General features: G+C 45.0%; 3 protein-coding genes across 3 annotated transcripts; all 3 read right to left on the minus strand.

Annotated features, from left to right (window-relative positions):
- Positions 1 to 2,483: 2,483 nt before the first annotated feature.
- On the minus strand, positions 2,484 to 3,327 carry LOC131293363 (trypsin-1-like). Its single transcript, XM_058321442.1, has 2 exons — positions 3,276 to 3,327; positions 2,484 to 3,205 (listed from the first exon to the last, which is right to left on the minus strand). The coding sequence occupies exons 1-2, from the start codon at positions 3,325 to 3,327 to the stop codon at positions 2,484 to 2,486; spliced, it is 774 nt and encodes a 257-aa protein (XP_058177425.1).
- A 3,410-nt stretch (positions 3,328 to 6,737) lies between these two features.
- LOC131293364 (protein argonaute-3) lies at positions 6,738 to 9,931 on the minus strand. Its single transcript, XM_058321443.1, has 3 exons — positions 8,603 to 9,931; positions 7,040 to 8,341; positions 6,738 to 6,964 (listed from the first exon to the last, which is right to left on the minus strand). Exons 1-3 carry the CDS (start codon positions 9,929 to 9,931, stop codon positions 6,878 to 6,880), a joined length of 2,718 nt encoding a protein of 905 aa, XP_058177426.1. The 3' UTR covers positions 6,738 to 6,877.
- Positions 9,932 to 19,119: 9,188 nt separating this feature from the next.
- LOC131282835 (cGMP-dependent protein kinase, isozyme 2 forms cD5/T2) lies at positions 19,120 to 54,443 on the minus strand. The gene is made up of 8 exons (XM_058312376.1): positions 52,766 to 54,443; positions 27,338 to 27,557; positions 20,978 to 21,214; positions 20,756 to 20,905; positions 20,190 to 20,683; positions 19,984 to 20,109; positions 19,735 to 19,924; positions 19,120 to 19,665 (listed from the first exon to the last, which is right to left on the minus strand). The coding sequence occupies exons 1-8, from the start codon at positions 54,441 to 54,443 to the stop codon at positions 19,500 to 19,502; spliced, it is 3,261 nt and encodes a 1,086-aa protein (XP_058168359.1). The 3' UTR covers positions 19,120 to 19,499.
- Positions 54,444 to 72,089: the final 17,646 nt, after the last annotated feature.

Raw genomic sequence — 72,089 nt, forward strand, 5'->3', positions numbered from 1 at the left:
ATCTCTTTTTCGTCTTGCTTCGGTTTCGGTTCCGACGGTATCTTGCCGTGTTTGGGTTCTTCGCCGTCGCCACACGCAAGCAAGCACACAAGCACGCACACCATGCACGCACACGCCACCACGGACGCCCGCACGCCTAGCAATCCGATTTTTCTCACAATGTTGTAAAATAATTTGGGATGCTGAATGGAACGAAAAAATAAAGACATGTTTTCGTGCGATCGCAGTACCCGACGCCTGGATGGCGATGCCTACGACACGTCAAAATACAGAACCCTGGGGCTTTCCAATATGGCTATTTGGCGTGTTTGGAATTTGGGAAGAAAACTACTAAATCCTGTCACAAACGCAGAAGTTACGACGTTCGAGGAAGCAGCATTACGACGGAATTGAGCGCGCCTTCATTTTTGACGCGAAAAAACACACACACACACTGCGTATCAGCATCCTGCTGCTAGGTATGCTGCAGCAGCACAATAATAACAACGCACGGTGCGTGCGGAACACAACACAACACAACGCACACTCGATTTTGCACCGCGCGTAGCACGGCGGAATACACACCGACGCCACTGTGGCAGGGAAGGAATTCCTTTATTGAGCACTAACTTTTTCGCGGGGTTTCACAAGTTTCTTTCAAGTTCTTTTTTCCTCCGACGCGGAGGTGGCTTTGCAGCAGCTACCTCTTCTTCGGTTCTGTTCCAGACAACAACTGAGCTGCGGTGGTGTTTGAGTAGTGTTGGCAGTATCGTCCCGATCGGGTTTGGAAGACTTGAAGATTCGATCCCTAGACGGATTCCAAAGATTTGAATCCCATCTGACGGATTCCAATGATTCGAATCCCATCTGGCGGATTCAAAAAAGTTGATTAGATTGGGATTCGAATCCGATTTGATTTGGGTGGGATTCGTTTCAGATTTGATTTGTTTGGGACCCGATTTGATTCGGTTCTGACTTGCTTCCAATCTATTTTTATTTGATATGACTCGAACTAGTCGATCTAGAAACAATGTGATTAAATTCAGTTTACTCGACTCGGGCGCTGGTTAGAATGGATTGGACATAGATTAAGGTTTTTGCACGATGTAGCATAGGTTAGAAAAACATTCATGGACCTATTTTTAACAAAGAAATACTGTAGAACGGATACGAATACGGAGTGACAATTATTCAGACCAGCACCTGATATACATTTTTATCGCATTTTGAATAAAACTACCACTCTACAATGATAATCTTCTTAGACAATGTTAAGGCTGATTTGCACGTCGGCAAGTGTAAGTGGCAAGTAAGCAGGCAAGTGGCAAGTAGCCGTTCGCACTGCAGGCAAGTACTTGCCGGTAACTTGATCACTCACACAAGTACACAATAACGAATAAATTTTATTTTACCATTATTTCATCATCAATAAATGAAAAGATCGATCAACGATACGATCAAATAATATTTCTTGAACATTAGTCGAAAATTATCCTAAACAAATCACGAAAATGAAACAGTTTTTGTTTGACATCTTGTATTTACACGAGTTGTCAACCAATACATCCAGCTACTTGCCCGAAAAATAGACTCGGTTCTATTCCAGTGGCAAGTAGCAACTTGCCACTTGCCACTTGCTAGGTCCTGATTCGCACGGGGTAGGTACGCGGCAACTTGCCACTTGCACTTGCCACTTGCCGACGTGCGAATCAGCCTTTACAAAAAAAAAAGCTGTGCCCACTTTTCAATGCCTGCGAAGCACATGATTTCCTTGTGTTAGAAGATTTTTATGATCAACAGAACTGCTAATAACGGTGAAGATCACATCTAAAATGTGTGGCATGTTTTTATTGTGGAAAAAGACCGTCACTGAATGGTTTACATCGTCTCGCAACTGTTTGATGGATTGGGATTCGGATTTGGGGATTCGATTTACCCAACACTAGAACAAAGCTGCAGCGCGCCAAACTGGCATCAACAAGACTCAAACACCTTGGTCCCAACATAAAATACCGACTGAAATAGCTAATTTGTTAGGTCTTTTAATGACGCGCAACATTTAGCATAAAGTGTCTGAGTAGCAAAAAACTCGAAACATTTACGAAAATCCAAATGAGCCGTCCCAAGGCTATTAAATCGAAGCTGCACAAGGTTGGGTCGTCCCACCTTTTTGACGTCTCTTTACCTCGACCTCGTTAAATTGTTCCAAAGTTCGACATATGCATTACTCCGTTCGAATCGTCAGTTATTGTTCGTGGGTAGAGTATTGTTCTTTTAACTTTCATTTTAGTAACCATTGTTCAATTTTATTACAGCGTACTCTTTTCTCAGATTAACCGTATCCTAGTGTTTAACATGCGAGATATTTAATTAGGCAAAAAAAAATATATCTCTCTTTGAACAACGTGACTAAATGATTTCTACTGCTCCGTTTTATTGATACCGTATGGCTGTTTTACTTCTATTGAATATAATGTGTCTTCAGAAAGATTGTCGGAGACACCTTAAATACCACTCTTTTCACGAATCCATTCACGGACAGAGGCAACGCGCGCATTCACACCCGGATAACCCGGTCGGGCACAGCCGGAGGCCCACGAGACCACTCCCACCTGCAGCCCGTCCACCACGAGCGGACCGCCCGAATCGCCCTGGCACGAGTCGTGTCCACCGGTGACGAACCCGGCGCAAATCATACGCTCCGTAATCGGTCCAAAGCCCTGGTACGCCACGCCACAATCACTACGCGAAACGATCGGAACATCCGTCGACCGCAGTACCCGGTTCGACTGGAGGGAGCTTAGTGTGACTCCCCAGCCGGTCACGGTGGATCGGGTGCCCGGAGCCGGTTCCGGTGCGCCCGCTGGCTCCAGCTCGATCGTCATGATCCGTTCGTCGTCCAGCTCCAGCGGCTCGGCGAGCTTCAGCAGCGCAATGTCGGAATCGTTCGAGCCATCGTCCCAGTCCGGGTGCATGATCGATTCCTCGATCTGGCGGATCGAGCCACCGCGTGCCTTCAGCGTCGAACCGGCTCGCACCGACAGCTGGTCGATTGTTGTACCGTCGACGCAGTGCGCCGCCGTTAGGATCCATTCGGCCGAAATGATAGAACCACCGCACGCATGACGGTTGTTGTGCATCAGCGAAATCTGGAACGGCGCCTCAGTGATATCGATCGGGATGCCACCAACGATGCGCGGACGGAACCGGGTACGTGCCGACTCAACTACGAAGGGAAAATGGCAGAAGAACGATAGACTTGCCAAACCAACTGGACAACGTGATGGAGAACATACCTGCTGTAGCAGCGAGCAGCAAACCCAAAAGCAGTAGGCATTGGACTTTCATCGTCTACTTGGTATTGATGATTTAAGATTTCTCTCTTTTAGGCACAACTAATTCTTCTATGCGGCTCTTTGATAACGGACTGCATGTCGGAAACTACCAAACAGACCATTATATAGCTCCGCCCTGGTCAATCCCTCTCAACAGCTTATCGTTCGACGAGGGTCCATGCGTGGAGCCACTTGAACGGGTCTAGCGCCCAAAGGAAGCCACACTAATCCTGGCCAACTTAAGGCAAATCACATTGATTGGAAAAGATTTGCGCGTGCGGCACAACACTGTGCGCAATTGGTGCTCCTGAAGTGCCCGGATTGTGCAATGCCGCTTCCGGACGGCACCCCGTGAGAATGGAACACATGAAGGCATCCTATATAATGCAACATTCTACTCATGCCGTATCTTTCCGATAAAAAATTGGTTGTAGGTTTCAAGAAAGTGAATTGCTAGGGTAGATTAAAACGATCTTGTTCGCGGTAAATTCGTTCGATTTAAATTTATAATTACAATTGTCGCCAAAAAGTGTTTGCATCTTGACCTGATTTTAAATAGCTGAGCATTTTTTTATCATACAGATACTCAACTAAGCATCTTTTAACGTCTCAATGTTTCGTTAAAATCCAACTTTGCCCTGATCTCGCTTTTTTACTATTCATAAATAATAAAATGCTGGTATGAAATGTGTACAATAACAATAAACTTGTTAATGAAAAGAACAGATAAATGTTCCCGTAATTCAATTTAAAAAATCAACAACCACAAGTTTGATCACACTTTAGCATCTTCTTTCTAAATACTTCAACAACGTTAGTTTAATAGTATCAAAACTCAGATTTATTGGGACTTATAATTCATATCAACAGCGTATCAAAGGGTTTGCTATTTTAGTGTTACATTCGATGTAGGCGTTTTTACATGAGTTTACAAGATATTGAAAAGTTTTTCGTTTATCTAACGTTTAGATTTTATCGATCCGTGGCCAATTTTGAACAGCAAGAAAAATTACAAAATTTGGCGCAAGAGTATTTCGTGCAAAATTGGTGAGAAAAACATTGATATTCGAAGGATAAACTAAGTAGATCAGTAAGTTTGGTAAATTTAGAACGTAAACGTAAAGACATATTCCCAGCCAGTGCAAACATAAACGAAAAAAAAATACAAAATACGAAACAGGAAGTACTATCCTTGGCGTAATATGGCGCCGAACACGCGCACTGGGAAATTGCGCCTTATTTTTGCATCCATCCCGTACGTACGCGAATGCGATGTGTTGGTGTTGAAGGCGAAAAGGGACACGCCGTTTTTTCCATCGCAAACGTAACGACGCGGACTAGGACCAATGCATATTTTATTAGGGTCTGCTTTTCCCTTTTGCCAAAAGCTCTCTCACCCACAGACATTAGTAAATCGAGAGAAAATTTCTTCGTCGTTTGTAGGGGAGGCTTTACTTAGCACGGGACAATCCTAATGCTTGCCGGCATTTGTGCTGCTTCCTATGTTGGCCAGCACGCCAACGCCCATAACGCACACATGCAAGCATGGTTGGGGACTAAGACAAACAATAGTGGAAGGGGCCGCAGCATGAACCAATTCTACCGTAGACCACAGTTGGATGTTTTTACGCACAATTCGCACTACGGCGTTCGCTGTCCCTTCCAATAATTTCTTCGCCGCCGAAACACGCCCTTTGGGAGCTTCGGGCGCAAGGACCAAAGCCGCGGATAACGACGTGTGTATCGATTATTCGGACTTAGGATCTATTTATAAACAAATTGCCCTAGATACGACCAGCGGAACCGCGTCACATCCGCCCTTTTCGCTACCAGGCGCCAAGGCCGCTGCAAAGGCTAAGAACAGCGTTCGAGGAAATGGGGGGGCGGAATTGAATTTTCCATTCTGTGTGTGTGTGCACACATCCCTTAGGAAAGAAAGTGACGAGTACACCCGTGCATGTTAATCTTTTCCGGCCGTACAACAATGGACCGGCGCACTTCAAGGCAGCGCCAGAAAAAAGGGCGCGAAATTGCACGTGAACAGGAAAATCCGGGGGATACTGGTGTTTATAGGGAAAGCATGGTATGGCGGCACCAGCAGGTAAGCGCTGCACACACATTCCAAAGTGTCGTGTGTACCTTTGACAAAATGGTTTGATTTTCATCAATGGTCAGGAAAAAAAACCCTACGCGGTTACATTAATTAAATATCTTTAAAAAATAACTCTATGACATGTTCAGCGATCGTACGGCATCTGGGTGACATGATCTTTCTTTCCATCTCCACCAGTGATTTTTGGACATGATGACCAGGTGTGACCAAAACGATGCATCCTATTTTTATGCAGTTTTCTAGAGGCCATTTCCGGCAGGAACTTTCATATCCCCTTCGAGCTGATTGTCAAAGCAACACAACAAAAAACCTCCTTTGTAAATTTGCTGTAAAAGATCAACTGAAGAACTAAAGTAATGCCTCCCTTTATCCATTTACAGCACATTCATTAATGTCGAACATGTTGAATTAAAGTATAACACTGAACGGTTTGTTCCAAAAATTACAAGGAATGTTACCATTGCAAATGCTTTCTAAAGAAAGTGATTAGCGTCCTTGAATTTTGTATGTAAAATAATTTAAATTAGTCCATTTGCACATGTAAGGCTATGCGGTGATATACCCTCTATAGTTTTCAAATATTATCGGGGCATTAGTACAAATACATGCCAACAGTACGGAGCTCGCAGTCCGTTTTCAATCCAGGTCACGGAGTATATTTCATTTCTTAAGGCTAGGCAAACATAAACAACTCTTCGCTGAGATCGACGCTACAATGAACACAGCGTTTCGTTTTCCTTGGCTTCCGCGACGTATCCGGAAGAGCGTGATCAAAATAATAATTATTTTAAAGATAAACGAAAGTAGACATGGTACGGAATAAGATTCAAAGTAAAGCAAAGGAAGATCAACTCCTAATCAACACTAGAAGTCACCGAAACAACATAATTCAACCGATCAATTCATCCGTTCATAAAAAAGGGAGTTTCATAAAAGCTGATTTTTTTTTAATTTAGAAAAAATAAAATAAATCTTTGATAAGCAAAATAAACAGAAGTTAAATTCAGTCTTCTGTTCACATAAGGCCCCATTTAAAAGGGTTATATTGTTTATATGGATATTCTTGTTGTTTTCGATAACCAAAGAAGTGATTTCCCATCAAATTCTGGGTCGTACATTTTGAAAGAGTGGCAGAGAAAAAAAAACGAAAAAAAATGTTTATGATAAATGAAATGTTAATGTCAATAGAATTATTAGTATTGCCGGGGGAATGTATAACGTCAACATAGACTGTATCTCGCAACCGAGAGAAGTTATGTGTACAGTAAGCCCCACTTCTCTTCTTCCACTTGAACGAACTAATGTTCGTTATTGTTAGTTGTTTGATTTCTTGCTCTTCTGAGTGTTTGTTTCTTATAAATCAAAATGAATCGAGTTGAAAAATGAAAAAAAAAAAACAATTGCGAACCTTAGAAATATGGGATGGAAGAAAGAAGTATTGTGATTGAAATTAGAGATAAAACAGTTTGTCGCACAGCGTTTCGGATGGCTGCCGTTTGACCGATTGACCCACGAGATATGCCAATTTATGTGCGTACTGTGGGAGAGAAAGGGAAGATGCATCATCAGTAAAAGGGCGCCGCGTTGAAGGGCGTTAGGGCCGGTAACCTACCTGACAGCAGGCCGGTACGCGAACGGTACCGGGCCAGTTGTAGTACATATAGCACATTTTGTACGCCAGCCGCTGGAGAATATCCGGGGAGAACGCTGAATCGTCGCGCAGAACCACGAAGTGGGTCGGCGAAACCGTACCCTGCCGGACGGACTGGGACACGAGGAAAAAGTCAAACAGATAGCGGCGTGTGACCGTGTGATCCAGCACCGTACCGGGCGGCGGGTTTCCGATCCCGTCCGCCCCGTTCATGCTGAACAAACGCGTGATGATCCGTTTCTGCACGATGATGAACGTTATCTTCGGCTGGTAGCCGGGTTTGACCATCTCGCAGGCGGATAACAGCTGCGGCAGCTCGTACTCCTCGCACATCCGTATCTGCGAGTCGGACACGCCGTCGCGGAAGATGATCACACGCTGCGGCAGGCTGCAGTTGCGCCCCCGGTACGCGTTCAGCGTCTTCTCGAACGATGCGCACAGCCCGTTCATGAACTCCTCCTTGCAGGACTGGATGGTGGCGCGCGAGTACCACTGCGTGAAGTCGGGATTGAGCGAGCCGACGAACGCGGCCACCGACGCGTTCTGGCGCTTCGCCTCGTGGTACGTGTCGATGCCGCAGATCATTGTGTCGCTCAGCGGAATGTTGACGCCCCACAGCGAACCGCCGAGCTTACAGTTCATCTGCAGGATAATCTTGAGCACGATCGAGCGGACCTTCTTGTCGTTCATGAGGGTGCGCGCATTGATCACCTGCGACGGCACTGGTAGCTCCGAGCAGCACAAGCGCTTCACGGCAGCGTATCGATCTTCGCGCGCAGTCGGAAAGATGATCACCACGATCTGCGTTTCCGGGCGGACGCGCGAACGCAACAGCTGTACGTACTGCTGCGTCGAGTCCTGCTGGATCACCTCCCGCTGCGGGGCGCTAATGCTGATGCCGACTAGCCGACAGTTTCGATTCACGCAGTCCATGAACGAGGTCGCGACCCGGGTGTCCCGGCTCGTGTGCACCAACATCCAGTTGCTGATGTTGACCACCTTGAGCATGTGGTTGTTGGTGATCTGCGTATTGAAATCGGCCATCTGGCCCGCGTTGGTGGTCGCGTCATTGCCGAAGCGGATGGTTTCGGTCGGGAGCGTGCGACCGACCACGGGGCGTATCTGCGTCTTCAGTTCGAGCCCCCAGGAGGCAAGCAGTGTGCGGGCCTTTTCGTTCGAGTTGACGTTCTTGCAGAACTGCTCCATCGAAGCCATTCGCTGGTTGGGCGTGACGCGTGTGTACGTCGCAATGTCCCGCATGACCTACAACGAGAATGAGGGGAAATTTTTTCTATTCAAATATATCCTCTTTTCAACCTATGAAACTGTGTTATTGGTATATTATATTAGTATTTTGTTGTAGTAGGCTATAAAAAGTCGCACAATGGATTGTATTTCATAGTACAACGTATTTCAAATGCATTTAAATTATCTCAAATTTTCAATAAATCAGATACATAATTTCAAGTGCCTGAGCTAAGTGACATTAGAGACAAATATCACAACGCAAAGTCAAAAACCCACCTTAAAGTCGCTGCGCATCTCATCCGTCAATCCTGTCAGGTAACAAATTTCCGGCACCAGGCAAACGAGCATCTGTTCCGGTTGCTCTTTGCCAGCGACACGACGCTCGGTTCTGTGCAGCAGAAGCGGCTGCTTGTGATCCACAATATCGATTCCATACTGCCGTTTGTAGTACTCGATGTAGGTTATCTCACGATCGCCGTACTTAAACGTCGACAGCGGGTTCGTGTCAAAGCAAACATCGTCGATTCGGTAGGTTTTCTTGTTGTACCGCGTAAATACCACCACGCCGAGCAATGATTTGAGTAAGTTCTCACGGAACTGATTCGGGGAGGCAAGTGCGGTCATCTTAATGTGATCGTAAACGGTGGTTTGCATCAGCACACGGTGCGTAATGTCGAGGTTTAACATCAGCCCGCCCTCGAACTCGTTCACTGCCGTCACGTAGCCTGGCCACACCTCGAGCTTGTGCTGCGGCACGATGCGTGCCTGCGTCGGGTCAAAGTTCTTCCGACCGATCTCGGTCAGCTGCAGGATGCCCATGATGCGCCGGAACAGCTTGTTGTAGAACATGACGTTATCGCTCATTCGCTTTTGTGCGCGGAACGTAACCGTCAGTCGCACGGGCGAACCCTCCAGTGGGCGCTTCATGTCGATCACGATGAGCTTCTGCGGGAGTGCCTGCGGCATCAATAGCATCGTTCCGTCGAAGGTGTGTGTCTTGCCGAAGATATGTACATTTTCCTCCAGACATTTGTAGCGCTCCTTCTTCGATTCAAGCACCGGATCGAAGTCGACCGTGTACAGGAACATGCCGCGGTTCGGTTCGCAACGCAGTTCCATGAAGTTGCACAACAGCTTCGTCGAGGTTCCGGTCGTGCCAGTGCGTACGACCGGTTCCGTTGGCAGGTCCTTCGGAAGCTCCACCGCCGACGGAGTAGGCTTCGGTTCCGGTTTTCCGGGCGGATCGTTTTGCTTAAGCGAAGCTGTTTGCAGCTGAGCGGTAACTTCTGCCGTCGCATCTTTCGACCCCTGCGGCTCAGACCGGTCCATTATCATTTGCACGAACCGTGCGCGGCCAACAACGGTTGTTTTTTGGCACGGTTGTTCCTGCACGATACCACTATTCTGCTGTCGCTCGTGCAACCGATCCAGAAGCATTGCCCTTCCGCGGCCATGACTTACCCCGGCCGAGCTGTGCGACGACTGAGTGGGCTGTGTATTCGGTGTGGATCCGGTCTGATAGCCAGAATCTGCCTGATCACTAACGCTTTCGGCCGTTTCCGCCCGGTGCATTAGCGAACGGAGAAAATTGAGTCGCGAAGTCATGCTGGAATACTAGCTGGAATAAAATATTGCGCTGAAAATAACTCAACTTTCGTTCTATTTCTCATGAACGCACAACTTCCTTGAACTGAGCAGTTTTACATGCGTAATTTTGTGTGCGTTTTTCCTCGATGACATCTGTCACCATCAACAAGCTTAAACACATGAAGAAATACTCTGCGTTTGTCGCGCGGATGACATCTGCATTACCATGCGTTTACACGGCCTTGCGACATATCTGCGACCGGGTTTTGTGCGACCGATTTGTGGAAGTGTCAAAGTAATCAAAAGTAGCCCAAGTCGGCCATCTTGCATGTCAAAAGTGTCGCAGAAACTCCCGCCGGCACCGGGTCGCGGCGTTGGATGATCTGGCAAACGTTTTCGTCGCAACTTTCTGCGACATTACAAAAAGACCGTTACTCGGGGTCCACACTGCAGCGCGACGTCCCGTTTCAAAAGTAGCCCAGTTTCGGCAGAACAATCGCGCAAGCCAAGCGCGACAGAGGTAGGGGAGTATGTGGAAATATGTATCACATTGGGGCGCAAACTCGGCTAAATTTTTTTGTTGAATTTTGAGGTAGTAATGGATGATATTTGTTTAGCTACGTATTTTATGCACCCTGAGTGAGTTTGGCGCTTCTACATTTGAAATTCACTGAGAAAACAAACTTAAACAAACAATGACGATATTTTGGCCCGCCGTAGGAAGTATATACAGTCGACTCTCGATAATTCGAAGTTGGAGGGACCCAGAAAAAGTTCGATTTATCGAGAGTTCGAATTATCAAGAGTGGTAGGAAATAAGCAGCTACGGTTGCTGAGTTATGAACTGGAAATAAGTATGCGTGTATTGATTTATGCTATGCCTTTACCCACCGTTTTCGCTAACTGTTTTTTCTTCACTTTTCCTTGTGAACCTTCCCACAAAGCATGTGTGCCCCAAATATGTCCGTCTGCCCGTCTACACCATGTAGTCTAATTCGGACGAAAATCTTCGTCCCTGTTCAACAGAGTGTTATAGGGCACCCGCAATGTGACGCGTTCTATTACGTTTCAACTTGCTCAGAACTTCGAATTGTTGCGAGTTGAGTGGATACAGCTTCGAACTACCGCGTGAAGAGAGCAACCTAGCTTTGAATTTTTCTTCGAATTATCGAGTGTACCAAATCGTATTGTTTTTATTCGAAATAGTGAGAGTTTTCCAAGGGACTACTGATATACTTCGAATTATCGAGAGTTTCGAATTATCGAACGTTTGAATTATCGAGAGTCGACTGTATTTCCATATCATCTCCTACTTGTTGAAGAGCAGTTTGTTTACGTTTCGGCACCCGAAAAAACTTTGGTAAAAATATCAATCAAAACGGAGTTTGATAACTGAATTACATTTGTGAAGCCTAAAAATAAGTAGTACAACGAAAAATCCGATGTTTCGTGAAGAATATTGCTCGTTTTGTTCGCGTTTGTGATTCGGTTTGTTTACGTTTTGTCCAGCTATCGGTTTGTTTACGTTTCGAATTGACATTTGACATAAGCTAGCGCGACGTCGCGTTTTTCGCTGTTTCTACACTAGCGCGATTTGTGCAACATTTTTTTTTGTATGGAGTTCGGCCGCCTGTCAGGTGACGTCGCGTTTCGTGGCGGGACGTCGCGCTGTAGTGTGGACCCCGTGTATAAAGAAGTCCCGCGAATAGAAATGCTTAGCAGGATGGAGACGCCCGGTCAGCTGAATTGATAGTCGATGTATTGAATTGATAGTCGTCTATTTTTTAGACAAACATGTATTTTTTATCAACAAATTTATATGCATATCGCGTCATCTCATTATGTACTGATGACTCTTCTGGAATGCAACGGGAACATGTTTTTTGCCTCTTGTGCCTACGGTGATAGATAGCGTCTTGCGGTCTTTAACAAACTCAAAGTGCGTTTTATAACGTAGCTTTTATAGCCTTGTCACACTGATCACCAATGGTGGAATTGGTAAAGCCACTGTACTGTCAAACGAGTGGGCCGTTAGTGAAATGAGCTTGCTCAATAGACTAGTTTAACCAGTCCAGTGACTTTGCCAAGCCACAATTGGTGATCAGTGTGATAAGACCATTAAAGTTTCACGGAAATTCTCTCAGATTCTTCCTTCTACTCGTAAATGTTTCTACACGTTATGTTAACACTCGCTAGATGCGTACGTCGCTCAAGCTGCTGTACCAAGATTACAATATCAATTAATGCGATAACCATTTCAACTGACAACGTTATAATAAACATGATCGCGTTATAAACTCAACTGATGCTGCTGGAATATCATGTGCTGCAGTGAGAAATAATGCTGCTACTGTTACGATATGATCTGCAAAACCTTGCATTTTATTTTAGTGTTTGACGATTTTAGTCCACAGAAAGTGTTTCAGTACAATTTTTAGTACATTTACAGATCTTGCCCGACGCGACGGTTGGATTTAGCAGGCAGAGCGTGCCAGACGGACAATCGCCGTTGTTGATGGCACACGGACTATAGAATACGGGGCACACGTTGGTCACAGCTGTGATCAATTTCATGTTTCTCGTCGCATCCAACAACGTTAAAGGGTTTTGACGTACGCCATGATGGCTAATACTTTCGATGACACTATGAAATGATAATAAAAAAATAAAAGTAGATCAGTTGTTGCAAGAATAATTTCGAAAAATACTCACTTTTCTTGCGTCCAATAAAACATTTCATCCGACACGGTTAAGCGACGATTATTGGTCAGGTTGTCGACGATTGTGCGGATCCGCTTGCTGCGAGGTTCTTTACAGTCAATTCTATTGTTGGTGTCAGCATAGCAAACTTCTCCAGTGGCCATGAAAACCTTGATATCTGTGTACCAGTCGTTTATTTTAGTCAGCTTTGACAAAGCTTCTGGTTCAGACCCATCGAGATGGTACGACGCGATCGCGTTAGCTCCACGCAATCTGTACAGCTTTCCTTGCAATGGGTCAATGGCGATGCCATAAGTTTGAGCTGCATTAAAGTACACCGTTGTCCGCAAGTCCGCGTCATCCAAACTCGCTACCTCAATTGTGTCCTTTCTACTGTCAAACCAATAAAGACGACGCGAGATCTGGTCTACTGAAACAAACATTGGATATTCGAGATCCTTCGAAATGAAAATTTTCTTATCCGTCCCATCGTACTTGGCGCTGAAAATCGATTTAACGGAATAATCGGCCCAGTAGAGGCGGCCTTCAACACAATCATAATCCAGGTTATACAACCAGTTTCCCTCACTTATGCTGAAAGGTGGTTCTCCATTCGTTGGCACTCGAAAGATGCTGCCGTTTTGTGTAGTAGCAAGTAGAAACCCAGAGACAGAACGATTCGCAGCATTGCATTCAGTGTCTTTTGCAATCGCACCATCCATACAAGGTTCTAATGTTTTTAACCACTGTGTCCTGTTTGTGTTCCGCAAAATCCATGTGTGGTATTTGGTAACGTCTGTAAACACCATAGGCTTGAAACCATCGCATGTCGAAGGAGTGGCATTAGGTCTCATTGTGTTCAACGACACTATTCCACGTAAATGCCATGTCCCATTTACGTTGAAATACATGCCTTCTCCACCATCCATGTTGCAAACATTATTTCGAATACTTTCACCCGCACAGTACTTATGACCTGTTAAGCGGTTTCCGGTCGTTGCATTATCGTCATCCAGGCATAGTTGTGAATCAATTACGGTTAAGTTGGTTTCTCGAAGTTTACCAGATGGCTCACCGTCTTTGTTCCAACTGAATCCAAGTACGGTTCCGTTGAAACCAACAAGTTGATCTTATTCACTTTCTGTATTCCAAAAAGTTGTGGGTCGTACGGAGTTAGTTATATTCATATCAGTAGATAATTTCAGAATTCCAATATCGTTTGCAAAGCTAGAGTGATTATAACCAGGATGCAATAAAATTTGAGCCACGTATAATAATTGTGTATCGTCGGTGATTCCATCCACATAATCACTTCCAACGCGTACAGATAATTCATTTTGGCGCATAACGCGAAAACCCTTAGTAGTATTATAGTAAAAACAATGAGCAGCTGAAATTGAAACAAGAATAGAAACATAAGACTCGTTCAGTCTGGCTTAGTCTACAAAAAATAATTACCAGTAATTACAGTGTTCTCGTCAACGATGGTACCTCCGCACAAATAGCCAGTATTCTTTATCAGCGTACTATATATGGCGACATGCCACGGCCATTTCCTTTGTTTTCCTTCACCTTGACGAATAGGTTTAATAGGTTTGGATTGTATAATTGTTGACAGGTCCGGTACGACATCGGGTTGCGAATTAGTGCTTCTGCAGATTGTACCTAGTTGGGAACGTGGGTTGGGAAGGCAGATTGTGTTTTCTGCACAACCACCATTTTTTATGGCACATGGGCTGTAGAACATCGGGCAGACATCGGCCACTGGGGTTACCAAGAAGCTTTTATATTCCGTTGTATGATTCGGTTTTAATACAGGTTTTTGACGTGTCCCCTCCAGGCTAACACTTTCGATCGTGTCACTATGAAATGGAAAGAACAATTTACAGAAATTCATCATCAATATATACAAATCAGAGTAATACTAACCTGCCGTAGTTCGACCAAAAAACATTCTCATCAGTTGCGGCTAAATAATAAGCGTCGGAAACATTGGTGACAATCGTGCGGATCCGCTTACTACGACTATCCATACAGTCTATTGTGGATGTGTTTCCGTCAACGTAACAGATTTCTCCAGTGGTGATTGAAACTGTTATGCCTTTGATCCCTGTGGTTGCTGACAACAGCTCTGGTTCTGATCCATCGAGATTGGACCATCCGATCCCGCGTCCTCCAAGCGTTCTGTATAGTTTACCTTGCAGCGGATCAACAGCGATTCTATCATTACCATCAACATTGATCATCACCGTTGTCCGCAAATCCGGAATGTCCAAACTGGCAACCTCGACAGTTCTCTTTTCACGATCAACCCAATATAGACGACGTGAGATCCAGTCCACTGCCAAATTTAATGGATCGAGTCCCTTCGTGATAAAGGGTTTTTTATCCGTCCCATCGTACTTCGCACTGAAAATAGATTGTGTTTCACGTTCGCTCCAGTAGAGACGGCCCTCTAGACAGTCTTTATCGAGCCGGGAAATATTTTGTTGGACCAGGACTTCACGACCGTTGAACGCTGTATCATCATTTAAGGAAAAGTGCCAGATGCTCATTGCATTTTCCTCAGTTTCTAGTACCCACAGCAAGAAACCATGTTCAAAACGAGTCGCAGCGTTGCATTCAGTATATTTTTCAATCGTACCGTCTTTGCACGGCTTCTGATCCTTTAGCCACGTTGTCGTGTTTGTATACCGCGAAATCCATTTTCGATATTTGGTAACGTCTGTAAACACCGTAGGCTTGGAACTGTCACATAGAGTTGCATTCGTGTTCGGTCTTATTGGGCTGAATGACACTAATCCTCGCAAGAACCAGTTGCCACTGACGTTAAAGAACATTCCTCCTCCGCTATCACCGTTGCAAGGACTGACATTGTCTTTTCCACCAGCACAGAACATTTGAGGTGTTAGGTATTTTTCGTACGTCTCTTTATCATACGCAAGGCACATTTGTGTGTCCAATATAGGTATCGTTGCTTCTTGAAGTGTATCAGATAGTGTATCATCTTCGTCCAAACCGAATCCAATCAAGGTTCCTTGCGATCCAAATATTTGATTTTCATCACTATCAACATTCCAAATAGACACTGGACGTACGAAGTTCGTGATGTTAATATCAGACGTTAACTTGAGAATTGCAATATCGTTTGCGTAATTTGAGTCGTTATACTCAGGATGGACAATCATGTTTGCCATCTCGAATTCTTGTTGGCCTTTAGTGGATGCATCTCTATATTTACGGCCACCGTACACTTGTAGCTCATATTTTCTTCTTACATTATCACCGTTAACAACACAATGAGCGGCTGAAAATTGAAACAGTTATGAAATATGAGATTGGTGTGTTCTTGAATGTCAATCGTAAGCAGGCAATCAAAGTCGGGCGCTCAAAAATCGGACAATCGTTTTGCTTTGAATTTATTAAAGTTCATCCTTGGATTTGGAAACGACACGAAGCTTCACAGTTTTTTCTATCCTCCTCTGCACGAATATCCAAAAAATTGCTAGAAAATTGGTAATATGAAGAAATAATGGGAAACGAGTGAAACCAGTTTTTATTTTGAATTAGGCATTCAATGTCGGACACCATGCAAATGACAAAGAAATTAGTTTTTTTATTACACATTTGTTTGCGTTGAAATTGTCATGCGTTGTTGTTTATTATTGCTTTTTCTGAATTTCTGTTTGAAATAATTGCTTTTTCTGAAATTATTTTAAACAAATATTTAAACAAAAAAAAATATGTTTCCATTCTTCCTTCAGTTTCTTCCCATTATTTCCACAGATAAAGCATTTTCACTAATCATTCCTGCATATTAGTACCAAGAAAACCTATCGTTATCAGATTTAGAGAAGAAGAAAAGAAAATTTAGAGATTGTCCGATTTTTATGTGCCTGGCTTTGACTGCCTGCAACTATACATTTGCCACTATATATTTATGATTCACCAGTGATGATTGTGTTGTTGTCAACGAAAGTTCCTCCACAAACTCCTTCTCCGATTAACAACGTGGCATGCCATGGCCATTTCCCCTGTTCTGCATCCACGCCGTTATGAATGAGCGGAGCAATATCATTATCGCCTTGAATTTCAAACACACAGGCACACAGTGTCAGGAAGACAACCAAAATATGCCTCCAAGAGGCAGGAGTGTTTAGCAATTTGCGATTTCTGCATGATGATGTTTTAAAACGCGACATTTTTCCCAATGTTCACACTCTTCACTGGCACTAAACAGGGATCTGCACAAGTTGAAGTCAGAGCTATGACTGATGCAGCTTTGATCTTTAGCTTCATATAACACCACCACACTTGCCAGCGAACAATGTTCTTCCCATGTTTCCATTGCCATCTTGGGTGAAAAAAAGAATTTCGTGGCCATTTCGGGATGCTTAACTGCCAAAACAGGTTTCACAGGTTGGATTACTGCTGAATCAATATTTGTTGCTCATTTGGAGTACATAATCTGCTCTCAAAATGTTGTGGTGTTTGATGGAGTGGTGAAGGAGGGGAGGAGGGAATATACGTGGTTCCGTTTGAATGTTGTATAAAACCGCCTATTCACCTTCATATAGAATTTATTGGTTGAATATAAAGTATCCAATAACCTGATTGGTTATTGGAACAGGAAAACCACATGCATTTAAGTTTCTTGATTTTAAGAAGCAGCAACAACATATTTTATGTCATATATTATATCGCTGGCGGATGTCGTATGAATATTTCTAGTCATTCTGGAAATGTTATTCGACAGTTGGTTATCAACAAAGGTTTTAAAATAACGGGGAATTAATAAAAAACGATATTCATTTATGCGGTAAATTCATTGCTGCATTCTGCATCGGTAGCTCGTCTTATGTTTAGAAATTGTTTGTCTGAATAGTCTGAATTGAACAACACTTAGATAAAAAGAATGAACAGAACATCATGAGTTATGAACATTAATTATTGAACTTGATTAAATGTACTGTTTTAGGGGCCTTCAACTTAACTGCTTAAGATCCCTAGAATGTTTCATGCGCCTCTGTTTACGAAACAAACAATCAGGATCCACAATAATCCAACATCGAAAACTGTTTGCACAAATGAAAGTAATGAAGTAACATTAAACGTCATGAACACTGCATTAATTCACCAATATTTTTCTTGAGTGTTTAATTTTGACCACCAGCAACAGCAGGTGCTTTCTTGAACTTTATTCAGAAAAGAGTAAATAAAATATGGATGTCTTTAAATAATTTATGCCGGATCCTTTAGCCTTTACAGGCTTATGTTCTATTTGGTTGGTGTTATGTGTCGAGAATTTCAAAATCGTGCTGTTTTGCTCTCTGTGGAAGGAATTTGGTAAATGGAATTGATGAGGCTGCGGGCGAACTGGTCAAACCAGTTTCATCAGCATAGTGAAAAGTGTTTCTGGCCATTCCAACAATCAAAGATTGCTTTGAATTGAACTTGGGAATACATTTCTAATCTAACGAGTTTGAAGAGCTTTCAATTTAGCGAATAAGTTTGTGAATGCAGAAAATTTGTTATGTCGGCTAGATAAAGATTGGCTAGGTTTTCCAGCATGGGTAAGGGTATCTTGTGTCATTTTTGTCTGAAACCCATGTAAAGAGCAGCTGAAGGAAGAAAAATCAATCGCCGCCAGTATTTCATTTTATTGAAGAAAAGAATCCATGAACTGCCGGATGTAATCCCTTAAAATCGGTTTATGCTCATCCGAACTCCAGAATCAAACGAGACCGAATTCTTTACGGATGTGCGTGGTTTTTTATCCACGAAATAGTGTTGCTATTTCAGTATCTTTAATTACGGCGCTTTCGACTGAAATACCTGAACGTTTGTCGTGGGGATAACATATTCTATTTTCAACGGTGAAATCTTTCAACCAAATCATTTTCATTTAATGATAGTCTGAATTCTCAATAGTTTGTTGTGTACGCAATTTTTGATAACTGTATCTGATTTACGTCCGAACATTGTCTTCATATACATTTGATTCTTGTATTGTTTTCAAAAGGTGGCAATAACTTACCCTTTGCATGTATTGTTCTTCTTTTCGCTTGAATAGAATACAGTATCTTTCGAACAATACTGAAAATTCAATTAAAAATAAACTTTTTTTTATTTCGCATTGAATCGGTTTAGGTTCTTAGTCTGGATTCTAATCAGTTGCATAAAGAAAATTATTTTCAATCGTTTATGTTTTTGTTCGCTTGTGAAGCGTGTTATATAATCACTTGCAAAGCATGTTATTTTAATTACACTCTCGCACGGCTTACCACAGATGTGCTCCGTTTTATGTACACATGTTTTATACAGCACTTTTCCAGTTCCGAGGCATTGATTTGATTGATCGCAGGATGAAGCAAACAGTCGGGCTAGAGAGTAGGAAGCAAACCCCCAGATTCCTACAGAGGTTCGAGCTAACGCTTACCGAGTTCAAATTTGTTCTAATGTTTCCACTTTCTTCCCTTTAAAACAAAGATCTGATACACGGGCGATCTTCTCTCTATTCTTATTTCTCTCTCTATTTTGCTTTCGTTATGAATAAAATGATAAAATTTGTAAAACATAAAAATAAACACTACAACAATACATGGATTGGAACAAACGAAACGAAGCGGGATACTAAAACAAACACTCCCAACCCGTGCGAGGGCGAATTGCATTTACATCGTTCACAACATCCACTCGCAGGACACACATTGGCGGAAAGAACATCAAAAAAGGAACACAGACCACATTCACTCGAATCGCATGCATACACATTTCGCACAGGATGGGCAGGAGGAGAATGGATACGGAGATGGGGACACACGAAGGGCGACAGAAGGAAGAAAGCGAAGAGAAAGGGAGGAAGGAGAAGCCATGCTCGGATGGCTTAGAAATCGTCATCCCATCCGGACAGATCATCCGGCGGTGGACCGTCGGGATCGGCCGGATAGTCATCGAAGTTGGCCGTATCGACGACACTCTGCACCTTCGGCAGGATCGGCGGCGGTAGCGAACGATTCCGCAAACCTTCCCAGTAGAAGCCATCGAACCACCTGTTTCGAGGGAAGAAAGGGAGCGCGATAAGAACGTGCCAGGAAGCCAGAACTGCATAGGAGACATACTTGTGCTTTTGAATTTCACTGATTCCACCACGCTGGTACCCGAGTCGTTCGGTCGGATTGTCACGGCACAGCTTCTTGATCAGCGCGCTGGCGTTGCGGGTGATGTTGCGCGGGAACTCGATCGCATCGATACCCTTCAGGATGATGTTGTACGTGCGCATCGGATCGGCTCCGGTGAACGGTGGCGTTCCTGTGGGAAGGGGTTCCGGTTAGAACGATCGTTGAAGCGTTGGGAAATGTATGGTTTACCCGTCAGCAGCTCAAACATGAGCACCCCGAGCGACCAGTAGTCGGCACTGATGTCATGGCCCCGATTGAGAATAACTTCCGGCGCGACGTACTCCGGCGTACCGCAGAATGTCCACGTTTTGCGACCTATTCGGTGGAGAGAAGAAGGAAAACGGATGATCAAAGCTATCCTACAACGGCAAGCGACCCTTTTGCCCTCCTCCTACCCGATTGCAGTTTCTTGGCGAACCCAAAGTCAACCAACTTCACGTAACCGGACACGTCCAGCAGGAGATTTTCCGGCTTCAGATCGCGGTAGATGATGTTGCGCGAGTGCAGATAGTCGAACGCCTCCACGACGCAGGCGGTATAGAATCGCGTGGTGCCGTCATCGAAGTGGCCACGGTCGCGCAAGATCGTCCACAGCTCTCCGCCGAGGCAACTCTCCATCAGCATGTACAGGTACTTGCGGTCCTTGAACGTTTTGTACAGCTTCACGATGAAGTCGCAGTTCGCCTCGCTCATGATCTCCTTCTCCGACATAATGTGCTGCTGCTGACGCGTCTCGACGATCTGTGCCTTCTTCATCTGCTTCAGCGCGAACGAGCGCCCTTTGTCCTGTGCCAGCTGGACCAGCTCGACGCGCCCGAACCCGCCGACTCCGAGCGTCGAGATGACGCGCAGATCGGACAGCTTCACTTCCCGGAACTCTTCGTAGATCCTAGCGAGAAAAGGGAAGAATCCCACACAAATTAGTCAATCCGTTCGGTGTCTAGGACCCCATGCCACTTACTTCTTCCGCTCGCTGACTCCTTCATCGTTGTAGCGGTTTCGGATCTCGTCCAGGTTCGAGATCAGCTGATTGAACGTGTCCCGATCTATCACCAGACAGGTGACGCCCTCCGGCGAGTCGCAAATGATGTTGGCCGTGCGTAGATCATCCCTAAAATGGATGGTACAAACGTTAGTCTCAAAATCTATCCGGTTAGCGACTAGCCCGCGCTGATTTCCTTACCCTTGCAGAGCCTTTTCGCCGAAGAAGTCGCCCTTTCCGAGGGTTCGGATGAACTTCTCCTCCTGCGTGTCCGGCTGGCGTATCGTCACGCGCACCTGACCCTTGGAGATGATGAAGAACGTGTCACCGCGGGCGCCCTGGCGGATGATATAGTCGCCCTTCTGGTAGTAGCACTCCTCTAGCACGTCCGATATCTTGCACAGCGTATCCTCCGGGAGGTTTTTGAAGATCGGCACGCTGGAAGGTAACAAGAAGAGATAAATTAGTTCGATAAATATCGGTATGGGCAAAAGAGATTTAGAGCTAGCTCTAGAGTTAATAACTTCAACATCATAGATAAAAAGGAAATACATATTGGACTAAAAGTCTCATTGCTCATCCCAAATTCCCAATGAACCCAATTCCGAACGTTGATTCGAACTCAAACAGTAAATGAGTTGGAAGAATGAAGGAGTAATTCGAATGCCTAAGTGGCACTCCTTTTCCAGGGACTAAGAACTCGATAAAATGTGGACTGAATTTGGATCCAATTTTGGGATTTGAGCCCCTTTTTTGTGGGGATACTTCTATTTGAGGCTTGAACCTCTGTTAGGTATTCTAACCCCTACTTAGAGCCTAAATCTCCGTGGCGACCAATTACTTATTTGGCGTGATTTTAATCATCATAATTGTTCAGTCTGCTCCAAAACAGAAGTAGTTTTACCTTCACTTATTCCAATATACAAAAACTATTCTCTTATTTTAAGATAATAATTTGAAAAGAACTTTCTTTATACTTGTCTTTATGGGGCAACTATAATAAACTTTTCTAAGTTAGCTCCGGAAGACGAAGGCCAAAGAACTTGCAAACTACGGTAAGGGACAAGAACTCATCAACAAAATGTTCTGCCATCTCCAATGAAAGACGTCCCATCTGAAGGGAGGCGGGCGACGCCAGGCGGTATACTAACTATTGTTTGAACGCGCGAAACCTTGAACAACATTGTGTAAACACCTATTGGTCGGACGGTCAGTTGAAAAACCAATAGGTTCATCTGGACGTGGACGGTAAACCACGCTTCGAAGCCACAATGGAAGCGCAAGGAAAAAAAAACCACAACTGATCTCCGGTGGAGACCATCGTCACAATGGCCGGATGGAACCGGAGGCCTCGGGTAAACATTTTTGGGAGGCATAAGTCAGTCAAGGGTAATGCCCTAAACCGTAACCACCGGCGAGGTCGATGGCATGATGAGGCGGATTTTGACGGACACTTTTGGGCAACACGGGGAAGTTGGAGGAAGCGGGAAGGTCATAAATGCACGGTGAGTGAGACGATGTGCAAGAGATATGATGGATTGATTATTCACTTCACGACTGAAAGTGACGAGCGGCAAGAAACAGTCAAGACGAAATTTTGAACGTTCTGTATTGCGTTTAATATTCCATGCGAGAATCGTGTGTCTTCTTTTAATGACAGTCTATGTAGGTCATTATGCCGCAAACAGTTTCTTCTGGAAAGGTTGTGTTAAAACAAGTGACTAGTTTCATATTTCATTTAGTGTTTCACTTAATTTACATTTTGTTTCATTTAGTTATTCTGAATAAGGTTGATCACCTATTTTTTTATGTAAGTAACAATATTTACGTTGCAATAATATAGAGAAAAAATCATACCACACAAATGACTTCCAATTATGCAACATGCAAACATACAGTTTATATGAAACCCCAAACCGATATAAGAACTCTCCAGCAGATAAGGGGCCTTTTAGAATCCAATATTAAAGCGATCAAATGTAATGTCGTCACGAATGACTTTACATTGTCTCGGGCATGACGCAATTTTGCATAGAATGAAAATGGCTCGAGATAAAAAGGCCATCGCTAAAAATTATATCACCCTTATGCCTGGGCTCACGCCATCCGTTACCGGCGTTGTGTGCATCTGTTTTTCCACATTACGCGATGAAAGTTCACAGTTGCCGAGTGCCGACACCGCAACTGCTGTGCATAATTTATGCAAGATGCATTCACATATAAGCCATACCGGTGGCGGCACGATGACAGCAGACCTCACTGAGTTTTATGGTTCTCTCCTTTGTGCAGCGGCATTGATTTCGATTTCTTCAATTCTTTCTTTTCTCTCGCCTTGCATACCCTGGAGGGGTGCAAGATGCAATATGATTTAATTGAAAACTCATAAACCGCGGGAAAGCGGGAAAAGACAAAAAATGGCAACAGAGAAAAAACGCCCGGAGGTGGTAGGGGAAAATTGTGGAAAATCTATTAACTAATCAATTCGATCCAAGGGAGGATAGCGGGAACGAGAGTGAAACGAAAAGGCCTACTGCATCAGAAGCCAATCCCTTCTCTTTCCAACTCAGGGAGACAAAAACCTCAACTCAAGAAGTAATTCGTTAATTAATGTGCAGCCACTGGAATGAATGAGTTGAATGAATGAGATTTTTCACACGCTTTTATGCGTTTTTCCTCCGCAGTGTGCGAAAAGAGGTGATCACCGATCGTCGAGATTTGCTTTTTTGTTTGACTTCTTAAACGCACATCATGAAGATTCTCGCTACCGTTTTTCATTCTTAGGGACGCTGAATAAACATTAGCGGCCAGACTCAGACCAGAGGCAGTTTATTCTCGGACGAGCCGATCGTTAATATGAGCGGTAATTCGCATGACGGCGAAGCTGGAAGCGACTCTAGGAAAGCTTAGCTCAACCTGTATTCTACCCGGCGATAGAAAGAAGTGTAATAAAGTCTTATGATAGCGAAAAATCGCGATTATCTACACCCTAAGCAAGCAACAACAGGAAAAAAGAAACCAATCTACGCGCTCCACGTAATAGAGTCATCAAAAACACCACGCAAAAGAAAGCAAAGCGAAGAAAAAAAAAAGAGTAGCCGAGGGATACCGTGCTAGATCCGGTGGGAAAATGTCTTGGACGGACCATTGCGAATGCTTGCGAATTCTACTCCAGACGGAACGGTTCCAATGCAAGTTCTACTCATGGGAAAGATTTTGCTAACCAAACTGTTTCTAGTTTTTTACTTGAAAATTATTAATTACTTTGAAGCATGAAGAGTCATGGTGATAAACATTTGTTTTCGTGACTCAACATTATTATTACATTACCTGTTTTGAAAATGGTATATTATGTATCGGAGATTTTAACTAATTTAACTTAATGACAATCTATCAATAATAAGCTTAAAAGAGAGTAACGAGTCTTTATACAAAGTTATCTAACATTGTGTTGCAACTTTTGGAACACTGAAAACCAACTGTTGTATTAAATTTTATCCTTTTTGATCGCAAAAATATGTGAATGCATGTTATTCTGTTGTTTATTGACACTTTTTTGTAGGGCATCAGACTTGAATGAAAAATACTTTTTAATGTGATCTGTTTTTTTGTGTGATTGTATTCTAACATCAAGATAAATAAAAAATATTCAAAATTTACACAAACATGACAATGTATATGGAAGTTGTTTAAGTGGTACAAAGTTATGTTCAATGTTGCACCTTTAAACAAAAAATCCCAAAACACGTGTGTTTAGATTTGTGAAGTGAATTACAACTTCCTCCTCGTCGAAAGAGAACGTGTGCTCCAGACAAAAATATCAAGATGTAAATATCGATGAGTTTTTGGGGCTGAGAAAAAGGTCGCCTCGGGGTAAAACAAAACGCATCGTGCCACATTCCCTCGGGGTGAATTTGGAGGCCGATTTATTCCAACACCTTCGTGCACGGAAGGAAACTACAAAGAGTGCACAAAAGAGGGCAACAGATCCTGCCGATGGCGTAATAGGGCATCGAAAATGAGAGTACCAGGAGGGAGGGTCACCGAAAAAAAGATTCATTTTGGAGCTCCGAAGTGTAAAAATGTACATCCATCATCCACAAGCAACTGCAACTGTCCGCACGAGTGGGGAGAAACAACTTTCACCCTTCCCAAAATGGAGCAAATTGCAAATCCCGCATGCTGCCGTTGGGTTTTCGCCCGTGGGTGCGAAACTCGGCCGTCACGAGGACATTATGTCAGGAAACTGGTTTTGTTTTCGGCTGGTTTTATGTCACAAGCGAGAAGGTTCAGTGGGTGGGTTTCTTTAACATTTGCCCGATCACGCTGTGTTTAACGCTTCCTTGGTTTACTTAATGAAAATGTTTTCGTTGCGATGAGTTCCTACGGACGCGGTAGATGATTTGGTACACTGTTTGACCAACAAAACACAAAAGGTTCGATCGAAAAAGGGCATGTTGTAACGTGCGTGTAATAAATTAGTCAACGTGACGAGCCGACCCGTCAGCCATCAGTCCCTATCGCGATCCTTTCACCTCACCGATCGTGTGTGTGATCGTAAATCATGTCGGTACGCCCAAACTGTATCTTGTGGACGAAAAACGGAACCCATTATGTAAGGATGACTTCCGAGCTCGAAAGTGAACTTTCGTTAAAATGAATTAATTTCTCATTTATTAATGCCCTCATTTCAGAAAACGATTGAGCTTCGAGTTCACAATCAAAATGGAAATTTGAAGAAATGCAATATTCCACCCATAGACTTATGGCTAAGGCTGTTTAAAAGGTTTAATTTGTAAATTCGTGTACAACTCGATTCTTATTTCCTTACCCACTGGTAGATTGTTGTTTGGCAACAAGTTCAGGAATGTATCGCAAACAGCAGGAGCACATAATTAACCGCTCAATTGTTCGCTTACAAAAACGTCAATCTTAGACCTCGGTCTTAAAATAATTGTCGGCATAATAATTTCTTCCTGCTAACCGGAGTTACCTTAGCAAGGGAGCAACTTATCGAAACCAGTTCGAAAATCGGATACAGGCGTTTTTATATGTGCCCCACGCTGGTCGTTGGACCGGTTGGTGTTTTCCTGGGAGCAAACGCATGGTAGCGGTGGACTCGCGAAGGGAGTTGTCTCGACCATCAGATAAAAAAAGGCCGAAACGAAAGGGAAGTTGGTGATTGTTGGTGCGACGCGACGTGAGCGAAATCCAGGCAGCTTTTGAACGTTTGCCTTGGGTCGAGCGGTGAAATGTCGACCAAGAAAACAGACCAAGCAGTCAGGGTAAGTATGCAGGAAACATTAAAGTCCAGACGGAGAAGCATTGGGTATCAAAGAAGGAGTCGGTAAGTGTTGCAGATCGCCAGGGAGGTGGTCGTACTGGGATTGCGATTATGCTACCATATTACGTTCAAAATGGAATGGTACGGACAGTTAAAAATTAAGTTTGCCATTGAAGTAGTTTATGAACATATGAAATGGTCGTTTAGTTCATGCATTTAAGCTATAATTTTATAAGACATTTCAAAAATATGTAGAAATATTCTTGATGATAGAATAAGAGCATATTATTTGCTTTGTCTGTATGGATTTTATTTTTTTTATGGACAGTTTATTCTAGTCCATGATGACTACCAGTCAGTTTTAGTCTTTGTACGACAAATTCCTCATACCGAAGGTGCTTATGTTAAGTGAAATTATGGTTCTAGTCCGATAAGATATTCATGTTACATTTTAATAACGTTAAAACATGGAAAATATATAAATATATAGCGCATTGAGGAGAATACTTTCCAGAGTTATGAACAGGTAAATTCAAGCTAAAAAATACCTTGGATGGAGATACTAGCAAATAGAAACGAAAGTGACTAAATTTTACCGATTGTTGAGTTGTTTCCAATACGGTATCGAACATCAACAGTAAAGATATTGCAGAATCTTAAATACTAGTAATGCTAGATTTTGCTTTTCGTAGTAGTTTGTTAGTATCTCAAATCTCAAGTAAGAGTAAAACTTTGTTTGAAGAGGTTATGGTGGTGTGGTGTCTGTACTGTAGATATTACAACGAACAAGAGATTCGATGATAAAATTCAGCATCACAGAATGAATGTCAGAAAAAGGCTCTCATAAACTATATAATTTCCTAACAGTTTCTTTTTAGGTTTTATGAACTGGTAATTCATCGGTTGGAAGCTGAAATATATGATCTTATTCATAAAAGGAGTTCCCTGTCCGTCCATCTTTGTACACGAAATGTCTGTTATTTGCTTCCAAAAATTACCGGGTACGTAGCACCTTTGCCACTCGTACATCACTCAAAAGGGCCTTTTTTGTACCGATTCCCACGTCATCTAGTGGTGCGAGATGTGATTGGGAATCAATGCGGGATTGAAAATAAACGATCCCCATAAACGATGACCATTTCAATTACGATCGATCGTGACAAATTGTTCCAATTTTCTCGACCCGCACATCTGATACGCTCCGCTCTATGAGCCAGTAAGGTATGATGAATTTGACGGATTCGCCTGGTGAAAGCATGAGTTGAGGGGGGTAAACTTACCTCTTGAGGAAATCGGAGTACTCCGCCTGCCGTATGAGGCCGGTTCGCATCATGATCGTCTGGAAGCATTGCCGCTCGATCGCCCATAGCTTGCAGTCGGTGGCGGCGGTGATCGTGGCCGTCCGCTGGCAGTGGTAGAGGATGGCCAGCTCGCCCAGAACCTTGGCGCCGGACAGCGTCGACAGGTACTTGCCCTCGCGCGACACCTCAACGCGGCCCTCTGTGAAGAGAAAGAGAAAGCGATTACAATATACAAACTTACAACAAATAAACCACACAAACTGGAAACTAAAATAATAAACATGGCAGTTTTGGTATTCATTAATTGGTCCAAAAATTTATCTTTCGCTTCAAACATTGTCAAAACTATTTTCAATGCTGTTTTGTATAGTTTATTACAATTAAAACATACTTTTCTACGCAGCTTTTTGAATTTCATAATTATAATGACCTAATTTCACAAAAAACAAACCAAATCAATTTTTAATCCAATTGAAATAAGATAACAAACCTTTAATTTATTTGAGACACCAACTGGAGGGAAAGTGCAAAACATAACGTCACGGAAAAGTGGAAAAGCGACACAACTATGCCCTCTTCCGGAGGTCCGAACGAACTCATTTAGCTTTATGTGCCGTTGTATGTCACACATTCTTGCTTCTGTCCACAGCAAACGGAAACCATCTCCGGGAGGCATCTCGGAAAAATGTTGATCACCCCGATCGGTCGGCCCGATATTCCGTGTGGGCCAGCCGTGCCGGTTTTCCTTTCGTTTTTCACACACGAACACGGGTAGGACGGCTGGATGGATGGATCAATCACATCCGCAGTCCACCCGGTCGACCCTATTCCTTAGGCAGAGAACCGGACCAGTTTGCCTCTTCTTCCGGGCCTTGCTTTTCTTTGCAGCCTGCTAGGCCCTTGAGCGCAAAGCAACCTCCCGTTGCAAAAGAAGAAAACATAAAGGGAAATGGTCGTACACTCGACAGCCCGTACCACGAGGAAGCGGAAACGTGTGGAAATTTTATTAGCCCTGCATCGAAGGGAAGGAACTAATCGTCGGAAGCGATCCTTAATAGAGTAGAAGGAATGCGCTTCAAGCGATTAGAAAAGAGTTGACTTATTGGATCCTGTTTTGTGGCCATTTTTTTGTACGATTAATAGGCATTTTAAGTCTGACTCAATAAGAAGTGGAAGTGATCGGTAGGTACAATGTATTTCAAAAGTAGTTGTAGCGTGATTGCAATAAGTCACAAAAGTTCAAAATACTTGAGTTTACAACTTCATAATAAACACATTGTTTGCATCACCATAAAGCTATTGCAATAAATGAAAACGATATGATCAAAGCCAACGATTGCAATATCTTCCACCCTAGGCAGCCGACGACACAATTGAAATTTTTCTTTTTCGCAATTTCATCGACGCAATTTGTAACGATTAGCAAAACGATGGAAGCCACAACACACAGAAACACATACTCGCACACCCCTGATGGTACAATTTACAGCTCGTAAAAAACAACAACCACCCCCGGGGAGTGGTTTGCAACATAAATAAAATGGTAGCACAAACGAGAGAAAAATTTGTGACCACTGGCGAAATTGGCACAAAATGGTGCAAACAGTGCAATTACCTATCGCACCTTTCACCACCCCGGGTCACCTCCGGTGTGTGGCCTCCCTCGGGCCGGCGCTGTAGCAAATGTAAGATCGTTCCGTTACATCAGCTCAGCATAAATCAACGCGCGCCGGAGCCATTTTGTGGTGAACCCGCGGGACGCAAAGATGAACCAACCATTGCCCGCGATTGATCCGATTTTTGCAACATTCTCCGGCATTTGTATTTGATTAATCGCAAACAAGATGCTCCACATGAAGCAATCGGTGAGGGGGAGCGCAAAACATAACCATCTAACACACATGCGCAGTGATTTGTGTGGTGGGAAAACAAAGAAGGGGAGCCTACAAAATTCTATTTTCACCCTTCCATCGCTACCAATCAAATGCTTTTTCTTTTTTCTTGCACACCAATGCCATAATCCTTTGTGTGTCCACTAACGAAACACACACACATGCAAACACATGCGTTATGCTCCATGGGGCACGTTTTAAAGGGGTCGGTTTGGTTCGTTTTCTTTTTTCGAAGTTTAATGATGAACAAAATATGAAACGTTACCTAAGCGTGTGCGGTTGCACTTGATGGGGAAAGCCCTAAAGTGAGGGTGTAGTTTTTAATAAGCCGAATTAACCTAATTAATAACCCTTCGGCAGTGTTTGAGTGGAGGGTTTTGTTATGTTATACTATGTGGGTGTTATGCGTGCACCGATTTTTTGGAGAATTATTTTTTTTCATTAGGCACATTACACATGTTTGCTGATAAATCTTGGTGGATAAATTTGAATTGAGTATCATCATAAATTTTTCAACTAAATTAATAATCTATTCCACAACACACAAATGTGTTGAATAACTCTCCATAGTTATAGACACGGTCCTGCTTTCAAGAAAATAAATGTAAATAATATTCATTTTCGTAATTTTCCGGACGGAGGCGAACTGAAACAAATGGAATGCAATAGTGATAGTGTACAGTATGCACGTTGTCAATTACAATCATCCCAATGACATCCGGGAAGGTTCAAGTTGATCGATCATCGTCACCTGTCACCAATCGATGATGCGAAAAACTTTGCCTTCGATCATAGAAAAGCTGTCTTTGAAGGTGACAGGAATGCATCGGACCCTCCGGAACGATCGACCCGCGATCCCGCTAGAAACCGTCGTCACGCGTTGTGCGTGTGTGGATTAGTTAATTACCCCCCTTTGCCTTACCATCGCCACCGTAATCACCCTCCCATCTAATGGCATGCAAATGGGGTCTGCCCGGCCGCGCCTTTCCCTCATAACGGTGGTGAGCTGCACTTGAAAACGTGTTCACCACCCTCGGTTGCGCAACACTGCACCTCCTCGATCGTCGTCGGCCGAGACTTGACCGTCAGCACGCGTGATCGAAGGGCATCCCCGGCCCGAAGAGTGGCACGTTTTGAGCGACGGCTTTTGTTTTCCCGTACGACGACAAAACGACGGGGTTGGAACAAACGACCGGCCGGGAGTTTATGGTGCACGGGTTGGAAAACAGGTGCATAATAAAGTCAAGGCATGGAACAACAAGAGATGTACATCTAAAATGGCGTAGTACCTGTTTTCTACACGTGTGAACACAGGGTGGAAAAACGGAAAAAAACAACCATTAAATGGTGATAAACAAACTGGAAAACATCCATGCAGAGACTGTTTATAACTAACTTTGCCCGGAAAAGCAACATCCTCTTCTTTGAGAGATCACAAATATGCCCCAAGAGATGGACGATGGTACCGTTTTGGTCGCGGAAAGCGGAAACATATCTTATCACCACGCCAAAACAAAGCACAAACAACCTGGTTCGACAAATGCGTTACGCCTCGATGTGGTTTTTCCACAATTCTGCCGACCAACAGCGCGATGCCGGAAGATGCTGCAACCGCAAACGGAGGAAAACCGATCATCACCGACGCAGAAGGAGAGGACAAAATGGCAAAGCCCGGATGACACGGGTGGACATTTGCTTTTTCGCATCAGCTGTGATGTCGCACAAACCGGTGACCATCAACCGGGGTTGATTTTACTTTATTTCCTTTTTCCGAATGTGCGAACGATTGCGTAAAAGGTTTGCTGCTTAACGCTATGTTTTCACCATCGGCGGGTGCCACAAGGAAATGGTAACGAAATGCCACTGTCTGCGGTGACCGTTACGGTGTTTGTGTGTGTCTGATGGATTGCGGAACTGCGGTCAGTTGCATTAAGTGTCCCATGTTTTCCGTTTTGTCATCGTCGATGACAAATTTACCCTCGGCGACATCATGGTTCACCTTTGCCGACTCCAATTTTCGACCGCTTCACCAAGGGTTATGCTGAAATCGTTCCAAACGGGTGCTTCTTTCGCTTGCGAGTGTATTGGGGGTTTTATTTTTCCTTTTTTGCCACCCCCTTAAGGTCACGCCGCTTCGTAACATTTTGCTCGCTGGGACGTTGCAATTAACCTACAAAAATTATTCGCAACTCCACGCTGATGTGATGTTCGCTTTTCTTTGCCATTCGAAGCGTTCGGTCACTGGATAGTGTGTTTTTCTTTCGCTAAGAAAATTGCCTCCGTCCATTACCGAACCTCTTTATTGTTTTCGTGTAGGAATAGGATCCAGATGCGTACCCCCATCGATTGTGGCCCATCAGTTTTTGGGAGCTCTGCCCGCGTAAGGCTTTTCTTCGCTGCATGGAAAACCCTTTACGTTGAATGCCGTTTCATTTCTCCGCGGGCAAACGTTGTAATTATTGCCCAACATTTGTCGGTTGACGATGACAGATGTTTCGTGTTTTTTTTTGGCAATATTTATCCCGAACACATACACAGGCTCGGATTTGGCTTGCGCAACTAACCGACATTATGGGAGGCTGCAGGCGAATGGGATGATCGATGTCAGAGGAGAAAGTTCGTACGCAGGGCACAACATTTAAAGGCCGAGTACGTGTCAGCGGGTCAGTGAAGGTAATTTCGGAAACAAAAGTGATTTTCCGATGGAAACACATTTTAATTATATACCTACGACCCTTCCCGAAGCGAGCAATGCGGTTCCGAAAGTGTGGTTTGCCTTGTACAAGATGAGATTAAAAAGTTTTTTTAAATTACAGGGTATATGGATTTCTTCCACGAAAGTAAAAAAGTGATGTACAAGGGATTAAAAAGAAAAAATAATATAATAAAGGTATACAAGTTACAAAAAAAAACGAGAAAAACATTATCAGAATGATGGAAAGTACCCAAATTAACCACGGAAAGAAAAGGGTAAACAAATCAGGTCGGCAAAGTTCACCACACTTATTGGTGCAGCGATGTTTTCCCCCGCTGTTCTAGCGAAGAAAAGAAAAACCCGTTCACTGGTAACGATGAAAAATGCTTTATTTGTGCTATTATCTATCGTTAACGCCAGTGCTAAGGCATTATCTAAATCTATTCATGCAAACGAGAAAGAGACGAACAGAAGCTGCCCTCACAGTTCTATTGAAAAACCCCCGTTTGATTGATTGCTGGGGTGGGCTATTTCTCATTCAATTTTTTTTCCCTCCCTCCCCGAACGGATGAATGTGAATCTCGACGGGTTTAGAGGTCGGGAGAAAATTAATCATACCTCCGGAAAACAGTTCCATTGACGGATTTTTCGTCAGCATTGATCTGTCGACAGGCGGATGGAATGGAAAGGGGAGAAGGTTCGATCATCGTTCAGCTCGAGGAAGTCTATCACCAGTCCATTCCCTTCCCAGCGCAACTGGGTTAAATGCCCATCCATCCGTACATCCATTCATCGATCCCATCCATCGGAAGCGGAATTGCTAAGTACGTACGGCTAGATCTGCGTGGTTCGTATGCAATTTCAGCCACATTTCACCGTACACTTTCCGATCCGTTGTTCCGCCCAGAAAGAAAAGCAAGCACAAGTACAGCCGGCAACTCCGTTCGGGTTCGTTTCCCCGGCGTTGGATTGATTTCTGGATGTGGAGAGGTTATTTTTCGGAAGCGAGTGTCTATTCTTCAACGCAATTGTTTGTTAGTACTGACGAAGTAGGCCAGTGGAGTTTGGGAAGCTTTAAGAAACTCTGTTTGTTTTTCCAGACCCTATTCGATGGGGTTTCCTCGCATCCCGCATGATGCTGAAATTGGGAAGCGATCGTGCGAATTAGGTTTAGTCGAGCCGAACGGCCAACATTAAGGGCTCAAAAGCAGCTCTTATTCAATTACACTCAAGAAGAAGGCTGATGAGTTGTTGCTGAAGCAATTATTCCATTTCATCGTGTATAACTGAAAACCACACAGCCTTACTGCGATTAAAGAGGTTTAAGATATTGACTATCTCCCGTTTTTTTGCGTGTATCATATTACCAATGTACATCATCTCCCCAGTAAGTTTGACTAATTTTGCCAAACATTTGATTTTTGAAGGGATTTACGATTTTATCACTTTTCTGTGTATATTTTGTATCCTTATCCTGTTAGCTGCATTAATGTTATACTTATTGGCACCTTTTCCCAAATTAATTGAAAGCCACATTGAGTTTTTTTTTTCGAAATCTATATTGAAAAAGAAATCCCAAGTGAAACAATAAGTTTAAAACCATGAAAATAGACAAAGATACAAACCAAAATAGCTGTGAAACCGGTTCCTGTACATAAGAACTTTCTTATTCTGTTATCAATAAACATGGCTAAAAAAATGGCGCGAACACTACGGTAAAATATTGGAAATACCGAAAGAAATACACCTTTAACAGATCGATCGTTTTTAGGGGAGAAACAATCTATCAACATTTTCCCATAAAATGTAGATCATTTGCAAAACAAGTTACAATAATTCATGATGTTTATGCCCATTACTCATTGTTGCAATTCAAATTACCTAAGAAACTTGTGTTTGCTCAGACCACAATCCGTTCGAATTTGACCGACAAACATGAACATGTTAAATGAATGGAAAAAAAATTTCCTAACACTAACAACCACAACACAACGTCCATTATTGCCAACGACGTACCGGCATAAATTATTACAAATTTGTTTGCGATCGTTGCCCTCGCCACTTTTTCCGTCCCCAGCCCCGGTACGCAGCAACTCGGGCGTGACATACAAGTTGATTAAGTAATTCGAAGACCTTTCGGATCGTATCGAAGAGGATCGGCGCATCTTCCAACATCGTCCAGTCGGAAGACGGAAGACGATCGAGAGAAACATGTTACCCTTTCCCGATCGGACGAAACCGAAACGTGAATGTTTTACGACATGCAAAATGGCGACGGTGCGATATTTATTTCTCATGTTTCCGCAGTTGGCAGTTTGTGTTGCCGTAATGGATTCCTTTTTCTGCGAAGTTTCGAAGTTGCTTGCAAACTTTGTATCTCTCTTCCCAACGAGGATGAGTCACTTTGGTTACCGACTTATGAGTCACCCGGATTGCCGGGTTCTTGAAGGTTGCGGCGTCAACGGGTAACTATACGCCTCCGTTTCGGGGTCCCATAGTCCCCTTCCGAGAAGGAAAGGTTACTTGACCCAATTTTGCATAAAGCAGCAAACTAAAATGAAGCACAACACAAATCCCGAACGAAAAGAACACTACTGAAACTCTCCGGCTTCTTCAACCTTGTGAAACGATTGAAAACGAATTATGCGGTTCATTTAACCCGTGTTGCGATCCGGTTTGGGCATCCATTTTCCTTCAAGCTTGTAGAAAAAAAATAAGGCTCGACACAAAAAGGGTTCGCAGATTTCTTTCAAACGTTAGTTAAGCCAATTTTCCAGGAAATTATGACGAGAAATGGCAAAACCCCTATCTAGACGATCGTCCCTTCGCAATAAAAGAGAAAGAAGAGATTCGCCGGAAAACTATGCCAGGTCCAAGCGATGCCATCAAGATCATTACCGCTGAACAATTACTCCTGAAGGGGGCAAATTGATGCTTCGGTGTCCGCGCAGATCGAATGCAGTAAAATGGAGGAATTGAATCAGCGATTAAGCGCGCGACTAGCTGGACACTTTCCAACGCCATGCGCCCGGCGGCCAGTGGAAGTCAATCAATTGCTCGTGGAAAAATGGTGACGCGTCCGATTTTCCTCTCTTTGTTTGACTTCATTTGAGGCGAAAGGAACCATTTTTTCCTTCGATCAACAAAGGGGTGGCCATCGTGGTCATCTTTCGCGAACTGCGTCGACCTTACGGGTCGCGTGCTAGATGATCGATTCGTGTTGGTTGACAACGAAACGGCCACCAGCTTCCCTCCAGCGACTCATGGTGTATGTGTTTGACGAGAAACTAAAACCAACCATCATTTCCACGCCAGCGATTGGGTGTCGTTACGCTGCGCAATCACTTCGGGCGCAATTACCCGGAGGCGGGTTTGGGGAGGCCGGTTTTGGCAACCCGAAATACTGCCGCAGAGGCTGCGTCTTCTGGGGCACTGGGACATACCAGCGCCCGGTCGGCCGGCCGATCTGGGACAGCTTCAGAAAATTGGCGCACGCTCGGCGCGCTTGTCTCGAAATCAATTGCTCGAGAAAATTGTTTTAAGCAACGACCCTCAACATTCGCTTTCGGTGTATGACTTGTTGATTTTCTTCACTCCGGGTTGTTTTGAGGCGAGTTAGATCGAGCCGAAGTAGGACCCGTGCACAAACGGTTACATTTTAGACCTTCGCTTCCGCGATTCAACCTGCTCGATTATGGTGCGTTTTTCGAGGGTCTACGGAACAGCGACTTGCTTCCGTGGTTGTGGAACTGGAGGACACTTGAACGAGGGTACTTTAACGGGGGTTTACATTGGGACGGGGATGCGTTCGTTAAACGACCCGGAGATTGATTTCAGGAAGCCGCGAAAATTACGGCAATGTCCTAGATTTCAAGGGCCTCATCTCCGAGACGCCTTTCACTGAAGGGGTTTTATTCATGTTGGTGAGTATGTTCGGTGATAGAAATATCATGTGGAAAACAGTGTTTTAAGAGATACTGAACCAATGGTTCAATTGTTATTCAAATAAAGCATTATCGGAGTAGAGCCTTTTTGGTGCTCACGATTTAAACCACTTTACATTCGATTCTCACGAGCATTGAAACGTTCACTTCACGTTCGATTGCACTGAGTGCAGTGTGCAATCGGTGTGGGACAAGCGAAATAGGTAAAAAAGAAACCCCTCGATGGAAACCCACTGTTGCTCCGGTTTTCTTCATCAGCGAAGCCTCGGGCGACAACGTTATTGTCGATGGCGCGCCGGATTATCGTAATTGATGCCCACTTTGAGACACCTTCCCCCAAGGGCCACCGGCCGTGCAATCATAATTAGTAAATTGCGCCACTTTTGAGGCACATTTCGAAACACAAACCCCCCCGCACGGTGGAAAAGTGAGATCTGATACGCATTCAAATGGGCGATATCGCGCGATAAATTCGAAATAATTACCGTTGCAGGCCCGACGTGAACGGTTTTGAAGTGAGAGGACGAAATGAAACCGCAGTCAAAGATCGACCGCCTTTTTGGGAGTGAGTTTGGAGTGCACTTTTCCTTTCTGCGTCGGCGCACGTTGGCTTGTCCCAGTACTTTTCCCATTTTCTCTTTCAATCGGCATGTTAGAAAACTGAACGATTTCGGGGGGAAACCCCACCGTGGGATGCACCACCCAAACCGAACGGAGACCGATTGCAGTTCGCCCACAGGCGCGTGCCAATCGAACAAAACCGGCTACACATTTTTCGTGCATCGCCGTTTATCAATTTGGGCGAGGGAACGTTATGCAAACGGGCATTTTGTGATGATCGCTCAAAGGCATCGTTGGGGCTCTTGATTTCAGGTGAAGTTTCTGATAAAATGCAAAACCTGAAGCCGAACTCGACGAGCTGGAAAGTGAAAAGCTGCTCAATAGGAATGAAATTAAAAGCGAACGGCAAAACCGAAGCTTGAAAACGCTCGAGCATGATTGCAAAATTGCAAGATTGCCGTCGCGGAGAATGCGGCCCATGAGTGGCGCAAGGTGCGAAAAGGCAAAGAAAAAAACCCACCCGTGTTGGATGTCTGGCCAGAATCAGCCGGCTTTGTTCATGCGCAAACGGGCGTACGTGTTCGTTACAACTTAATCACACGGTTGTTGAAAGGGAATACGCAAGAAGGAGGGGAAAATGCAAATGTTGGAATCTAACTTTTCCCAACATCCCAATCTGCCAAGCCACCCGCGAGTAGCAGTGGAAAGTGCAACGGCTTCAGACAAGGGCAATCCGTAACAATTTCTCCGGTTGCTGGTGTGAAAATTCAATTACGACATGAGACGAATGCGACAGCAGAACCATCCAAAGCAACTTACGTCCAGAGTATAAAATATCTCATAAGTGAGATGGGATGAATTCCCCGAAACAATTGATCGATTTATAAATAATTAAATTCGAACTTTGCGAAATGAAAAACCTTTTAAAAAGGTAACGTTACTCTCAAGGATAAAGTAAAACCACAGGAATCAGTAAAATGCATCAGAATATTTACAAAATTATACAATCTGTTCCGCACTAGGTGAGAGCAAACGGGAAGGTAGGTAAAAGTAGGAAAAACATTCAAATTCAAACATTTAGGTACAATGAAAATCAATTATTGTTTAAGGACGAAAAATTATATGATACCTACTGAAAAATCTTAAATGATTTTTCACTTGTGTGAAAATTTAATTTTGCTGGTTTTATCACATGTTTATTTGTTCACTAGACAAATTTAATTACATTCCTTATAATAGTGAAAGGAGATTTATAATGACAGTGCTTCTTAAAAAGTTTCAGAATATTACATATATTTGACTATGTGTAGAAGCTTTTCAATAATTTTTTTCCAAGATAGCTTGTGCAATGAATTTTGGCACTCGGTTGTAACCGTTCAGCCTTACAATTTTCAATAGGCTAGTTGTGTGGAAATGAGTGGACTAGAAACATTTTGTTTTAGCGAATTGGAAGAGTTTTAAAACAATTTGAGTATGGATACAACATATGATTAAGAATAGAACAGTGAACTTTTCGGGCGTATTGTAGTTGATTTAGCAACAAGATCTGTTAACAAAAGGAAAAATAAATAAGTTAACAAAATTATTTATGAAAAAACCTTTAGTAAATCAGCTTATCAATGACATTTCCATATGTCAAATTAAATATTTAATAAATCATTGAAATCGAAAAACATCACACATGAAGGCTTTCATCAGCCGCAGCTGCAGATTGACATTTTCTTCACATACCAAAAATAACTCCACGTCAGGAAGCTGTCATGCATGCACCTTCCATTTTGCTTGTGTTTCGATTCGATTAGACACCCGGACACTTTTGAGCGCCACGAGGCAGAACGCCGGAACGCGGGGCGAGGGGGGAGGGGGGGGGGGGGATTGCGTCAAAGTTCAATCAATCATTTGTTGGGTTCCGCCCGGGCGCACTCACGGCTCGCCTCTGTCGAAAGGCGCCTGCGTTTTCCGCCGAAGAAAGTGAATCCGCGCCGCGGGAGAAGACGATGGTGCGATGGACACGTGCGGACGAAGACGAGAAAAAAGTACAAAAAGCGGCGAAGCAACCGTCCGGTCCTTAAAACAAACTACGAAATCGGTTCCATGCCCCGATGGAGCGGGTTGCAGACTGTCGTTAGCATACAGCAATGAAAGCACACCGGCTAGTTTTCCGGTGGATGGAAAATTGGCCACCACCGCACCGGTCGTGTGCCATCGAGTGGAAAACCGTTTCTGTTAGTGTTGTGCTTAATGAATCTTTTGGCGAGATTCATTCATATGAATCTTTCACCTATGATTCATTCAGATGGATTCATGAATCTTTGCGGATTCGAATCTTCAAAGCTTAATGAATCTTTCGAAACCTTAATGAATCTTCATGAATCTTTCACGGATCTGTCACGAATCTCCCCGATTCTTTCATAGACGTGGACAATGCAACCAAAAAAAAAAAAAAAAAAAAGGGTCCCTCAGCCCATTTTTGGCTGGTGCCTTTTCATTAGTTGGTATGTCTTTAGGATTCATGAATCTCTCGACGAAAGATTCATGAATCCCTTATAAGGCAGAGATTCATTCAGATTCATGAATCTGAATCAGATTTACACAACTCTAGTTTCTGTTGCTTCCAACGCTCGACTGCAACGGTGTCTTCTCCGCCCGGGAGGGCGGGGGAGCCAACCGCCACACGCAAACAACAATGTCGGGGTCCACCGGTTCGGGTCAGCTTCTTCGCGGTGGTTTTCTTTCCCGAAAAGAAGTCAGAAAAACAACTCCCAGCTGGCTCGGTCCAGCGTGACCGTTTTGCCGTTTTGGCAATCCGTGCGAGAATTGCTTTATTGGCGCGACCGTTTAGCGAAGAAGTGGGCTGTAAGTGATGCGCCGCGGATGTTTTCGCCCATTGATGTTATTTCGGTTCTGTTTTCTTCCACCTTCTTCAAACCTTCTGCATTATTAACCCCCTTTGGGCGGAGAACGAACGGTTTTTTTTTATCTGGCCACACCGGCAGCATACGCACGTGGAACCTCCCACCGATCGATCGGTCGCTGTTCTGCTTCTGTTCCGGCGGTTTATGGGCTGCTCGAGCAATATTTATGATTGCCGCAGCACGATACACAACGAGCCGAAAGTAGGTTATGGCTGAAGCCGTTTGTTCTGTCAAGGTGTTTCAATCAACCCCAAGTAAACACATTGGCAAGCATTAGCAAACACGTGTTAGGAGAACGCTAAGCAACACAAGTTTCATTAGTTGCCAGCAAAGAGAGTTTCTGTTCTGTTCTAGTTGAATAGCCATGTTGGGTAATTGCGTTTTTAATGCTACCTCGAAGAAACCAACAAATTAAGATACTGACATTTTCTAACTAAATCAAATGTAAAACACGAATATAACATTTATTAAACTCTCATTTTTGCTCTGCTAACTATTCATATGTCGTTCCAATATAAATCAAATGGATTGAGGATTGTTTTGTATAATCCCTTATACCTAAGTAAATATAGTAAGTCATGCATCCTGTAAAAACCAATATAAAACAAATCCAAGGGCACTTCCAATTGATTACAAAGGAACGCAACTAATATGTTTTGCACTTATCGCAAAATGACAAACGCAAAGAAGAAACACGTGGCCAAGAAACAAAGTGCAAACTGCACATTTCCATTAACATGTCGAGTACTGTAATCCATAAATCATTCGCTCGGCAGGATAGCAATAGAACCTTAATCAACACCTCATCCAGTCAAATGTCATTTTCCTACTTCGCCTCAAACTGGTTGTTGCTAGAAGCCACTCCAATCGCAATGTTACTACAACACTATGCTTTGTGCACGTCGAGTGCGGAACTTATTATGAACCTCTGCGATAGTATTCCTTGAATCCCGTGTGTTTGTGTGTCTTTGTATTTGATTTGATTTTTTTTTTTTTTTGCTACAACCATCTTGCGCGAACGTGAGACATCATCGAACGTGGGATATCTGGTTCGTGAGGTTCGGGCAAAAAATGGGAGTGCAAATCTAGGTGCAGGAAATGAGTATGTTTAGACTGACGGTTGGAGTTTGATGGTTTGAGATTTGACTTTGCGGAGTTTCTACTTCCTACGCGCGTACCGAAAGTGAACGGCAAGTGAACAGTTCATCTACACCTAGCTTAATAAATGGCAAACGGAGGTATTTCGGTGAGCAGAAGCAGTCAAACTCCAAACCCTCCCGGTCACGATCGTGCCCAATCGATCGCAACCGGCCACAAAGGAAAGAAGGTAACCGACCAAGCCTTTTCACGGGACGTAAGGTGTTTGCGACCAAAGTGCAAATATTTCGCGGCCCGTCCCGCGAACCGTACGCCGTTGACGTGTAAATCGAACACTCCCTAGCTTTTTGGAGTCGGTAAGAACCTTCTGCGAGCAACGCCATGTACATAATTATGGGTAATTGTGGTCGTGAAGCCATTTTAAAGTTCAACCATTCCCGAGCTGAGCCATTGACATTTGGAGCGTTACCGAAGCTATACATCCGACTTTTCAGCGCACCGTTGGTACCATACCTATTTTGTGACCGCAAATGTCAAATTTATGATCGCATTCGGCACGCCCTCGATTTGGACCATTTAGAGCGTGATCGTCCACGGCGCGATAAAGATGGGGACCGTGTTCTGCAACCTGTCGCCGGCCCTTCGCCCTCGATAATGTTCCGCACGAGAGCGAGGAATTTTCTTCGTGTCGCTCCAAACGGCAAACGGGGAAAACAGAACTAAGGCCTCCCGTCGACATTCCCAAGGCTAGACAACGCTAGCCTAGATGCGGAGGCAAGCGTGAAGTGGTGGTGCGTGAAGGTGAAACCTTTTAATGATCGTGTCAAACCACTTTCTTCCAGCGGATACGTCGCACCGGCACCTTCTGGTCCGACCGGATGGGTCCGTGCGATAAGAAGGGCCGCCCAGGACCCCGAGGCCGACGGGGAGGTATGAAAATCGGGGCCGAGCAACCGTTTAGCGATCGAGCAAGCGATCAGTTGGGAGCGTTTGGTTCGCACACGGCATGGCGGGTATCTTGTCCCTCCGGTTCGATTCACCTAACGGGCAGAGCGTGGTTTGCTTTAATGGAAAATTAAATCAGCAGATCCATTCTGTTCTACATCGAAACGTCGAACAGGTTCACGGTTAGCAAAGGGGCTTGGAAAATGGGTTGGTCACGATTAAACGTTCGAGCCATTTGATATTGATCCCATGCGATTTAGGGGATCCGGATTTAACGAAGCGGTTATTATAATCTATGGTGAAGCAGCTCACTGATTACACTGATTACGGTAGCCCGAGTCATCAAAATAGTAAAATATTGACGAAGTTAAGATGCGATCTTTTAGTGCGCAATGATGTGATTAAAGTTTAATGTTTCACCAAAAATTCTTTCGACAGTGAGAATATTAAGTTTAGTCTACATCCATATCAGGGTTGGGGAATGAGATTTGGATTGGATTCTGTTACCCAAGCCATGGTCAGTTAGATCCGGACTTTATTCCAAATCCGATATGCTGACGCTATTCTCCATGATAGACGACGAAGTTAGATTCCCGTACAACCCGCAGGGGTTATCAATATATCGGTCAGTGAAAATCTTCTTGCTCTTCCGTACTCGAAAGAGTTTCGTCGGATTTGGGCAGATTCCATGTCTCGGAGGCGTATGTATGAGTCCATGTCCCAGAGCACTGGTACTATAAATCTCTGGTGTAGTCCCGACTTTGACTTTCTTGACTGGTATCGTGTCTGGATTCCAGATTAAGAGACTATTCAGATCCTGACCAGGAAAAGATTCTATAAATTCTGAGAATCATTCCCAAGCCGGATATGGATCGGCGCTTTAGTAATTACACAATATTCTTTGTCCGAATAAACGTCATTGGTGATTGGACGACAGTGCATAACATATTTTTTAAGTGGTTTGCTAATACTTTGAGAATTTTAATAAAACCATGTGCATAAAAGCGGTATTCAAGACGAACAAAACACTTCGACTTCAAAAAGTAAATTCGTTTAAAACTCAATAATATGTGTGGAACGATTTCATGATCGAATTAAAAGAAAATGTATTGAATGATCGGATGTAATAGCTATGTTTCCGAATCGTATTGCCATATTTTTCCCACCAAACATTGTTAGCAGTCTCAGTCCGTCCGGTCGGAGTTGCACAGCAGTTGAAACAGATTGCAGAACAGCAATTGTTGCCGTGTTGCCCCAGACAGACGCCGTTTACCATTCTCCGAGGGAAGAAACGAGTTTTCTTTTGCAGACTGCACTCTAGTTGTAGTTAGCAGCGAACACCACAGACGTGTAGGTGAAAAAACACCACGATTCAGCGCTGCGTAGACGAGCGCGGTGCATTCGCGCGTGATTATTTAGACGCTTTCGAAAGACCCCCTTTGGCCGGGATGGTGTGTTGTGAGTTGGAGTTGGAAAATAAATAACAGTAGGACCGGAGGAGGGGGTGGAGAAAAAACACATCTAACGACAACTCGGAGGCGAAGAACATCTGCCGGATGGCTTCTTTTATGGACGTCTGTAGCGTGCCGTTTTTCTCCCGAGCCGATTGAAATAGGCTAGGCGCGTAGGCAGGCTAGGAAAAACACGCCGGGAAAGTCGCGGGCCCTCGTGCCTAGCGATCGATCCCGGACCTTTCGCAAATAAAGTGAAAGGTATGTACTGTTGCTTTTGTTTTCGTTTGTGATCATGTCCGGTGCCGAACATTGGCAGGAAGGCGGGACGCGCGTCGGGAAGTTCATCGTGAGGATTCGTCGCGGGGTTGTGACGCCCGGAGCCGGAACGGTAAGAAATAAAACGGAACCGAGTCGGGACGGTTGAAAACTGGAGCAACAACGAAGCCACCGAGGGTAAGGACTGGTTTCCAAGGTGCCGTACTGTCCGTCGTCGGTGGTATGCGTTCGTTTTCATTCCCCACGATCGACGTGTTTATGGGAAGTATCGCCATTTTCCTCCTTTTTTTCCTGCATCGTGAACCGCTCGATTGCTGAGCTTTAAGATTGGCGGCGATTCGATTTGCCACTCGCGCACCAGAGCTCCTTTCCCGTGCGCACGTTGACATTTGCCGCGCCCTGATAATGACATTTAAGTGGCCCACACTGGAAGGGGAGGACCAGCCCCGGGCCGTAGCTGTTGGCTCCTACTAAGAAAACTTGCTGATAGTGACAAAAACGGTGCCACCCCGGACCCAGATACCCGGGAGACTGGTACGCTCCGGTCGAAAGTGGGACAAACGGTGGGGCACCGTGTAACGAGATTGCAAGATATGCTGGTTTTGCGCGATTAGCAAACGAACCCTCCACTTCGCACTTACGGACACAACCAGGGATGCTGGGTCCTGCTGTTGGGGATTGTCTTTCGATCGACTGCTCTCACTTACCTGGAAAGAAATGGAAAAACAAAGCAAAGATTAAACTTGAGCTCGAATCAATTACAAAGGATTGAGATTAATCTTAATATGGCACAGGGGAAAGAGGATTGTGAAATAAACATGAACAGGCTTTCAGAAACGCTTAAAAAGGGAAATCAAATTACACAAGATAAGTATACCGCAAAGTAAACCGTGTAATGTTTATGAGGTTTGTAAATCTTTCTTTTTTAACAAGAAAAATAAATTGAAACACAAATTTAATACTAGAATACAGGAACGATCAACGTTACGGGGTTTTAATTATCTTTTTTTTATTTCTTTTTCAGGTTCAACTGTACGAGAATTAAATCTATATTGGCCAAAGAACAGGCGTTAGCGAAAGACTCAGAAAAATATAAAATATCAATTGCATCAAGCACAATCAAATGAAGAATGACCATTTCGTTTGAATCGTCAAACTTTAAAAGTAGGTCACGAATAAACCCGGTACCAAAATGTTAAACAAAAATGTAATCAGACGGCAAATGCATCCGAATTGCAAAGCACTTAACATGCGAACCTCGTTCCCTATAAATCAACGAATCCGAATCTTTTTGAACGACAACAAATTTCATCAAAAGAATGAAACAAACGCCATTAAAACTATCGAACATTTTTGCACCAATAAAATTACGAATGATTCGAGAAAAAAGTTAGTTTATCTGAGATACAGAAAGATATTCTTTGTGTAAATAATTAATTACTCTTGAAACATTGGAGTCCGCCTACCAAAGACCCAATGCTTCTCCTGCTGTTCGGTCAGTAGAGTGCGCTTGTTAACTCATTGTGCACGGAAGTAATATGAATTCAAAAATATTCGTCCAACAATCAGATAACGTAAAACAGAAACATTTGTCAAATTTTCTCCAGAAACCTATTTTTGTCATGCTGAATTTTGGTAAGAAAACTTTGGTTAATATTCTTGCCAACCCGAATCAAAAATAAAATATACTATCCCCAATCTGAGCTCATAAATCCTGCCGTACGCGATGGGAATGGCAGCAACTCGAAAACTAATTGCCATCGATCGGGGGAAGGTCAATAATAAAAACCCGTATAAACCCGGGAACGGAGTTGCGCATATCCCACTTTGACACACCGTTATGAATATTAAGCACCGAAGGTTCCCCGAGAAAACCGTTAATGGGCAATCGGATCAATTGGAGTCAGCCAAATGGAGGGGCCAGCCATTTTTTAAGCGGTCCGTCTTTTCCTGCCTTTTTGACCGGCGGAAGCGATACTTCCAACCGAAACCGATTGAGGTGGGCCGCAACCGTAACCGGAGAAGAAGTGCCTCCCTCGTGCCAACACGCGAAGTGTTATTTTTATGAGCTGCCAAAAACCGCGCGTTCGGGACTTGCTTCCTTCTTCCTGATTGTGTCTTCGGAGTTTTTCGGGTTCGTAACATCGCAGCAAACAAAATTCAAATGCGTTCCTATTGCGATAGATTTGCGGGTTTTGCGGCGCACCGAACAATATTATCTCTGTAAAGGCCCACGCTGGGCGAGTTTATGTTTATTAACTGGCCCGAAGAAACACTGTTTAGCGATAGTGATCTTCCATTCCGCGCCGCCATTCGCAAAACAAAAGAACGATTAATAACGGATGGTTTTTCAAGGCGGAAGGACTTGCGTGGAAAAGTAAATGCAAATGAAGATGGACACAGAGAGAGAGAGAGAGTGAGCAAAGGAAGAAAACAGTTAGGGAAGAGCTTGCTTTCCCCGGAACTGCTAACGAACCGAACGGTTTGCCAATAGTTAAGATATGCGGAATATTTGGTTTTTCGATTTGGATCACCCTTTGTGAGTGTGCGATAAATATTTTCATTTATTCAAGTTTTTTATTTCGTTGTTTTGCTTCGGTTGGTTATGAATCAGGAAAAAACTAACTAACTTTTTCAAATCAACTCCCGGATAGAAACAATAATCATCTCTCCTCCGTGGCAACACAAACAATGCGTTAACAATGAAGTGATTTAAAGTTGGCCGCTCAAAGGTCGTCGGCAAATCATCGATCGGTTTGAGTGAAAAACATAGCCATTTTGTTCACTCTCACCACCCCCCCCAAAAAGAAGTAAAACATAGCTCACCAACATCGGAAAACAATCCCCAAAGGGGGCGCAAGGTTAATCGCCGTGGCGTGGAAAAGAAAAGAAAAGACCCCGCGCGGTCTCCGATTGCGATCGACATCGAAGCGCCCGGGAGCCGTTCGATGCGTACTTAACCGATTTCGGCCACTTTTACTTTCCTCGCTTTACTATGCACAAGGCGAACGTTTCCGAAACAGTTGAGGTTGTTGTTTTTTCTCGAGTCCGCGCATTTTGACGAGCTTGATTTGTGAGATCGAAGATTTGCAAACGAACGAAACCTCGGATCGGCGCGTGGATCATCAATCCATCCGACCGGCCGATCCGCTTCGGATGTCGGTGACTTTCGAAGACCTTGCGGGGTGGTACAAGAGGAAAGAGAAAAAAGAAAAAATCGGGCGCATCTTGGACGCACATGCACAAAGAAGGAACGATGCACGCGTCTTCACGGCCGGAGGAGTTTAATTTTCTCTTCCGCGCTGCGCTGTTCTTTTTTATTTGTGACGGTTTTGCATTGCTTGACGGGGACGACGATTGCGTGTTTTGTCTGTTCGGTCAATTGCACACTTTTCGAACGTTGTTCCGCCTGTCTCGTCCGGAGGGATTTATGTCCTCCATTCGTAGGTGACCGTTCCCCTCGGTCCGTGACTTCATTTGTGTCGACTGCTCGTTTTTTCCGCTGCCTGGTTTGTCGATATTTAATTTTCTTGAACCGGTTCCGCGTGCAAATAGTGAAGCAGAGTAAGCAAAGAAGATTACCGAAATCGAGGGTGAAACGATTATTTCTGTCGAAGAGAACGCCGTACGAGTTGCCGATGGTATTTGGTTAATCAAATTGGGTTTACCGTCAACCATCTTCAAAGTTTACTTCTTAAATGCCCTCCATCTCATTGCGGCCTTTCCGACCGGGGCATAAATCAACTGGCAGAAAGTGTGTCAAGGCTAGGATGAGCAGAGCAAAGAAATGGTAGAATTTGTTTGGGTTTTCAGCTGAGGACGTAAATAATGGAGATTAAAAACCACGGAGAGTGAGGTTTCAATCATCACAATTTATTTTTATAAAAGGGAACAATACTTAATCAAACGTCCTACAACTCGTTCCGGTACACGGCCCTTCGCTGGCATCGTTTTATGAAATAAAATAGATTTGGTTCCACGTACCACCTCACCTCGTTGTCCGACCGAGAAGCAACCGAGTTGCAAATTCCTCCATTTAATTTCGCTTCATTCATTTATCTTTTTTCCAAATGTTGGTCAACGTGCATGCCGGGCTTCCGTCCGTGGACCCTCACGGAGCTTCACGGTTCGCTGGCGGTGTCATAATTCACGATTCGCCATGAGACGCGTCCTCCGGCAGCAATCAGAGCAGCGCGGAAAAAATGGCGGACGTCTCACAATAATGAGCGCCACTTATGCACACATTCCATTGAAATGTGCACATGACGGTCGCGATGAGAGATGCCCCTGAGAAAAGTTCCACCGGTTTGTATCATTTTTCCATTTTCCCTTTGGCCCCGGCGAGGGAGATCTTTCTCGGTTCATAAACTATGCAAATGACTCGACGTGAAGAAGATACACCCGCTCTGATAACATCGGACGGGCGATCTGGCACATGCGGGCGACTACTGGACGTCGCGATTGGTGGACGGACAAATGAGATTAACCGTAAAACTGTATCTAAATCTACGCTGACGTTCCCGTTGGCGAAACAAAATAGGCTGACCTTAATTAAAGTTGCCTAATAGGCTGTATTATGCAAGATATTGAATCTTTCATAAGAATTAATCGACCGAAAGGATGGCGATGCCTGAAGAGGATGACCTTCTTGGCTATTCCGAGAAGCTCGAAGTATTTACTAAGCGTTATTTACGCGATCGTGCATAAGTGAATATCTAGAGAAATTTTGTTTTCAAATGCAAAAGTTGTTCATAACCACTTGGTTTAAGTTCCGTTTCTTAGTTTCTGCTTGTTGTCCGTTCGCAGTATAATCGTTTGAATCAATCGAGAGGTGTAAGTAATCGCCACGATCGTGTGAATGATAAATCCGCACGCCAGTCACGATTATTTATTTCTTCCGCCGGTGGTAATTTGTTTAGCTCTGACGCCTCCTTCGGAAAATCCCCCGTTCGCGGAAAGATGAGCTTGTAATAGATACCACTTCAATGCCGATGGTTTAGAGTTTCTCGCAAACTCATAGGTCTCATCATTCTTCATCTGTTTGTTAGTTTATTTTAAATACCGTTGGACGGGTAACTTCTATGAAGTGGAGGTTCGTTTGGAAGAAGGAGTACTTCTCTCTGTTTATTTGAATTCTTTAGAGTTAGTAGCGGTCTCCGGTTGCAGACACGAAAGTAAAAGGATGTTTCAGCGTAATGGAACGTCGGCGAGGAAACGGAGCAACAAAAATAACAACCCTCAACCACAAAGAAAAATCCCACACACTCCAACGCGATCGAACATCGTGGCTCAAGGTGCTCGTTCCGCTCGGAATCAATATGAGATATGCACACAGTGTACGGAAAAAGGTAGCGTGCATCCCTCTCGATGATCTCCATTTTATGCACGGTGCATCTTCAAAGCGGCGTTGTTCGTTTTCGCCCACACACACACACACACACACACATACACACCTACATGGCGATCGATAGTTTATTTTTGCTTTTTTGTGCGGGGAAACAAAACGATCACGATGGGGTGCGAAAAGGTGTTTGCAAGGCTAAGGCACCATTTGCGCACCAGAAGTGCACTTTCGCCCAGCGGGGAGAGAAAGAAGAAACACAAGCAAAAGTCCTCCCCACACACAATGTTTACGTAATGTTTTTTTCGTTATGGTGATCCATGAATGCATGATGCGCCCCGACGAGTGCGAGTCCGAGCTGGACGATGAAGAGTGAAAGTGCTACTTCGGGGCGGTAGCATCATCCTGCCCGGGTTTGTGGGTTTCGTACGCAGATCGGGAAGATAAACGATTGAATGCATACAACAACCCAAGAAGAAAGAAGCAAAACTCTGTTCTTTAAATCTGAGTTTCGAAGAAGATTTTCTTAAACCAAAAATGTATCTTACTTTGAGAAAGAACGATTAAAACACATTAAAATTGCCCCTCTTTTGCCGAAGCCAACATGTTTTCTCAACCAGAGCGCACACATTTGTTGGACAATGTGGGCTGATTTTGCAACCGTTTTCTTTCTTCTTCACTAAACGTTTACAATGTTGTTACTAGCGAGAAAAAGCAACACAAGCACGTGTTGAACACGACCGACCCCGAAAAACTTCCATCGCGTTCCTGGGCAGACCCAACACCACAAGAAAAAACATATCACGGCCTAACATAGTACTGCCACCTTGGCGAGGTATCGAATTCGTTCCGACGGCAGCCATAATTGCGTTTAAGCAGCGTAAAATTGCTGTGAGAATAAATTACGATCGGTCGTGGCAGTGGCCCGGTTTGTCGTTTTTTCCCGTTCGTTCGATTATTCGCCACATATGAGGAGATCTCGGTTTTCCTTCCTCTTCTTCTTTCCATTGGTATATGTGTTGATCATTTCACACAAAAGTTGCAACACACGACCAACAAATTTGATTTGAACTGAGTATTATTTTATTTGTAAAATATGGAGAAGCAACAACGCACTTCGAAAGCGAAAGAGAATTGAGAACATATTTAAAAGTGACATTAAAAATAGCTACGGGCGATAATCAGCCATTCACGATAGGTATCAATTCTCACTAACCCGCGAAACGTCCCCGGTTACGTCCACCTTAAAGTGAAGCCTTCGCAAATGGCCCGAGAAACAAAAACACTCCCCGGTATAATTCGAAAGTACCTAGGCCGTATGTGAAATTTGACTATAATTTAGTCATTATCGCCCTCAAACGTACTCCACCGTCGGTCGGTTCGGTTGCCATCCGTTTTAGATAGAGCATCGTTTTCCCTAGCGGACCCCTTTCGTAATGGTCGGAGTTATGTCATACCGGTTCAAAAACATGCATATCTAAAATGCCTCCAAAAGCAGGTCTCCTATATGCAACTCTTAGAATCGTGGTGGCATTTAAGGAATGGAGGAAGAAAGTTGAAGATTGCCATCCAAGGTGGATGCCGGCCGAACCGGTAGCACCACGAGGCGGATTATTATCAGAGGATTTTGCTAATTACGAAACTCTTCCGCTGAATGTCGCGGACGGTGAGGTCTGCCTAGACGCGTGGACATCCACTCGCCCGGTGCTAATGGCGTAAGATACCAGAGATTGCGATTGAGTCTGTGGCATCATCGGGTGGACAGCGAAAGGTTAAAGGAAGACCGGCTCGGGCTCTTACTTCATATAGCGTTTCCATACACACAACACCACGATCGCAGCGGGAAGCGAAAGAAGCCTTCGTCTACCTTCGATTGGATCGCTAAATGATGACACTTCCATGCCGAGAAAGAGTCGATTATCAGCCATACTCACAAACACACCGTCTCTCGAGACGTCGCGGCGAAAGTTCAACCAGACCTTGGACGATGCTTCCTGCCTGGTGGCACACACCAACCTCGTTCAAAGGCCGTGTTGTGCATGTTAGCGTTACTGTTTGTGCACACGATCAGAAGAGAGTCGTGTCGGACGTGATCTTCATCGCGCCCCAGCACGCAAAACAAGATGTTCGTTTGATCGGGCGTCACTAGCGCTCCCGGGACCATTATGGGGAGGAAAGTGAAAGTGATGCTACGGCCTAAGGCTGTAGACTTTCTTCGGCAGCACCCCGGAGCCTACGAGTCTTCCCGTATGCTTAGACGATGTCAAAAACGGTGGATGCGCCGATGCAGGTCCTGAGGCTGTATCGTCCAGAGGTGTACGCTTCGGGCTGCGCCAGAAGAGCTATTGGCGATCACGAAGATCCGATTAGTTCGACCAGAGGACCTACGGACACCATAAAATCGTCATCGACACGAACCCAACGTTCCCTTAAACGGTGGAATACCGGATGCCGGATCCATTTGCACCATTGGATACGGTACTCACGCGAACGGCAAATACTACCGGGGAGATACTTGAGCCGGTCCAAACTTCCATTACGTGGTCGGTTCTTTCCGTAAACCCGGTACGGTTGGGCGAAGGGTGTCCAAAATGTGGTTCCTTCCAATGACCGGTTGCTTGCTTCGGGAGAGTTCACAAATCGCCTCTCGCCTTACATAAACACAGTCCATTTGTGGCGTACCATCATCATAAGCCCGCTGGAGATGGTGCAATTGCTCTTAATAGTCGCTAAACTGTACCGAAATATGATTTTGAGTGATTTTTAATAGTTCATCCGAAGAAAACGCAGACAAGGTAGAAAATGGACTTTTGGAAAAACAACGTTCGAATAAGGGTTTGATCTCACCGTGAAAGGGGTTCAAAATTGATCTTGCTTTCGATGGATTAACTGCAAATAACAGAAGTAATGAAAGAGTTGGACTGAAATTTGGAACGAAAGGAATAAAAACGTTTGCATTTAAATTCGTATGATCATCTGGAAGGAAATGATTTAAAAGAACGATCAACAATGTTTGAATTTCATCGCAGGCTTAGTTCTCAAGTATTGCCAACATAAACAGAAGATATTGAATTGAAGCTTGGATAAATGTTAATGTGTTAATGTTGAAACCATATAGGCAGTTCGGAGTAGCACTAGCTTTAGTTTCATAGAATTCATATACCAACTTCATCTTAAGTGATTTTATTACTAGTCTTACATTTATGAAACCAACAAGTAAACAAATATTAATTAAGAGAACGGTTCAATTCATCATTCTAACACATTTCACCATATACAGTACTTTCGTATTTACCGACCGCCTTCTCCCAAGACGACCCAAGTCGAGTTCATCAACCGCGAAAGATGCCCACCTGGAAAGAGCCTTGTCCTTTTATTGAAGAAGATCCGTCGGCTTCCCATCGCCCGAACGGAAGGCATAAGTGAAGAACGGAGGGACAAGATAAACATCCCATCGTCACCATACGACTGGGAACGAAAACCGGACGCCATGGACTGGACCGGTGTGTTTGAACTACAGACTAATGCTTTTTTCATAGCTTGCACCGTAGGCCTTTTGCTCCGGGAGGACCGTAGGCGAAGGCAGCTGGGAAAACATTACGGCGAAGAGGTTACCACCCTTCCCCAGGTACTGAAAGATGATCGCCGGTATTTATTGTTATCGGTAGGACCTTTCAAAATGCAGCATTACGCTAAGATAGTGGTCCTACAGGAGGTACTGTCTAGTAGACTATTGCACAAGTGGACCCTCCGAGAGCATCCGGCTGCTGTGCCGCGGGGTTATCTATCTATGCAGACCTAATGGCCAGGACGGGTCGTGATGCGATGGCGAAGGGTTTTAATGATGATGATCATGATGAGTGAGATGAAAGTTTGCACCGAGCGTTGGGGAAAAATGCAACGGACGCAATTTGATAGAGTAATACTCGCTCCCAGCTTCGGCCCTCAAAGAGCAGACTCGCTAATGTCCGCCATATCCTTCCAAGCGAGGTACGGCAAAACATCATTATCAAATGGGTGGAAAGTGCGGATGTTACCCGATCTTCAGTATGAGGTGAGTGGTATGTGCAGCCCCAGTGTTGTCATGCAAATGTAAATATACCCGAGCGGAAAAACGTGACACTTGTTATGGCGTTGGGCGCTCAACCAGGTGGAACTGGTAGTGCGGTGTCGTTGCGCGTGAGTTAACGAAATAAACATCGCGCTTAACAACCACCGTAATGCAACTACTCCTCTACTCTTCATCTAAAAAGTGCCGCGGACTCGACTGCAGAACAACTACTCACCGTCGGGACTCGCGTAGATCTCCTCCACGTTGCCGTAGATCGGCTCGTTGGCTATCAGGTTCCCGGTGCGTCGCTTCCGTGCGTACGTGTGTACCGGAACCAGCGTCGGAAACTTGCCGTTCGACGTCACCCGGCCGAATCCGGCCGGACCACGGCTCACTCGTTCGGTCGCCGTGGAAGCGAAGAACGAGTCAGCCGACGAGTCGGAACTGGCGCTGGCGCTGTACTGCTGCCGACGATGTTGTTGTTGCTGATGGTGCTGATTGTCACCACCGGTACCAACTCCATTGCTGCTGTGACTACCGCTTCGACTGCTGCTACCACTGTTCGGGACTTGGATGCTGTTTCCACCACTTCCACCGAACAGCTTCTTAAACGACGAGGACTTTGAGGACGAAGGCGAGGAAGACGTGGACGAGTACGGTGACATCGACGACGGTGGCGAGTCGTCCCGGTATCCACCGATAGTGTCATACTCCGACGAGTCCCCACCGGACTCTCTGGTCCCGAAGTGGGACTTGAGCAGCGTACGGGGGAACTTCGTGCCAGCCGAAATCGTATTGTAGAGCATCTTGCCAAAGCCCACCCGCTTTCCGGATGACTTCTTAGGCTTTTCCGGATCCAACCTGGGAAGCAGGTCCGCCGGGATATCCTCTAGGATTGGGCGACCCTTGATGGTGCGGTTCCGGGATAAGGTTGCCGTCGACTTCGGAATACTCGCCAGCGAACCATTACGGCTTCCCTCGCGGTAGATCTGTGAGCAGAGATCGTTGTCGGATCGGTACGTCGTCATGCGGTCACCGATGGACAGGTTACTCTCGCTGTCATCGCTGCCACGCCGGTAGTCGGCCGGGCTGGACTTGTCACGGTACCGAACCCCGTTATCACAGATCGTACTCGCGCGCAGCTTACTCTCGAGCCTATCAACGTCGGATTCTGGACCGCCCGGATAGCGACTCACCGGAGGCCGATGCAGATGGTCCGAGTACTCATCCATTGGTTTCTGCTGACGGATTCGCTCCTTTTTCGGTTGCTGCTGCATTTGCTGTGGGTGCAGGAACGTTTCCCTCCGATCGAGCGTCCTCTGCTGGGCCATCGGAATCTGAGCTGCGACTGTATTGGACCGTTTGAGTGTGGAGCTACGGGATCTCTCCTCCACCGGGAGCATGTTTGCGTAGTGTCCACTGTCGAACTCCGCCACACTGGATCCACGCAGCGTTGCCCGTGGTTTGTGCGTCTTCTCCAACATTCTACCCCGGACGGTGTGGTACTTCGTCGCCCCGCCGTCCCCTTCCGGGTAATGATGACTATGCACCTGTGGTTCCTTCAGCTCATCCCACTCCGGATACTGACGCTGTCTGGCGCGCCGTATCGTTGCCGGACGGTACCCATTAAGGGCCTTCAGAACTCCATTACCCTCCTGAAAGGTGTCCGTTTCCTCCTCGTCTTCCGGCAGTCCTTCATCATCCTCCGAAGAGCCGGTTCCCTTCGCCGTTCCCCTGTACGCTTCAGGTGATGCACCGGAACTCGCTCCCACCTCGTGATGACTCTCGATCAGCGAGTTCATACTGGACTGCACCTTGTTCCAGTTGGCCTCGTACAGGGCACCCATTGCACTGCGCTGCTCCAACGAGAGGCTCGTATCGATCGCACGACCCGGATGGTGTGTGATCCTCATGGTTTCCTCCGCTTTCCGAAAGGTCAAATCTTAATCTCAGGCGTCACAAAAAGACTCTCAACCGCTTGTACACACCGCAACACTTCGTTGGCCGGGTCCTCTCGCACACTATATCACACCGTTCGCCATCATGGGCAGCAGCTTCCTCGATGGACTGTACGTACGTAATCGGGCGTGAGTATTTACAGCACAACGCACAACACAACGCGGAACACGCGCCTTTTGAGCGGTGCTTGAGGGTTCACTTCGCCACACACTAAACGCACCGACTGCCGCAATCCATCCAGCGGGTCGCCATATGTAATTATTTTATTTGATACGCTTCAGCTGCACGACAGCGCACACACAGAGATAGAGGAGGGAAATACACATTGATCACACCTTCAGCTATGAGGAGACGAGCCATAATGAATCACAATGACGATCTTCGGAGCGTACACAACGCTTACAAACGGAGGGTTACTGGGGGGTTTACTGTGCTGACGATGAACATCATCGACAAGTAATCGCACGTATTTGTTACGGATTTTCCAAACGGTAAGTTGTGCCTGAAGCTCGAATGTCGAATGGAGGATGCATGCCAACTAGCGAGCTGATAAGAGAAACGGGTTTCAATTTCCATCACAACACAGACGCATGCGAAGTGGTGTGGCGTCTCTCCTGATAGACTAAGTAGCGTAAAACCACATTCAATAACAACACAAATCTACCGAATCAAATTGACGCAATTCCGGCCCAACATGTCTTGGATTTGTGATTCGTGTCCAATTCCACAAGCGTAAAGAAAAAATGGCGACATAGATTGGCTTTTAGGCTCGCAAAGAGCACTGTCAAAATGCCATCGATCCGCGAATCGTTGCCAAATGAAACGATTGATGAAACGATTGGCTCGTGTTGACTCAGCTGAAGTTTCGGGTGGCCTTGGGGACCCGGCTTTAGGTTGATGTCGAAACGGTCCAACGATTTGAACTGGCTCTAATGAATTGAGTTTAGGTACATTACAAACACCTTTTTAAACGAAATCGATGTATTAATCAGCGTTTATGGCTCGAAGATATTGCCTCTGGTCTTCCTGAATCCAAAAAAAACCACATACTTTCGAATAATCGATCTCGCCCTGGAAGTACTTTTTTGTTCACGCTCGACTTGGTCGGCGCAGGTCATTGAATTTTTCCGAATTGCGGGAGGTTTGGCGTCGCGTGGAACTGAAATCGAGCTTTTCCGCCCCCGAGGTGAGGCAACGAAGTGGTTGAAGATGGCGATTCACGCATCCTTGAACCGGTTCATCGGTCCCGTGCGAGCTCGCGCGCGCGCGAACATATCCTGCTGGTCGGCCTACCATCACCATCACTGTACGGCTTCACTTCGACTTCGGCCGAGCGAGTTTCAAGGTCTTCATCAAAAGTGGAATGAAAACCGGCGGGCCATTCGAAAAACTGGTCTTCACCAAAAGGCGGTCGGAAAGGCACGCTCCGGAGGAAGAGCCAACCTGGTGCGCAATCCAGTTTTTCCTATGGTCGCCGAATTTTAGTATAAATTGCTTGTTTGTTGCTTTATTGGTAGACGGCGGGGTATTGTATTTTGTCTCCAACCAGGTCAGTACGCTTCCTTTCCCATTGCTGTTGAGGTTCCTGGGCGAAGGGCAGCTTTGAGTCTCTTATTGAAATGGAAATCGATACTTTATTGACGCAAGGAAACAAAGCCCGAAAAACAACGTCATTAAAATCACGCCAGGGAACGGATCGTAACACCGCTCCCAACCAAAAACCCTTGCCATGCTCTCAAATTCCTTCGGTTTGTTTTAATTTTCCCTCTGCCATACGAAATAGGTTATTGGAGCAGCAGCAACGTTGTTAATCGAACTCTGCACGCATTTCGCCAAAATCGAATCGAAAACTAAGACGCATGAAGGGAAACCCAACGCAGCTAGCGATCGCATTTCGCCGATGTTTGCGTTTGCCAAGGGTAAGGGAAGCCAGTCGACGTGGAAATGAACTACAGTACCATGCAGCTCGAATGCGTCTTAAGTGAAATTCGATTCCGTCCGTTCGGCGGTGATTAATTAATAGTTGAACCATGAAACGAGACGGTACCGGTCCGGCACGTCTTCTGCCGACTTTGTATCGACCGTAATGGGAGAAGAAAATGGAAACAAATTTAAGCACGGCGCTTGCCGGTAGCACCAACCCACCTGATGGTGTTAAATTAATTAGATCCCCTATCAGTTCAAGTCTACATACTGCCGTAAAATATAGGACAGCTCATCCCAAGCTCGGACACCCAATTAGGGTTTATCATCGGAGCGATAATACGATCATTTGCAATGCACATAATCCATCTTCGTCGTCGCACCCGTGAAGGATCGCGTGACCACTCGTGGAATGAACAATGTGTTTTCAGGAGGCTTGCCAAAATGTCGATGATCGTTTATCCTTCTAATTCCACTCCTTGTTACATTCCAGCACGCGACTAGAGCTCGGTAGCTCGGTTTCGGCGGAAACGGAAAACGTACCGTGGCCGAGCCTAACGTCACGCGACGCGAAGATGCTTTTGAAAGCGAACGTGTGCCAAAATCAACCTAGAGGCTCGTTTTTCGCTATTTCTGTGTCATAGAACGTATGGAAGCGCAAAAGGCAACAAGGGCAAGTCCTTCGACTTCTGCTCCGCAACCTAAAAACTACCGTCAATATTTGTGTCAGGAATGTTGTTTCATGTCTTGTTCGCTTTGGCAAAAAAGGCAAAGACGGGTCGCTTTGAAGATCGATCGTACGATCACGATGTATGGAAGTCAATGCTGCACCGAAGGTGGTTTGTCTTCCAGCGGTGATAGCTGCCCCAAAGGTAGATATCGCCTCACATAGCTGAAATACCGGTTCAGGTTCCGATAGCTATGGCATTTGGGAGCTCTCGAAAATTCATGTTCAAGGAATGCAGAAGGCCGGAAAGCGCATTTATTGATAATGAAACCAGTGGAAGCGATATTCCTTTTCAACATTTCAATGCATGAAACATACCTAAGGTAAGAAAACTAGCAAAACATTACTTTCATGGATCGCTTGTCAGGTTCAGTATCTCTTTTAAGTTATTTCGAAAAGCGGTTCTCCAACAACCCAGACTTCAAAGGTACGATCGTTGGTATGATTACCTCCGATCAAACATCTGCCACATATTCAGACGCCCATTTAAGACAAGGCAATTAATTTAGCTAAACACCGAAATGGATTTCCAATTTGTACGATGATGTCTTAATTTGACGTCCTTCCATTTAGCGCAGATCAATTTTCCGACTCACCACAACCGTTGCTAATGATTTGCCTAATCAATACAATTCTTACATCAGCGAACCATTTCCAAACCATGCTGGATAAAACATCACGTAGCGATTAGTGAGTTCGTAATCGTGAGCATAACCAGATCCCAACAATGTTTTCCGGCCACAAAACGGAAAAGGCAACACCAACTCTCCAAATGTCACACACCTGATTGCGCTGCACTTACATTATAAAACCACCTTCGCTGCAAGCGGTCGGTCACTTATCGTCGAAACGATCGCGTTGGGCGCCGGTGGTGCCTTTCCAGTGCGAAAATAACCCCCTACTGTCCGCGGGCAGACAACAAACTAACGAACGTACCAATCTGCGAAGGACGCCATGGTAAATCTCAAATTAATTATGCAGCCGGCATAGGGTTCCGTCGGTCCGTCCGGGTGGTCATGGTCGCCCCGCCCAAGAACGGAACGGAGTTTAATGGAGAAAAACGCGCAGCGACACACAATGTAGTCAAACGCACACCTTGGCATACCGTGGTGACCATGGGCCATTCAAATGGCATGAACACGCGACTTGCGGCAAACATTTGCAATGTGTCACACATGTATTGGTCGAGCTGATCGATTTGTCATCGAAGGGAAGGTAAAAGGAATTGTCCAACGGACATGCAAAGGGCTGAAGGGAAATGTCCCTTCGACGAAAGGTCCGAACAACGGGACCACCACCACCTCAAGAGTCATTACGGTCGTGAAGGAGTATGTCACCAACTCTGTTCGATCTGCAAGAGTGGAAATGATTGCTCATTTCGCAAGGTGACATAAGCACGGCAAACGACAAACCGTGCCGGATTCGAGACAATTTGCTTACTCATAGCTTGGTTCAAAATGGTGTAAGTGTCTGCTGGAACTGGATGGAATGTTGCTGCCAGCAAGCAAAACGCCAACGTCCTTCCGAGCGGCAACGAGCGCGAGCAAACATTCATCCTCCCACCAGCGTCGTGAACAGGTTTTGGGTGAGGTTGCGTTGACTTCCTTGTCTGGAAGGAGGCCTGAAGGAGCCGAGAAGTTCATCTCGCACCACAACACATCATCGCAACCGTGGTGGGAAGGGAAGGGAGTGAGAATAATGGCTGACTTTTATGTGGTCGCTAAAGTCAAGTCGATCTTCAACGACTCTCAACGAGTGAGAATAGTGTGAAGAGTGTCTGTATATAGCAAAAGTTGTCGAAGTGAGCCAAAGACGGGACTTAAAATCACACAATGAGTCACCAGATCAGTCATAGTCCAAACAAACAATGATTTAATCACCCCTGAATGGTAGTGTTACATGTCTGCGGTCTACTTTTCAACCCCTAAAGCTCCACAACGTCCTTCACTGTCGCTTTCGTTCGTCTTTGCAAACCCGCGAGAACGCGGACGGACTTTCACGTTAATATAACCAACGATCGATGTCGATCGATGTCCGCTCCACCCCGAACACTGAACATGCTAAACGTGTGCGCCGCCGAAGATCGTCTATCGGATAGGAAGGTTGGTGCCGATGCAGTTTGGGTTTCTTTCTTAATGCACTGCCGAGGTCTTGCCGTCCTTGTGGGAAGCGAAAGAACATTTGGATTGAACCTTGGTGGAACAGTTTTTCTTTTTCGAAAGGGTGCACTTTTGAGCGAACCGTTCACACACACACACACACACACACACACGCGCAGAAGACATACGTGAATGTCACACGAGATCACTTCTCTGCGCAAGCACAGAGCCGGGTGCTGAAGGTAACCGCCTGTATAAACAATCTCAACAAGCTGAAGTCTCGTACTTCACCCCCGATGCGGCCCTCGACGGGGTTGGGGCGGATCTAAGAACGGGTTTCTTGTATGTATATTTCTCAAGGCTGCCCCGCAAGGGGTTGTCCGCCACCCGAAAGCCGTTTTTCCCTTTCGGCTTAACTCTCTGGTTGGGGTTTCGGTTTTATTTTAGCGCCACGCGTTGGAACTATGCACTTCGCATGGCGCGAACTCACGGCACTGATGGGACCTACTCGATGCACTCAATCCACCCCAGGGGTGTTTTTTCCTCCCCCCCGTAACAAACCCCGTCCCTTGGGGTGGAGGAATAAACGGTAACCTACCGAAGCGCGCACAAACAAAAATTGACCACACGAAACGGCCAAACTGCAACAACCGAAAAGGCGCACGTGTACGTGCGATCTTGGCTGCGATCGATCGACCAACAAGCGTCAAACCACTTCGCAAACTTGTTTGTTGTTTTGCTTCAATCGAAACAAAGACTCACGAACGATTTCACGCGGCACGCGGCGGTGCCTGGAGACTCGCAAACAGAAGAAACGGGTGAAGTGCAAGACAAACAAACCGAGATTTCGAGTTGGACGCGCGAAAACCGGCGAACGTCGGCGATTCCGTTGCTCTGCCGTCGACGGAGCGCGAAATGGGACTGAGCGGCGCGATCGCGTCCGTGGCGCTTGAAGGTTGAATCGCTGCGCGCGATCAACGCCGTTATGGTGGTGGTGGTGGTTGTTTGTGGCGATCGTGATGCTGAGTCGACGGCGAGCGCGCGCTTCTGTCAAACGATCGTGCCGCGATCGGAGCTTTCGCTCAACGTCTGCACAATGCTTTACGGGAGCTTTCGCGCCGCAAAACGAAACATCAGCTGAGCGAGCGGGGAAATGCAACTGCATCCGTGGGATGCATTCGTTCCAGCTCTCCGTCTTCGTGTCTCTCTTTCCTTCGATTGCGTACCCCTCCCGAGTGGTTGCAGATAACAACGTGACTGCGGCGAGTTCGTGGTCAGTTGCGTCCAACGGCGTTTGCTTCACATCTTGAATTGGTAAATACCGTTACCGTTTGGAGGAAGTATTTCGAGATGCGTTTCCTCCCCCAAGGCCACCATCGACAATATTACATCAATAAATGTTACGCCAAATGGTGCGAAAATCTCCCAAACTGTTGATTTATTAAGTTGTTCATTGTCAATTAGATAAATTCCTCATTCTCATTACTAACAAATATTTCCTATTTATTTTGAGGCCAATGCCAATGTGATGCGAAGAATGGATACAATTAAACTTAAGAATTGCACGGTCCATTAGAATAACTAGAGGCAGATTTTGAAATCTGACAAATTAGATAAACTAGTTTAACGAAAAAGAACATCACAACCAGAAATGTTATACAAGATTCGAAGAATTGAACATACCAAACAAAACATATTTAAAATCAAAAAAACAAATCCCATATGCACATCAAGGGTGGTACTGTTATGGATATGAAAAAAACAGGTTGATGATACTGTATAACATGCATAAAACAAACAGCATGAAAAATATACACCGATCGAGTACGATCATTTATTGAATTCAGTAATTCACAATTGATAAAATGGATGAAATGTGTGAGGTAAATTGTCATGTATTACTGAATAGTATTAAAACATCTTATTTAGAATTCAATGAGTTGATTCTATTTCAACGAATGTTTTTATAACTATCTTATCATGTATTTTTCAACCCACGGATCTGGCATAGAATACCTGAACAATGAATATGTGCAAAAGCTATTCATGTTGATCAAGCATTTTTTTTATTTTTAATTAAAACGAATGGTCAGTTCTTGTAATGATTATCTAGATGAACAAAACTATCATAAATCTCAAGAAATAAAGGAATGGTTACTTCACTGCAACAATATGGTCGTATGCTTTTGTTATATTTTTGTAGTAAAATTGATAAATGGCCCTTTGAATTCATAAAGATTGGAGGTAAACAAAGTATGTAATTAAAACAACTCAAATCAATTCCAAACATGGCCAGCAATCACCGCAGTTTTACGACCACACTTTGATGCCATTGGTAATCGGGATTTAAAGACAAACAGAATTAATATTCACGCGGTAAAACAATTATCGTGGAAAACATTCAATTAAAAGGTTAATGCGAAATATTAAACATGCTGCCCACGCGACAGAAGAACGCCCTAACCCTTTCGACCAACGAATGGGCATGGCCCATTGTTGAGGCTTTTGATCTTCGGATCGTCACAAATCTCGTGAGAACAATCAACGTCTATCGTCGCTGAGTTGCCGAAACGGATGAACGTTTCGATTGCACTCGAAGCACAATGGCAATCGAACAAGTCTATTCGGTTTTTTTTTCCTCCAACCATAACCCTGGCATTTGGCAACATCCCCATCGTGCCCTCTGGTGACCCGCGACGACCGCGAGTCGTTTTAGTTGGTTCAACTCACCTTTCCTTCCTCCGAGATGCACCAACGACGTCCCCATTGGAGAACGGAAGATTGGGCGGGGAATGGAGCCGGTTGCCCGGGCGAGTAACGAGATCGAGATTGAAGGCGATCGTGCCATCTGAGATCTACGATCGCGATACACTGTTAACTGAGGGGCCTTCTTTTCAATCTTGCTCCACCCGGCCCCAGGTGGAGTGTCAAGCGCCAAACGTACCAATTATCGCCGGGAGGAATCCGTTCACCGAAGGCGTCGTTTGGATCCGTCAAAAGGCGTCGTCGTGGTGGGCTTTTTTTCTGCGGACGGTAACGTTCAAACTCCCATTCCAAGCCGTCACCTCGGATTGTAGGCACAATGTGTTGTTAGGGCCGAAGGGGGCTAGAAAACGGGCGTTGTCCTTCGTTGGTCTATTCAGAAGAAACCACACCGGCATGCTAATGCCTGCGGCTAGAACCGGTGGTTGTGGGAGGTGGTTCCGTTTAGGTAAGTGTTTGAGTGAGAAGTCATTAGGAGTTGGCGACATGACTAGGCAACACACGACATAAACCTGCATCAGGTAACTTCAACTGGTGACCGGAGTTTAGTGGGAACTTTACAGCTCCCTGCTTTGCCTCAGAAAGGCCTCTCTTCAATGAATGAATTGTGTGACCTTGGTAAAACTAATCAACAGATTCTTAGCCGCAGCCACGTAACTGACACCATTTTTCGGTTTCAGAGTTCGGGTTTGGACTGTCCAGACCTCAAACCACCCCGTCCACTTTACAATTGTACTTTTGAAATCAACTCACAGCTCTAACAAGAACTGGACCTTCGACCAAGCGTTTAATGGCGGCAAACAGGTCGTATGAAAAACCTGAACGATGCCTCGCCGGTGGCACTGCCCTCTAAAGTGAATGCTCGAACAAAACTGCCCTCGTTGTGCCGCTTGAAAGCACCGCCGTCCCCGACAGGAAGTTCGGTATTGAAACACTTCGTTAACTTGCACTCGCAAAGAGGTTGTACGTACATAGGCCCCGTGTAGGACATTCCTTTACCAGGGATTGTGAAATGCCGCCAAAATAGCATATAGGTGCAGGAGAGTGAGAAGAGAAGGTTTCAGGAATGGCCAAATTCGACGGGGTTCTTCTTCACAACCTGTTACTGGACATACTGAAACATGTGCATAACATGTGACTTCCGGACCGTGGTTAACTACACTTACGAATGGCTTTTGCAAAAGCCTACACTTCAACCGTTCAGAACGTTGAAGTCTCTCCTGCGATCTCCTTGTTTGCCAACCATTTTTTCTCGAACCACACGGAGCCGGAAATGCGAAACGAAAACCCTTCCAAAAACCTGCGCGGTCATTTGCATTTAAGGTTCGGCGCGAGCCTCTCTCGTTAGTAGTGAAGCGTTAAATTATGTTGTTCGATGCAGACCGGCCGGAGGGGGTTTCTTTCGGAAGGTTGGTTTTTCGTTCCACCGTTTCTTCCGTTTCGTGCCACATGGGGGAATGATTAATTTGCGCGCGTTAGTTTCGCCACCGTTTGTTTGTGCTTTTTTTTATTTTCCACCTGATGTTGGCTCATTTTCGCGTATTTTGCAACAATTATCTTTCCCCTTGTGAGGTTTTTTTCACGGACTAAGTGGGGATCATCAGATAAGCAAATCGGTTTTGAGGCTGACGATTGAGACATTTATCGAAGCCCGATAAATCAATTTTTCGGTAATGCAAAAATAGTCCTAATCACAATTTTTGGACAATTTTACGGATCTTTAATAAGCATAAGCATTTCTAAGCTCTCTGAAATATAGCAGTATAGCAAAAGGGGTTAAATTTACATGATTGAATTTCAAAAAAGAGTGAGTTTAAGCTTCTCACTGATTTACGTTTTAAAAGAAGCTTAGTCTTAGAAGAAATAATAAACAAGCAAATTACCGTTGACGATGTTGTCAGCCCATTATCGGGTAATGGCATCGTTCATCAGCGCACAATCGAATGAAAGTTGAATACCGCTTCGCTGAAGTTGTACAAACATATTTCTTCCCCCCTGCGCAGATGCGGCTTTCTTCCCGACGACAAACATTTCGTTGCCAATTACTTCCCTTTGCAAGCCCGAAGCAAAACGGTACAAGTATCCGCAAACCCTGCCGGGGATCGACGTTCGGTTAGATAATTCATCGATTGTCATTTGATCTGAGGAAAGCGAAAGCACGATCCTCCCGTGGGATGCCGTTGGGATCGTGCGTTGCGTGCTTTCCACTTGGTTTTGCTTGGCCGCACCATTCAGTTGCGGTTGGCGCTGAGAAACCCATTTTCCCCAACCCAAGCCGCGCGAAAAATCCCTGCAGACCGGCCGGCCAGCCCGAAGGGGGGATTCTTTTTCCCGGCGGGTTGAATGATTGCGCGGTGCGATCATCGATCAACGTAGTGTTCGGGTGCTTGTGCTGGTAGAAAGTGAAAATGACAGACGAATGGGTCTTGCGTGAAACTTCTCGATGGAGACGAATGGAACCAGCGGCCGTTGAGATATGGTGATGTGTTTGGAGAACCGACTTGTGGATGTGGCACGAAGGTAAGACAAGGAAACTCATCTCCTGTGATGTCGCGAAATCAACGCCTGCCCGAGTGACGCCACGACCTTCCAGTACCGGATGTGTGTGTGTGGCGTGAAAGGCGATGTCGTCATTCGCCAACTCGACTACCAACGACTGTCTTGAAAATTGCAAATAATGTGGTCTACTTTATGGCGATAGAAGCACCCTTTTAATTTCATAGAAAGCTTATTTTATTTCGAGGAAACTTGAGTAAGTAAGTGTTTGTCCGCTCTTCGTAGTTCTTGAGAAAATAAACTATGCGGGTAATTAATTATCGTCAGAATTTTTAGGTAATATAGCCTAGATGTTAATCACATTGCAGTCCCTTAAACGATTTGTACAAGTGATCCTTCAAATGAAAGATCTTTTGATAATGACATAAAGATCAAAAAGTTTGTTAAAAGTAAAATGATTCGTCCGTCTTTTTTAGCAACGAAGCTTGCAACGAACAAATACCGCGGCGTATCAAACTTCAAATTACCGGTTCGGTGTACCGGTTAGCCTCTCGAATCCAACGAACGCCTTGAGGTAGGCAATTCGCAAAGCACATCCGATTTTTTCATCGATTCGTCGACAAGGTTCAATTTTGAACGAAACGTTATTTTCCAGCATGAAATAAATATTCCAAAAACACGTTTTACTTACCTTCCATCACATAAACGATGCTGCCAACATCACCCTCCTTGATGATCAGACTGCCAGCGGCGTACTGCACCGGGTACATGCAATCGACGATCTCGCGTATTTGTGTGATCTCCAGGTTTTTCATGAAATCGTTATCCAGGATGGCAGATTTGATTATTTCACGGGATCTGTGTGGGCAGGAAAAAAAACGAAAGCGGTTCAATTAAACAATTCGATTGATCAGTTGCTCGACACATTAGCGCATATTAATCATGCTGATTGATAATTAGTACACGGCAATGCCAACCCACACCCGGGTTTTCGCTGCCACTTCTTCTCTCCAACCCTTTCAGCAGGGGCTGTGCTAGGGTCCGGTCGATCAATCACCATTGGTCACGAAATACGACAGACTTCGTCGTAATCAAGCGCTATAAAATCATGCGCCGTACTTATGGTTACATACCGGGTGCGCCCCTCATCTCCTCCGAAAGGTTCCACTTAGGTAAGACAATTAACATTCGCGCAAATGTCCAACTCGGAGAACGGGACCATCAATCACGGACACGTTTGTACTTTGCATCTGATTGAAATCAGAAAAGACTCTGTTCATTTTAAACGAGAGCGAGTAATATGGCATATCTGATTTCATCTTGGAACACACGAAAAATATCCTCATCAAGTTGATTGAACATTTTAAAACTCCTTTAAGCCATGCACCAAATTTCATGACCAAAGATTTGCATACAACAATCTGCAGATTTTTTTAATATCGGCAATTTACATTTATATTTTACATGATTTATATGGTAAAATAAGAAGTATAAAATATATGAACACCCAAAAGCAGTTTTGTATTAAATCACTAATCATCACAAATTAGTTTGGCCAGAAAGTAACAAATCGATTTTCCAACTCCTGAATCGAATACCTAAACGGTACGCTAATAAATCTTATTTTTGACATAGGAACTTATAAGCTTATAAGTAAATAAAATAAATCGAAAAGTTAACTATTGAAATAAATTTCATTTGCATCTGTGCCGTATCTGTCAATCACCGAGCAGAACACCCTCTTCTCTCCATCCCACACACGCGTAAAGGTAAAGAAAACTGTCAACCGGTCCTACCCCTTGCCGGACAATAAATCCATCCCAAACTGCCAAGTCTGCTGGCTACCGTCGTACAATGTTTCTGCCCAGCGAAGCGAGAGTTATTAATTTTTACGATTATTGCCGAAAGTAGTGACCACATAAAACGCTTAGTGTAAGGGAGTAGTAGCGGAGGGTTCCGGAGGGAGTCCCGTTACACACGATCGGACCTGTTGGTGTGCTGGCGAGTAATGAAATTGTCATAGTTGTTTAATGGTGACAAGCGATGACTGGTAGCCTGCGCCGAGGTATGAATGTTAAGACAGAACCAGAACAAACATACGTCCTGCGTTGAGTTGTTCGACGGCGAACGGCAAAGGTGAACCATTTGGCCTGTGAGCTGGTGGTATGTGGGAAGGTAAGCGTCATGGTCTTCCCTGAGGCTGGGGAAGTCGTGGGTTTGAGGTGCACCAACATAGTAGAACAAGCAGCCCTCGAGCGGCGTATAAGGTGCGAATCTGCATGGGCGTCGTACGCCACGGTTTCCCATGGTGGAGAGTGCAAATGTCAGGCCCCATGGGTTACACGGGACAGAACGCCCATTTTCTCGCAGCAACGTGTAGGTCGTGGGTGCACACGAATTGCAGACATCGGCCAGACTAGACCGAGTCGTTGTCGAGTTGGGCACGGCACGTGCTGTAGTACCGGCGTACGCTTGGGACCTTCCGAGCTGTCTGGGAATTTCTTTCTATACACCGGTTCCAAACACCAAAGCGGTTGGTAAGGTCCTCTGTTTTTGGGAGCGTGCCCTCGGTGTGGAGGTAGAGCTCGGGCCCATTGTCAGCTCATTGGGCATAAATTATGACGACCTTTGCGGCATCGAGGTACGTGTGACGTGTGTACAATTATTAATGAGGCAATTAGCAGCTGATTACTCACCCTTGCCCAAGGTTCCTAATGATTTTGGAGTGTTATATATATACTCTTGGTTTGGTTACAAGTGAATTATGTGCATGCACGTTATAGAAGTGAGTTCTTGCGAGGTACGTGTGGGCAATGTGATGATAAATTTATTTATTTCCTAAATCTACCCAAGCTTTCAAGCTATGTCTGTTTGAACTCCCAAGAAATCGTTCATTTCTAAATGTTTTGAACGATTCCTTTCAAAACAAAATCAATCTTCAAAGTTGTTTATGTTCCGAGATGCCGGACCTTAAACGTGACCACTTAAGAACCTCCCGTTGGGAGTAAACCCTCGCCGCTGCGTGTCTAAGTGAATTATTTCTAATCAGCGGTGAGGTATTAATTTAGATTGAATTAAATCGTTCATCTACATTAACACAGCGTTTCGGTCCACTTTCCCACTCGGTAATGAAACGGTTCGCAGTTGGGTTCAGCCGATCATCGACCTCATGCGTTGGAGGGTGTCCATTGGTTTTCAGCTCAACCCGAAGAAAAACGCACACTGCGAGGAGAGTTTGCTCACAACACAACCCAGCGTCTAACGTGTGTCGTTGCAGCAAATCATGCGTAGCAGAAAGAGCGAATCGAGCGAAGAGCTTCGGCCGCCGGAGGTTGTCGGAGGTCTAATCAGTGACAGAATTAATGCCGCTTAATTTGCGCGAAGGATACGCCGACCAACCGTCGTCGCGGTTTGGTCTCGGCTCCTTGGAAGGGGTGAAATGTAAACATTTTAATTAACTACCACCGGGCACGCGAACGTTTTGCGAAACGGAACGGTGCGCGAAACGACGATCATTATCCCTTGGGGTTGGGAGAAAAATTGGATCCCACCAGGCGTCCTAGACCGGGCGAGGGATTAGGTTAGTTCGATCGTAATAAATCGATGTTTTCTTAGGGGGACTTACATGGGACGTTAAGAGTTATCGACGGAAATGAAACTAACGACAAATCTCGATCAACTTGAGGCCCGGAAAGAGTGTTGACATGTTCCTAGCTGTGTCTTTTGGATTCCTCTCCAGCAGACTAGTCACAGCTCAGGAAGTCATCTTTCGAGGAGTTTCTAACAACTCGTATCCCCACGCGCAAAATAACTTCATCTTATACATGTTAGTTACAGCGGAAAAACCCACACGCCTTACAGTTGCGAACAAAACACTCTTGACAACTCATGTTATCCTTCGAGGACTGAACTTGTTTTCGGGTTGCACACGGAAGACGCCCCGAGCGAGGCAACACAGGCGGTTCTATCTGGACCGTGTGAACATTGCCTCCACAACTCTGTCTGACATGTGCCCATTTCCGATTGTGGAGCAAACTTTCCAGAAGACTCTCGAAACTTACAGCGATGATTTGGGAATCTTGATGAGATCTCCCTGCATTCCAGCGAGCGATGAGAGCGGTTCCGCACTGATGGCCTGTCGTTTGATACGCGTCTCGGTGACGGGCAGAATACGCGTGTTTTCTACACCCGGCGACCATCCGTCGAAGGTATCCTCCGAGCAGCGCTTCTCGATCATTGCCTTCGTGATGGGACGAACCTAAAGCGGGATGAGCGGATCAGTGAATCCCAAGACATCTTCCAGAAATAACCGCCACGCTACTTACCACCTGACGGAACTTATCAATTTCATTCTGCAGCTCGTCCAACCGATCGTCCTTACTCAGCGATTCCTTCTGCACGAAGATGAGGTTGTTGGACAACCGGATCACCTTCTGGTTTAGTTCGCGCACTAGCTGATCCTTCTCCTTCAGCTCCTTCTGCAGCTTCTGCAGCAGATCGTCGACGTTCGCCGCGCCCTGCCCACCGTGCAGCATCTTGTTTTCCTTATTGCCCGCCCCGTTCAGGGCGAAATTGGGCGGCACCGAGAGGTCACTCTTATTGCTCTGATAGTACTCCTTAAGCTTTCGGTACTCGTTGTTCAGGTACCGGATGCTGATGTCCCGATCGCGGACGTCCTTCTCCAGATCGACGAGCTTCTCGTTCTGTTCGCGCAACGTTTCGTAAACGGTGCGCAGTTCGCGCCTCAACGCCACCACCGTATCCTCGATGCTGCGGTCGTACTTGAGTCCACCGGTGGTGGCTGGTGGACGCCCGGCATCACCACTACCGTTGCCGGTGTTTCCATTTTTCACACCACCCAATCCCAACGCCGACTTCATCCCCGGCGATGATTTGGACGATGACATTTCACGTAGCCGTGGATTAAATTCCGGACAAAACTTCCACAGGAATGTCTCGATCCCAAAACTGGCTAAAGTATGCGACCTAGAACTGCTCGGAGTTGTCCAGGGACCTAAGTGATCCTAGCCGGTCGGAAATCGTCTCGAAATGGACAGCACCACAAACCAGGTACGAATAGCCAGGGTAGGTCAAAAGGCATGCGCAGACACAAACACTGGAGATGGACACTGGTTTCTTATTCAGACACTCAGAATTCCAGATGTCACACACAAGGGAGACGCGATGAAGATGTCACGATGATTACTGGCCTCGGGGCGTTTCGACACACTCGTCACACTACGGCATGTGCGCAAACTGGTGGAACAACTATACCCATCGTGCGGGACGATTCCGATGGGACATTCTAGCGCTTCCAGCGCCGCTTTTGGAGCTATAATTTGCGGATCGCACAGGGTTCGTTGTTACTGGCCGCACAGTTGCAACACCATTCCGGCCACTTTGACGGTTCACTTCGCAATGGTGTGATGTGTCTCTTTTGCTTATCCTGTGTATATTTATCGTTCTCTCTCGTTGTGTTCGACACTCTTGACGACACTTTAATGGCTTGTTTTATGCTGGTTTGTAACGACGATCGTTCAACACACTTCACCATACACCGGTCGACCGGTGACACGTTGGAGTCACTTGGAGCGCTTATGCACAGTTTATCTGCAGATGTAGTGATTTGTTAGATTTGGCCATAATGGACCCAGGGACATGTGTTAACGGGTTTCTAAGTGCGAATTTGACGTTGTGGATCTTGTAAACATTTGTCGTCTTTGACAGCATGTGTGTCAATATTGCTATCTTCACTTTGTTCAATCGACAATTTGGTGGAGTATCGAGAATTCACAATTGTACATTTTAGTTTACTGTTCACACAAGTTTACTGTTCCCTTAAAGATATTTCAATTTGGTACAAAGAGGACTTAGCAAATGTCTTGTTTGGTCGACTTGTGTGTAAAAATTAAGATCTTCATTTTGCTAGATGAAAAATTTGGAGGAGGATCCTGAATAAATGCTACAGAATAAAGTTTAATATTTACATAATTTGTTGGATTTTGAACAATGGTCTGTTTAGGTTGTTTTAATGTTCAGACATAAGAGGATTTAGCAAAAATCTTATTTTGTCGTTCACCGGCCATAAACACGTAACCATATCTTACTGAAGTTGGACTTATACCAGAGCTCGTCCCCGTTCACCCTCCCCCCATCCCACACTGGGCTCGCGAAGGGAGTGCGAATTTTCACCGGCGGAAAATGATAATAAAAAGTGGCCCACCTTCTCGAAAAACCACTTTCCATATCGAATCGATCGCGCGTGAACCGGCGTCCGGTGCGATTGGGACTGGCTACACAAGACCTGGCAGTCCAAGAGTGTTGCAGGGTGAGTCTGGTTGGGGTTGGTAGATCCATGGTAAGTGTTTTTTTTTCGCTTCTCCTGCGACCAACCGCTCATGTCTGCCGTTCACTCCGCAGTAATCCGGTGCACCCGGTTCGTTAAATTTTAATGATCTCAACGAAAAGTACACACACACATACAAAGACACACACATACGTCTAAGTCCCGTGCGACCAGCTTCCCGGGTGGGTTTTTCGCGGCCGTTTTGGCGGCCCCGGGCTTGGCCGGTCCATAGGTGACGTGCTGGACATGACAGCGTTACGTGCGAAAACGTAGAAACGATGAAGTTCGGTCGAATTTAATTGACTCGAATATATGGCCGCGCTTTTCGTCCACCGTTGCTATGGGGAAAGGAATGTACGAATCGTCGTAATGCAGACTTTTTTTTATTTTGCAGTGACAAGGCTCCAGCCCTTGTTTTTATTGTATTTAAAAGTTTCATACAAAATACTAAGGTGCGTAAAATAGTTTGTTTCGTCGATCCGATTTTGATACAAATCATTTACGTTAATTGGCCTGATTCGCAGGAATTGATTTCAACCCCAATACACTGGTGTATAATTATTCCCAAATTTAATGTTCAGGGAACTTCATAGCATATCCACGGTGGAGGGCAATTATGTAAGTATCTGAAAGTAATTTGGTGAATTACATGGTGCATACTTTTTGTGTCTCTTCAAGAACAGGTTTTTCCTCCGTTCGCTTCCATCGTAGATAAAGGATAGTAGATGAAATAAAGGAGAAACACGCAAGGAGAACCTGCATCTGCGATAAGATCCTGCGCCGTAGGTGGTAAACGATGGGTCGTTAAAGATCTTAATTGAATTCAAACAAAGGCACGAGGCGCTTGGGTTTGCGATGAAGCATGAAAGCATAGCATGGACGCCATTACAGAAACTGGTATACATGATCGCGCAGTGATCATAATTCCTTCGTCCGATCGTCTTGGAAACGTCTTAATGAGTCAAACAAACATTCGATTCGCACGTCTGCGAATATCGAGGAAGAGTACAGGCGCGTCGAGATAAGTCTGGTCACGGTAATAATAACCGTTAAGCCGCGGTATCGGTCCCCTTTCGGAACTCGAAAACCTCCCAACGCAGGGAGGTTCGATTTGAGCCGTAGCCCACGCAAATCGGCTTAAATAATATCCAGCCACGCAATTAACTTTCGCCTTTTCAGCTGTCAGCTTTGCCGCATCCAATAAAAGGAGGCATTACCGAGACGGTAAGAATCAATCGACGACGCG

The sequence above is a fragment of the Anopheles ziemanni genome, chromosome 2 (genome assembly GCF_943734765.1).
Source record: "Anopheles ziemanni chromosome 2, idAnoZiCoDA_A2_x.2, whole genome shotgun sequence".
Taxonomy (NCBI): domain Eukaryota; kingdom Metazoa; phylum Arthropoda; class Insecta; order Diptera; family Culicidae; genus Anopheles; species Anopheles ziemanni.

Excerpts from the sequence above, each read along its gene's own strand:
- LOC131293363 (XM_058321442.1), bottom strand. The coding sequence starts at position 3,327 with ATGAAAGTCCAATGCCTACTGCTTTTGGGTTTGCTGCTCGCTGCTACA. Across the intron at positions 3,206-3,275 it reads GCTGCTCGCTGCTACAGCAG|TTGAGTCGGCACGTACCCGG; the intron begins GTATGTTCTCCA and ends TTCCCTTCGTAG.
- LOC131293364 (XM_058321443.1), bottom strand. The coding sequence starts at position 9,931 with ATGACTTCGCGACTCAATTTTCTCCGTTCGCTAATGCACCGGGCGGAA. Across the intron at positions 8,342-8,602 it reads AGATGCGCAGCGACTTTAAG|GTCATGCGGGACATTGCGAC; the intron begins GTGGGTTTTTGA and ends TTCTCGTTGTAG. Across the intron at positions 6,965-7,039 it reads GCGTACCGGCCTGCTGTCAG|TACGCACATAAATTGGCATA; the intron begins GTAGGTTACCGG and ends TCTCTCCCACAG.
- LOC131282835 (XM_058312376.1), bottom strand. The coding sequence starts at position 54,443 with ATGAGGATCACACACCATCCGGGTCGTGCGATCGATACGAGCCTCTCG. Across the intron at positions 21,215-27,337 it reads TACTCCGATTTCCTCAAGAG|CGTGCCGATCTTCAAAAACC; the intron begins GTAAGTTTACCC and ends GTTACCTTCCAG. Across the intron at positions 20,906-20,977 it reads GGCGAAAAGGCTCTGCAAGG|GGATGATCTACGCACGGCCA; the intron begins GTAAGGAAATCA and ends CATCCATTTTAG.